The sequence below is a fragment of the Dama dama genome, chromosome 25 (assembly GCF_033118175.1).
Source record: "Dama dama isolate Ldn47 chromosome 25, ASM3311817v1, whole genome shotgun sequence".
NCBI lineage: Eukaryota > Metazoa > Chordata > Mammalia > Artiodactyla > Cervidae > Dama > Dama dama.
The window spans coordinates 41,596,728-41,668,816 of NC_083705.1; positions in this window are offsets into that span (position 1 = coordinate 41,596,728).

The window sequence follows — 72,089 nt, forward strand, 5'->3', positions numbered from 1 at the left end:
GAGACTTTACATGAGATTGGAAAGAAAATCAGGAAAAGCAATTTTGCTAGCAAGAGGCTATAAGGGAGTGATGATGAGATAAAAGTTAAAAGTAACCAGGTACAAAGCCAAACGATGAAGAGCATATGCGTAATTACAGAAAGAAGATCAGGTGGCAGGCAAGGACTGAATCTTTATTGACAGCATTGTTAGAATTGAATGTAGGGCATTCTATGGAGATAAACCTTTTGTTCTATATGTGGTAACCATTTTGAGTCTGATTTTTCTCTTTCAGGCCATGATCAGACATGATATTAATATCATTTTCTCTCTATGGATATAACATTTAATGTCTTGGGTGAGGACTTTTAATATTAGGGTCACTTAAGAGCCTCAGACTGTGCTCAGTAAATGAAGAGCCTCAGGTCTAGGATGCTAGAGTAGACATTAATAGCTTTCAAAGGCTGGCTTTACACACACGTGTCATTGTTCAGTCGCTAAGTTGTGTCTGACTCTTTGTGACACCAGGGACTGCAGCACGTCAGGCTCCCCTGTCCTTCACTATCTCCTGGAGTTTGTGCAAATTCATGTCCAGTGAGTCAGTGATGCTATCTAACCATCTCATCCTCTGTTGTCCCCTTCTCTTGCCTTCAATCTTCCTCGACATCAGGGTCTTTTCCATCAACTTGGCTCTTCACATCAGGTGGCCAAAATATTGGAGCTTCAGCTTCAGCAATAGTCCTTCCAGTGAATATTCAGGGTTGATTTCCTTTAGGATTGACTGTTTTGATATGTACATATCACAATTTAAAGTATGTATAGATGAATGGTGATTGAGGAGATGACTTTGGAGAGAAGCAGACAGATGTGAAGTTTGGGTGTCAATAACAGTCAAGAGATGGGTGAAAAAAGCTGAGAAAGAGTCGTGATGAGATAATGTCAGATTAAGTTTCTACTAAAAAGGAAAAATTAAAATAGGATATAATTATAAAACAGACATTTAAAGATAAGTTTGTTTATCTAGAATATAGAAGTGACTAGTTAAAAACTGGAGAAGGCAGTGGAACCCCACTCCAGTCCTCTTGCCTGGAGAATCCCATGGACAGAGGAGGCTGGTGGGATGCAGTCCATGGGGTTGCGAAGAGTCTGACACGACTGAGCGACTTCACTTTCACTTTTCGCTTTCATGCATTGGAGAAGGAAATGGCACCCCACTCCAATATTCTTGCCTGGAGAATCCCAGGGACAGGGGAGCCTGGTGGGCTGCTATCTACGGGGTTGCACAGAGTTGGACACAACTGACATGACTTAGCAGCAGCAGCAGTTAAAAAATGAGAGGGATGAAACTGGAGCCCATTATACAGAGTGAAGTAAGCCAGAAAGATAAAGAACATTACAGCATGCTAACACATATATATGGAATTTAGAAAGATGGTAACGACAACCCTATATGCAAAACAGAAAAAGAGACACAGAAGTACAGAACAGACTTTTGAACTCTGTGGGAGAAGGTGAGGGTGGGATGTTGCGAAAGAACAGCATGTATATTATCTATGGTGAAACAGGTCACCAGCCCAGGTGGGATGCATGAGACAAGTGCTCGAGCCTGGTGCACTGGGAAGACCCAGAGGAATCGGGTGGAGAGGGAGGTGGGAGGGGGGATCGGGATGGGGAATACGTGTAAATCTATTGCTGATTCATGTCAATGTATGACAAAACCCACTGAAAAAATAAATAAATAAAAAAAAAGAAAAAAAAAAAATGAGAGGGAACCTAGAATAAACCTCCATAAGGAGGCGAAAGACCTGTACTCAGAAAACTATGAAGCACATGAAAGAAATCAAAGATGACACAAACTGATGGAGAGATATAACATGTTCTTTGATTGGAATAATCAATATTTTGAAAACAATTGTGCTCTCCAAAGTAATCTACAGATTCAGCACAATCCCTATAAAACTACTAATGGCATTTTTCACAGAATTATAATAAAAAATATTTACAGTTTGTATGGAAACACAACAGCCAAAGCAATCTTAAGAAAGAAAAGTGGAGCTGGAAGGATCAGGCTTCCCAACCTCAGACTATACTACAAAGCTGCAGAAATCAAGACAATATGATACTGGCACAAAAACAGAACTATAGATCAGTGGAACAGGATAAAAACCCCAGAGATAAACCCACACACCTATGATGTGGTAAATGAATACATGGCAAAGGAAGCAAAAATATACAATGGAGAAAAGACAATCTCTTCAATCAGTTGCGCTGGTAAAACTGGACAGCTACATATAAAAGGATAAAGCAAAATACTACCTAACACTATACAGAATAATAAATTCAAAATGGTTTAAAGATCTAAATGTAAGAGAAGACACTATAAAACTTTTAAAAGAAAACATAGGAAAAACACTCTTTGACATAAATCCCAGCAAGATCTTTTTTGAGCCATGTTCTAGAGTAATGAAAATAAAAGCAAAAATAAACAAATGGGACCTAATTAAATTTAAAAGCTTCTGTCTAGCAAATGAAACCATAAACAAAACAAAAAGAGAGCCCTCAGAATGGGAGAAAATAATTGCAAATAAAGCAACTGACAAGGGATTAATTTCAAAATTAATACAAACAGTTCATGCAGCTCAGTATCAAAACAGCAAACAACCCAATCAAAAAATGGATGCTTAAATAGACATTTCTCCAAAGAAGCTATACAGATGGCCAAGAGACACATGAAAATCACTAATTATTAGAGAAATGCAAATAAAAGCTACAATGAGATATCACCTCATGCTAGTCAGAATGGCCATCATCACAAAATCTACAAAAAAAAAAAAAAAAAATCTACAAACAATAAATACTGGAGAGGATGTGGAGAAAAGGGATCCGTCTTGCACTGTTGGTGGGAATGTAAATTGGTACAGCCGCTATGGAGAACATTATGGAAGTTCCTTAAAAAAGTAAAAATAGAACTACCATGTGACCCAGCAATCCCAGTACTGGGTATTTCAGAGAAAACCATAATTAGAAAAGTCATATGTGCTCTGGTGTTCATTGCAGCACTATTTACAAGAGCCAGGACATGGAAATAATTTAAATGTCCATCAACAGAGGAATGGATAGAAAGGATGTGGTACATATACACAATGGAGCATTACTCCGCTATAAAAAGGAACAAAATTGGGTCATTTGTCGTGATATGGATGAGTCTGTCATAGAGTGAAGTAAGTCAGAAAGAGGAAAAGCAAATATCATATGTTAAAACATGTTTGTGGAATCTAGAAAAATGATACAGATGGAAGAATAGAGACACAAATGTAGAGAATGAATGTGTGACACAGGGTGGGGGGACAGGGAGCGGTGGGACAAACTGGGAGATTAGGATTGACATGTATACACTCATATGTGTAAAATAGATAGCTAGTAAGAAGCTGCTATATAGCACAGGGAGCTCATCTCAGTGCTCTGTGATGACCTAGAGGGTTAGGATGCAGGGGAAATGAGGTCCATGAGGGAGGGGCTATGTATTTACATACAATTGATTTACTTTGTTGTATAGCAGAAGCTAACACAACTTTGTTGTATAGCAGAAGCTAACACAATGTTATAAATCAATTATACCCCAATTTAAAAAAGTGAGAACGAAAAATCCTATATTGTCAAACCTGATTAATATTTTGAATGCTGAGGAGTTTTGAATGCTGAGGAGTTCTGAGGAAAGCTGAGGAATGCTGAGGAGTTCTGAGGAAAGTTCTGTAGGAAAGTATTCCCTACAACCTGATGTGAACAATTTAACTAATAAAATATTTACTTGGGTTACACATTGCTGAAGATAAATTGTTATTAAACATAATTTGTGTGTTTAGATTAATTGTGCCTCATTAAGGTTTAAGAGAGCAGTATCACTTGCATTCAGGGCTTACTCATGCTCTGGGAACACTACCAAGCAAGCAGGAAAATGTCTTTTTAGGAAGTCTTTAAGAGGTCATAAATTGTAAGAGCTGTTGCACTTTTGGAAACCAGGGTAGGAATACAGGATACCCATGTGCAGAAGGATTTTAACTCAACATCATTAATATTCTTCACACCCAAGACTATTGTCCCCTATCATGACTAGACTTTCGGTATATCTCCTAAGATGTTTCCTTTATAGCTGGCTCCACTCGGCACAGTGGTAAAGAGTCTGCCTGTCAATGCAGGAGGCACAAGAGACACGGGTTCAATCACTGGGTCAGGAAGATCCAGGAAGAGGGCATGGCAACCCACTCCAATATTCTTGTCTGGAAAATTCCACGGATAGAGGAGCCTGGTGGGCTACAGTCCATGGGGTTGCAAAGAGTCAGACATGACTGAGCGCACAAACATACACAGACACCACTACTATAGAATGACATTTCCTGCTAGACATCTTTCATTTGCTCCCCAGAGCCTTCCTCTAAACTAGCGTGGCTTATAGTAAGAGCTCTCACAATATAGCTCATGATAAACTCCACAATCTGGTCATCATGACCTAAGCTGAGTCTCCCCAGTGCTAAGCTTTCTTTACACACTTTGAGCATCATCTTCATTCATGTAGAGCATTTCCCTCATACGTACTTTTTTCTAGTTCCCCAGATTTCGTTTCTGGGTTACCCTTCAGTGAAGGCTTCCTTGACCTCTCACTTTGCCCTCAGTTTGAGTGAATCATGGCAACTTCACTGTGATATCATTGTCTTTTAAAATCTGGTCCCTTGACTTGAATTGACTCACTTAGAGCCAGACATCCTGGAATGCAAAGTCAAGTGGGCCTTAGGAAGCATCACTACGAACAAAGCTAGTGGAGCTGATGGAATTCCAGTTGAGCTATTTCAAATCCTGAAAGATGATGCTGTGAAAGTGCTGCACTCAACATGCCAGCAAATTTGGAAAACTCAGCAGTGGCCACAGGACTGGAAAAGGTGAGTTTTCATTCCAATCCCAAAGAAAGTTCAAACTACCGCACAATTGCACTCACCTCGCATGCTAGTAAAGTGATGCTCACAATTCTCCAAGCCAGGCTTCCACAGTAGTGAACTGTGAACTTCCAGATGTTCAAGCTGGTTTTAGAAAAGGCAGGGAAACCAGAGATCAAATTGCCAACATCCACTGGATCATCGAAAAAGCAAGAGAGTTCCAGAAAAACATCTATTTCTGCTTTATTGACTATACCAAAGTCTTTGACTGTGTGGACCACAACAAACTCTGGAAAATTCTGAAAGAGATGGAAATACCAGACCACCTGACCTGCCTCTTGAGATATCTGTATGCAGGTCAGGAAGCAACAGTTAGAACTGAACGTGGAACAACAGACTGGTTCCAAATAGGAAAAGGAATACTTCAAGGTTGTATATTGTCACCCAGCTTATTTAACTTATATGCAGAGTACATCATGAGAAATGCTGGGCTGGAAGAAGCACAAGCTGGAATCAAGATTTCTGGGAGAAATATCAGTAACCTCAGATATGCAGATGACACCACCCTTATGGCAGAAAGCAAAGAACAAGAGAGCCTCTTGATGAAAGTGAAAGAGGAGAGTGAAAAAGTTGGCTTAAAACTTAACATTCAGAAAACTTAGATCATGGCATCTGGTCCCATCATTTCATGGCAAATAGATGGGGAAACTGGAAACTGGCTGATTTTATATTTTTGGACTCCAAAATCACTGCAGATGGTGACTGCAGCCATGAAATTAAAAGACGCTTGCTCCTTGGAAGAAAAGTTATGACCAACCTAGATAGCATGTTAAAAAGCAGAGACATTACTTTGCCAACAAAGGTCCATATAGCCACAGCTATGGTTTTTCCAGTAGTCATGTATGGATTTGAGAGTTGGACTATAAAGAAAGCTGAATGCCGAAAAATTGATACTTTGAACTGTGGTGTTTGGAGAGGACTCTTGAGAGTCCCTTGGACTACAAGGAGATACAACCAGTCCATCCTAAAGAAATGAGTCTTGAATATTCATTGGAAGGACTGATGTTGAAGCTGAAACTCCAATACTTTGGCCATCTGATGCAAAGAACTAACTCATTTTAAAAGACCTGATGCTGGGAAAGATTGAAGGCAGGAGGAGAGGGGGACAACAGTTGGATCAACCACCAACTCAATGGATATGAGTTTGAGTAAACTCCGGGAGTTGGTGATGGACAGGGAGGCCTGGTGTGCTGCAGTCCATGGGTCGCAAAGAGTTGGACACAACTGAGCGACTGAACTGAACTGAACTGAACTTGTCTTGAATAAAGGTTCCTTAAGGATAAGAACTCCGTTTTATTCATCTTTGTGTTTCCATTACTTGGCACAGTAATTGGCACAACAGGACACCCAATAAAAGTTTATTGAATAAACAAGTAGATGGTGACCTGGCAAGAACCACATTTTGACCAACAGGCAGTACATTCTGGAACCTACATGTGTTTTGAGTTAGCATAGTCCATAACAATCATCCTTCCTCTCCCATTATTTGAATTAAACCTCAACTAAGGTGGGGAAGAGGGAACAGTTAGTAGTTGACTATCACACTTCCTGCTTCTGCCTTTAAAAATACCTCATCCAAAGTGCACAATGTAATCTCTCTTCTATAAGCTATTTTTAAAAAGCATTTGAGTGTTCTTTTCCTCTGGGAGCTGATAGGTTGTAATGAGTCATTCCAGTTCTCATCTCCCAGTTGGGACTAGCAGTAATTTCCCTCCATGACATGAACTCCATTCTGTTATTTTGGGTGAAGACTACATCTATGAGATGCTTAGTCAGGCTCAGTATGGATCTTGGGGCTTTAGTATTGCAATTTTCTTAGTAGCTACTTGTGGCTCTGTTGGTAAAGAATATGCCTGCAATGTGGGAGACCTGGGCTCGATCTCTGGTTGGGAAGATCCCCTGGAGAAGGGAAAGACTACCCACTCCAGTATTATGGCCTGGAAAATTCCACGGATTGTGTAGTCCATGAGGTCGCAAGGGGTCAGACACTACTGAGAAACTTTCACTCACTAAAACTCTATAAATCTCACACATATAATAATGGTTCTATTAACTTGGCTTGTTAATTTATGTTCTTTAGTCCAGACCAATGGATATTAAATAAAAACCACAGAAGTATGAAGAAAAGTCACAGTGATAGAAAATGCTGTTATAAGAAGTCTTAATTATTCTCTCTCATTTAACATTTTGAGAATGTTGAAATTGAGGACCAACCTATTTTTACCATTATTATGATCTTTTTATCTCATTTCTGGATCTCTTTGTTATCTCATTTGTTGGAAATCCATTTTATATGTACCTGTGTACTATTATCCTATATTTTTCAGAATACATTTGTAACATATGGGAAAAATTGCAAAAATATATATATATATTTGTTTTTATCAGATTAAAAACAAAAAGTGAAAGTCACTCAGTTTGTCCAACTCTTTGCAACCCCATGGACTATACAGTTCATAGAATTCTCCAGGCCAGACTACTGGAGTGGGTAGCCTTTTCCTTCTCCAGGGGATCTTCCCAACCCAGGGACTGAACCCAGGTCTCCGGCATTGCAGGTGGATTCTTTACCAGCTGAGCCACAAGGGAAGCCCTTTATCAGATTGATCATTTATAAAAATGACTCACTGAAAAGGGAAGTCTTTAGTGAAAGAAAAAAATAGATCATCAGTATAACAAACTAATACTTTTCTCATTTTGTCAGCTCATTTAAGGGGAATTCAGTATTTTCTCATAGTCCAACAGTCTGTGTTAGTGACTCAAGGGCTTTAGTCGTGAAATGATGAGACTTCGCTCTATTACATCATATGAAATTACTTAGTCTCCATTTCCTGAGTCAAATGCATACTCTGTTCAGCCTTCCATAGATCACTGACAAGTGATGGTAGAGAAGAATCGGTACTTTTAACGAATTTTTGGTTGTGTTTACAGGGACATCCAGTGACAAAGTTTTTATTTCATACCATATTATAATAAGGATAAGCAAAAGGTAAAGTTGCTATTCTATGAAGATAATTTGTTGAGAAAACTAACTTCTAAGGTCCCTTAAGTCTTAATCTGAGGCTAGGTTATGAGGGTAAGACTTGGGAAAGAAAAGAGTTCATTTTGATTATTTTATAGTAACCTGTAGAAATAAAGTCTGAAATAAGATTTGATGATTCAAATGAGAATTTATTATTAAAAGTTAAGTGTTGAATGGAACTATAGATTGATTATATTGTAAAATACTAGATTGACCACAGCACTACAGTTCTGAATTTCAAACTTAGTTCAGTTGTCCATTAATTGTACTCAAGGGGGCAAAAATAACCAGCACATTGCCGGGCTCTTTTTGCATCTAATAAATATTAATTCTGTTCTTTTTCGTCTGAAGTTGTATGTTTCATCTTTACCCACAAACTCACCACCTCAGTTCCATTTTTCTTCTAACACAGTAAAAGAACTGATACAAAATTTCCTTTTTCTTCAAGATCTGTGTTTACAGCTTATGTCAAGTGACCTTTTTTCCTGTGTCAAGGTATATGTTTTTGAAATCTGAATGTGTGGATTTCAATCTCAGTTGTATAAATATTTTTTATTGGTCCCCTTAGATGTCTGGAAGTCTAACATAAAGTGGGAATTTTTTTATAAATTTCTCTTATGTACTAGGAATATTAAGTGAGCTGAGACTTATCAAGCCTACTTTCTAACAAAAGTACACATATGAGAATTAGGAGATGGAATATTTTAACACATATTTTAGATATACATTTAATTTATGTATAACTGATTTAAGGAATTAAACATTGTATACAAGAACACACTCAAAGCACTACAAATCTACTGTTCATGAGTTAATTTTAATTATCATTATTATTTAAAATATTATCGACATGTACGATTTACAATGTTGTGTTAGTTTCAGGTATAGAGCAAAGTGATTCAGTTATACATACATACACACATACATAAATATATATATATATATGCTTCTTTTTTAGATTATTTTCTCATACAGATTACTACAGAATATTGAGTAGAATTGCCTGTGCTATGCAGTAGCTCCTTGCTGATTATCTATCTTATATACACACTGTGTGTATTCATCCCAAGCTTCAGACTTAGCTCTCCCCACCACATTTCCCCTTTGGTAACCTTAAGTTTGTTTTAAATATCTGTAAGACTTTTTTCTGTTTTGTAAATAAGTTCATTTGTATCATTTAAAAATATTATATTTTACACATGAATGACAGCACATGATATTTGTCTTTCTCTGACTTACTTCACTTCATATAATAATCTCCATGTCCGATTCCTTAAAAAATTGGAAATAGAACTGCCATATGACCCAGAAATCCCACTCCTGGGCATACACACTGAGGAAACCAGATCTGAAAGAGACACATGCACCCCAATGTTCATCGAAGCACTGTTTATAATAGCCAGGACATGGAAACAACCTAGATGCCCATCAGCAGATGAATGGATAAGAAAGCTGTGGTACATATACACTATGGAATATTACTCAGCCATTAAAAAGAATTAATTTGAATCAGTTCTAAAGAGATGGATGAAACTGGAGCACATTATACAGAGTGAAGTAAGCCAGAAAGATAAAGACCAGTACAGTATACTAATGCATATATATGGAATTTAAAAAGATGGTAACGATAACCCTATATGCAAAACAGAAAAAGAGACACAGATGTACAGAATAGACTTTTGGACTCTGTGGGAGAAGGTGAGGGTGAGATGTTCAGAGAGAACAGCATTGAAACAAGTATACTATCAAGTGTGAAACAGATCACCAGCCCAGGTTGGATGCATGAGACAAGTGCTCAGGCCTGGTACACTGGGATGACCCAGAGGGATGGGATGGGGAGGGAAGCAGGAGGGGGGATTGGGATGAGGAACACATGTAAATCCATGGCTGATTCATGTCAATGTATGGCAAAAACCACTACAATATTGTAAAGTAATTAGCCTCCAACTAATAAAAATAAATTAAAAAAAAACCTCCATGTCCATCCATGTTGCTACAAATGGCATTGCCTCATTCTTTTTTATGGCAATTTTAATTATTCAGACAGTACTTTGGTATTTTACCAGTCTTCCTGATATTGTCAAGAGTGTTACTTGTCATTGTATTATAAATATGAGAAAGCATCGATTACAAAAAATTTCCAGCTTGAAGAATTCCAAAAAACTTTAACTGTACTTGTACGCAAATACACGCAACACATACACATACATATATTTACAAAAACAGATTAGAAAGAGCAAATAAAGTTTATATCTGACCTCATCACCTCTAAAGACATCTTACTAATAAGTACTAAGTAATCTACCTCATAATCTGTAAATTAATAAGTAATTACCTTGAACAAATATAGGCATACTTCAGAGATAGTATGTGTTTCATTCTAGGCCACTGCAATAAAGCATATGTCACAATAAAGCAAGTCACATGAATTTTTTTTGCTTTCCAGTGTATATAAAAGTTATATTTATACCATACTGTAGTCTATTAAGAGTACAATAGCATTATGTCTTTAAAAATAATGTGTGTGTGTGTGTGTGTGTGTGCTTAGTCGTGTCCAACTCCTTGTGACCTCATGGACTGTAGCCCTCCAGACTCCTCTGTCCATGGGATTTCCCAGGCAAGTATACTGGGGTGGGTTGCCATTTCCTTCTCCAGGGGATCTTCCTGAACCAGGGATCTAACTGGCATCTCTTGCATCTCCTGTATTAGCAGACAGATTCTTTACCACTGCACCACCTGAAAAAGCCCCTTAATTAAAAAAAATTTTTTTTGTTAAAAAATGCTAACTATTATCTGAGATTTCAGTGAGTTGTAATCTTTTTCACTAGTGAAGGATCTTGCCTCAATGTTGATGGCAGCTGACTGATCCAGGTGGTAGTTATTCAAGGTTGAGGTGACTGACAATAATGAAGTCTTCACATTGATTGACTTTTCCTTTTCTGAACGTACGATGATGTGTGGTAACATTTTGTCCACAGTAGAACATCTTCTAAAATTGGAGTCAGTCCTCTCAATTCTTGTTGCTGCTCTATCAACTGACTTTATATAATATTCTTAATCCTCTGTTGTCATTTCAGCTACCTTCATAGCATCTTTACCAGGATTAGATTCCATCTCAAGAAAGTACTTTCTTTGCTGAAACTTAAGAAGCAACTTCTCATCTGTTAAAATTTTATCATGAAATTGCAGCAATTAAGTCATATCTTCAGGCTCCACTTCTGTTTCTCTTACTATTTGTACACCTGCAGTTACTTTTTTCCACTGAGTAACCCATTAGGGTTGGAATCAACTTCTAAACTCCTGTTAATGTTGTTATTTTGTCCTTTTCCTATGAATAACAAATGTTCTTAATGGCATATAGAATGGTGAATTAGTTTTCAGTTGACTTTGCCCAGATCCATCAGAGGAAAAACTATCTATGGCAGCTATAACCTTACAAAATGTGTTTCTTAAATAAGACATGAAAGTCAAAATTGTTCCTTTATCTGGGGATGCAGAATGGATGTTGAATTAAGAGTCATGAAAACAACATTATCTTGTGTCCTCATCTCTATCAGAGTGAGCTCTTGGGTGACCAGGTGCATTGTCAATGAGCTATATTTTGAAAGGGATCTTTTTCTGAGCAATAGGTCTCAACAGTGGGCTTACGATATTCAATAAACCATGTTGTTAACAGATATGCTGTCATTCAGGCTTGTTGTTCCATTTATAGAGCATAAGCAGGATAGATTTAGTGTAATTCTTAAGGTCTTAGGGTTTTTGGATTGGTAGATAAGCATTGACTTCAGCTTTAAGTCACCAGCTGCATCAATCCCTAACAAGAGAATTAGCCTATCCCTTGAAGCTTTGAAGCTTTGGTTTCTCTCTAGCTTTGAAAGTTGTGGATGGCATATTCTTCTAGTATAAGACTGTTTCATCTACACTGAATATCTGTTGTTTAATCTGGCCACTTTCATTCATTATCTTAGCTAGACCTTCTGGATAACTTTCTGTAGCTTCTGCATCAGCACTTGCTGCTTCACCCTGCACTTTTGTTTTGGAGACCTCTTTTTCCCTTCAACCTCATGAACCTCATGAACTTTGCTAGCTTCCAACTTTTCTTCTGCAGCTTCCTCACCTCTCTCAGCCTTCACAGAATTGAAGTGAGTTAGGGCTGAGCTCTGAATTAGGTGTTGCCTTAAGGACATGTTGTGGCTAGTTTGAGCTTTTATCCAGACCACTAAAAAAGAGCTTCCTTCAAGTCAGCAATAAGACTCTTTCGCTTTCTTATCATTTGTGCGTTCACTGGGCTAGCACTTTTAATTTTCTTCAAGAACTTTTCCTTTCCTTTCACAGCTTGTCCAACGGTTTGGTGCAACATTCCTAGCTTTTGGCCTGTTTCAGCTTTTGACATGCCTTACCCAGTAAAGCTTAAATGTTTTTAGCTTTTGATTTAAATTGAGAGATGTATAATTCTTTCTTTCACTTGAACACATAGAGCATATTGTAGGGTTGTTAAATGGCCTAATTTCTATATTCTTTGGTCTCAAGGACTAGGGAAGCCCAAGGAGAGAGAGCGAGATGGGGGAACAGCTGGTCAGTGGAGAAGTCAGAACACATATAACATTTGTCGATGTTTGTTTGTCTTATATGGGCAAGGTTCATAGTCCTCCCCAAATTACAATAGTAACATCAAAGATGTCACTGATTACAGATCACTATGACAAATATAATAATATTGGAAAAGTCTGAAATAGTAGAAAAATTACTAAAATGTGACATGGAGACATGAAGTGAGCAAATAGTGTTGGGGAAAAATGGTGCGGATAGATTTGCTCAATGCAGGGTTGCCAAAAACCATTAATTTATAAAAATGCAGTATCTGTAAAACATAATAAAGTAAAGCATAATAAAATGAGTTATCCTTGTAGCCATTGCCGTAAGAGTCCATTATCCATCCATAAAATAAAGATTTCTTGTCATTTAATCCCTAAAATATTAGTGTCTTTATTTTCTAACCATCTGGTGATGTTTACTCCTGGTTTTTGCTTTAGTAACTTTTTATAATAGCACTATTGTGCTTCAGATTTCATTTGATGCAAAGAAAAGGTATTTCATATTTTTGAAGAGCCAACTCTAGCATCTTTTCCATAAGAAATGAATAATAAGTAGCTTGGTGGACAACCTGGAATGTCAAATGATTATTTTCTGTGAAAAAGCAGGAGCTATTTGGTTATCCCATGAGATCTATGATCTCTTCAGTACTCTAGACAGAGAAAAATCCTATCTTCCCACTCACATAGTCATAAGATGCATGCTACCAGTAGAAGCAATCTTGTTCTTAATCTTTTTTTTCAAGCATCAACTGACTTATCTTTAAAAAAATGGCCTTAGCTTTCAATGTTTCATATCAGTTTAATTTTCTCTAAGATTGAAAATAAAGTGTTGTCTTCCCCCTCCCCCCACCCCCAGCAATGTGAGGGTGGAAATAAGCATTTTAGTCAAATTGTCAGAATGTTGTTTTACCCCCGTAAGACTGGCCAAGCCAGATGAACAAAGCATTGCTGTTCAGTCACCAAGTTGTGTCTGACTCTTTGTGAGCCCATGGATTGCAGCATGCCAGACTTCCCTGTCCTTCACTATCTCCTGGAGTTTGCTCAAACCATGTCCATCAAGTCGGTGATGCCCTCCAACCATCTCATCCTCTGTCTCCCCCTTCTCCTCCTGCCCTCAATCTTTCCCAGCATCAGGGTCTTTTCCAGTGAGTTGGCCAAAGTATTGGAGCTTCAGCATCAGTCCTTCCAATGAATACCCTGGACTGATCTCCTTTCGGATGGACTGGTTTGATCTCCTTGCTATCCAAGGGACTCTCAAGAGTCTTCTCCAGCATCACAATTCAAAAGCATCAATTCTTCAGCACTCAGACTTCTTTTAAGGTCTAACTCTCAAAATCCATATGTGACTACTGGAAAACCATAATTTTGACTATCCAGACCTTTGTCAGCAAAGTGATGTCTCTGCTTTTTTGTACACAATCTAGGTTTGTCATAGCTTTTCTTCCAGTGAGCAAACATCTTTTAATTTCATGGCTATAGTCACCATCCACAGTGATTTTGGAGCCCAAGAAAATAAGATCTGCCATTGTTTCCATTTTTTTCCCCCATTTGTTTGCCTTCAAGTGATGGGATCGGAAGCCTGGTTTTATTTCTTAAAGCAGAGCCAATGTTGATATTTTGCAAATTAAGCCAGAGTCCTTAGAATCATATTAAGTTAAAGCAACAGGGCCTGCACCTATTCTTGGTGCCATTTAAATATTCACAAAATGTGAAAATATTTATGAATCACAACTAAGTACTTATTGAGGGATAGCTCATCTATTTACTGAGATATTGTTGGAAAAAATAGAAGTCTTGGCTAAATAGCTGATGAAACTTGTTTTAGTAATAGCTTTGTATCCTTTAATATTGAAGTACCAATACTTACCCAATTTGATGCTTTTTGTTGTAATAATAAGAATTACTTGCCCTACCTTCGTACTGTTGCTTCTAGTAACTGTGTATCCCCAGACCTCTAACTCTTCTCTACAGTCATTTCCAGCACTGGAACTTCATCTCTACTCACTGCCTCGCTCTCCTGCCTGTACTGTTGGTTTGCTGTACTTGACTGAGCCTTGCATTGGTGTCTACTCTTAATTTCTAGTTTCCCTTGTTCTCTGGTTTTTGTCTAGAACTAGAGCTACACCCCAAAGCCCAGTTCCACAGCCAAGCAGTCTACTACTCTCCCTTAGTTTTGTTAGTTTCCCTTCTCAACAATATCAATCCTGGCAGCTGGGATCCCACACTCTAAGGAGAGTCTTTCTGTAATATTTATCTGACCCTCAAGACCTCAATCCTTTATCATGGTACCTTGCCTATACAAGGTAGAGTGGCCCAAAATTGGTAGAGTTGTGGCTACTCTCATAAGCAAGGAGATGCCCCTTTAAGATAGGACCTGCCATTTATCTCCTTCAGGGTCAGCCTCAGCTGTGCAGAGCTGCTTCCTCTAATGCCATGTCCTTCCTAGGTCAGCCTGTGAGCAATGAGGTAGTGATAGAACCTTCTGACCATTTTGGCCTGGTCATGGGATAACTGATGAGCAACATTTGCTCCTAGCTCCCCACTAATTTTGACTGAGGTTTGAAAGGTCTGCATGACAATTCACTTTTCCCTCTGCCTAGTCTTGCATCCTCTTCCTTTCTCTCACAGGCCTTAATTCCCAGTAAATATCCTTGTGTCTCAATCATCTCAGCATCTGCTACTGTAGTACTTGATCTCCTACGCCCTTCAAAATATCTGTTCTCTTCAGTGTCCCTCTCTTTTCCTTCAGAGAGTTGCTTCAGGCCCACTGTTAAGCCTCATTTGAGTCTCAGTACTTGACAGCTACTGACCCTAAGGAGTGTACTACTGAGGGAGGAAGACAGTGTGAACATACTAGAGGCCTGGAAGTGTCAAGCCCAGTACATCATTCTCACTGGAAGAATTAAGCCTGTGGAGTAAGAACACTGTGCCGTAGACTGCCGGCTGATTGCAACAGAGGACCTGGGGTAGAAGACCCAGAAATGCACTCTTGCAGTGTACTGGGGGACCTCAGGAAGCCACGTGGTAGTGGAGGCTCTCAGAGTCTTCGTGAAGGACTCATCTTGAGAATGAGGAAGCAGAGCCTGGAAAGAGAAGCCACCATGACACACGTGTGACAGGATCTCATGGGAAGTAGTCATGGGTCTATCTTCTGCCCCTAGAGTTCCCTCCACACATACATACTGTACGCTTTTGACTTTCGGAGATCTGAAACTAGAAATACCACATAGGAAGAACCACAGAGGAAAGCAGAAGAGAAACTTTAAAGGACTTGGGTTTTTAAGCACAAAAGCATTGTTCCAGTTGTAAGGAAGGAAAGATTAGAAGACTATTTGATCCAGCAAAGTTGACCACATATTCTACCTCTCTGCTTCTCTCCATCACCCACCTGAAAATCTGAGCTTAGAAGCGGGGGGGAAAGAACCAGAGTGAAAGTAGATGCCCTTTTCTTCTTACACATGAGTTTCCTAGAGGGGACTGGAGGTCAAATATCAACCTTTAAATGTAGGGGCCTAGGAGTAGAGGAGATGGGTATAGTACCTCTGATTCTAGTTCTGGAGGAGATGATGCATTTGCTCTTTGCCACAACAATAGAGGCTATAGGCAGAATAAAGATGGAGAAGACCTGGTGATAGCCTCAGAGTTCCCACAGGAACTGACAGAGGGAGTTACCTAGCATGTCCTATTGATTTTTTTTCTTAGAAGTATAAGCCTTGATTGTTGGGGTCCTGAAAACCACAGACAGTGTCCTATAGTAATTACCTTAAAATCTGAATCCTGACCCTGGTATGCTGCCTCCTTATTTAAAACTGTGAGTACCCCACATTGCTTGGTCTGTGATGGGATCTCCCACACCCTTCAATCAGTGGGACTGGCCCATTCTCCCAGTCCCTGAATGGCAGGCTCAGCAAACAATATAAATGAATGTGCCAGTAGATGCCACTTGGATGAGTAGCTTCATTCTAGAACTGTACTGTCCAGTATTTTAGCCACTAGCAGCTTTGAAGTGTGACTAGTTTGCACTGAGGTGTGCTGCATGTGTAAAATATACACCAGATTTCAAAGACTTACTACCTTTTCTAATACAGCTCCTAGAAAATTAAAAATGACAACTGTGGCTGATGTTATATTCCTATTGGACAGCACTGGGCTAGATGTGTCATCAAGCAAAGTCCATGACAGAATTGTTTAACATCTCAGTAGCACTATATGCAGAGACTAAGAAGCAGACAGTTCTCCTATCAATGCTTCAGTTTGGTAAAAGCCCCAGAGTTTAGAGATAAGGGAGGCCAGAGAGGAAATTACACTTTTTGACTGAGTTTAAATGTAAATTGACTGAAAAATCTCTTCAGTCACCAAGTTTAGCTGGAAAGTTCTAAGGAAACCCTTTTGTTCTCGGGTATAAATGGATTTATAAGATAGAAAAGAAAAATAAGGATGATCACATTTTTTTGCTAATCTGAATTTATGGCTCATGACAAATATACTCTGTAACTAGTTATTGCATGAATAATGGGAAAGCTGGACCATTAGACAGAACAGAGCCAGAGTCTAATGGGTTAAATGTGACAACAATGACACAGACATATGGATTCATGAAACAGGTAACATCATATGAAGGAAATGAGGCTAGACCTACTACTGTCAAGTGAATGTACATGTCCAGGAGTTAGGGCCCAGCAAGCAAGTGGTCCCAGTCCATTTCACCTGAGGCGTCTGCTGACACTGCAGTGTTTTGAGAGTAGCCATAGCCGGTTATCCCACTCACATTTAAAAAGCTTATTTGGGGCCTACCAAAAAGCAAATTAAAATCCATTGCAGTATAAACTCTACAGGTCTGTGGGGCTCTGAGAAGACCCAGGGGAGGAGGGATTAGTGGAGTCTGAGGTTGATGGTGAAGACAAGGCATCTCATTTACACTGGTGACATTTCAGACCAAAAGAATAGCAAACCCACCGCAAGGCTGTAAGTCTGCAGAGTCACAACAGTTAGCTTAACCTCTGTAACCCTGATTAAATACCTGATCAAATTAAATCAGTGAGAACCAAGCCAGGCAGGAAGTCTTTTTCAGTCCTGTTTAAGTCATTTGATCATGGTTACTGAGACCTGGAGGGCATAATTTGGATGTCATGTCATAATAGGCACAGTACTATTAGGGTGAATGGTCAGGTGTGTCCCATGGGAATAGACCTGACTACCTGGTTAGCGGCTGATTTCAGAGAACCCGAATGGGTTACCAGTAGAATCCACAGGTCCTGGCAGAGGAAAGTTAGGGTGTCTCTGGTCCCAGTTTTCTGTCTTAAATAAGAAATAAGGGAGCTTTCAAACCTTTTAAAGGATGGGGAGGTGGAAACTAAGTTAAATTGAGCTGTCAGGTGAAAGCCAGCATTATTTTAGTTTTAGAATGTCCCCACAGTGGGATTTACTTACTGCTAGAGTTTAAAATGGTTACGGTGTCAAGATTCCCTAGAAAGGTAACTTCACATGGTTTTAGGGTTCTCAGCATTTCATTCCTCATACAGGAGGAAGTCTTCATTTGGATCAATAATATTGGCACTAGTTCAGGTCAGAGCCATATGCTGAACTCTGTAATAAGTGATCTGTTTGTTGTTCAGTTGCTAAGTCGTGTCTGACTCTGTGAGACCCCATGAACTGCAGCACACCAGGCTTCCCTGTCCTTCGCCATCTCCCGGAGTTTGCTCAAGCTCATGTCTATTGAGTAGGTGATGCTATCTAACCATCTCATCCTCTGTCGCCCCCTTCTCCTCTTACCTTCAGTCTTTCCCAGCATCAAGGTCTTTTCCAGTGAGTCAGCTCTTCACATCAAATGGCCAAAGTATTGGAACTTCAGTCAGCATCAGTCCTTCCAAGGAGTATTCAGGACTGATTTCCTTTAAGATTGACTGGTTTGACCTCTTTGCAGTCCAAGGGACTCTGAAGAATCTTCTCTAGTACCACAGTTCGAAAGCATTAATTCTCTGGCACTCAGTTTTCTTTACAGGGGGCTTCCCTGATAGCTTAGTTGGTAAAGAATCTGCCTGCAGTGCAGGAGACCCCAGTTCGATTCCTGGGTCGGGAAGATCCACTGGAGAAGGGAAAGGCTACCCACTCCAGTATTCTGGCCCGGAGAATTCCATGGACTATACAGCTGCAAAGAGTCAGACACTTTGAAAGAGTGACTTTCACTTTCACTTTCTTTATAGTCCAACTCTCACATCCATACATGACAGGTGGGTAACCACTAGCTTTGAGTATATGAATCTTTGCCGGCAAAGTGATGTCTCTTATTTTAAATGCACTGTCTAGGTTTGTCATAACTATTCTTCCAAGGATCAAGTGTCTTAATTTCATGGCTGAAGTCATGGGCCGCAGTGATTTTGGAGCCAAAGAAAATGAAATCTGACACTGTTTCCACATTTTCCCCATCTATTTGCCTTGAAGTGATGAGACCAGATACCATGATCTTCATTTTTTGAATGTTGAGTTTTAAACCAGCTTTTTCACTCTCCTCTTTCACTTTCATCAAGAGGCTCTTTTGTTCTTCTTTACTTTCTGCCATTAAAGTGGTATCATCTGTATATCTGAGGTTGTTGATATTTCTCCCACAATCTTGATTCCAGCTTGTGCTTCATCCAGTCTGGCATTTCACATGATGTACTCTGCATAGAAGTCAAGTAAGCAGGATAACAATATACAGTCTTGACATACTCCTTTCTCAATTTTGAACCAGTCCATTGTTCCATGCCCAGTTAGAACTGTTGCTTCTTGTCCTGCATACAGGTTTCTCAGGAGGCAGGTAATGTGATCTGGTATTCCCATCCCATTCAGAATATTACACAACACACCTTAAAAATACTCTGCTCTGAAGATTTGAAATGGATGTTTTCCTGGAAACAAATGCATGTGCTTATAGTAAATCCATTAGAGAGATGGGTAATTTGACCACAGGTATTACATGCTGTAAATATTAATATTCTGTTTTGGTTTATTAGATGAAAAATGAGGGTAAAATATTGAGATGAGAAAATCACACATTAATCACTAGGGAATCTGGTCAAAAATTGACTCTGTGGCACTCAAGCTGAAAAATCAGAGAAGAGGCAGAAATGATATCTATGTCAGAATAGAATTAAGCCTAGTTACAGTTAATGGCTAAGAGGCAAATATGTCTTTATATTTGAAATTATTCACAGTCAAAGAATTTGACATGTGGAAGGATCCTTTGTGATGATTTTTTTTTCTTCTTCTTTTTTCATTTATTTTTATTAGTTGGAGGCTAATTACTTTACAATATTGTAGTGGTTTTTGTCATACACTGACATGAATCAGCCATGGATTTACATGTGTTCCCCATCCCGATCCCCCCTCCCACCTCCCTCTCTACCCGATCCCTCTGGGTCTTCCCAGGGCACCAGGCCCTCTTATCTTGCAGACCTAAAGAGCAGGGCTTAGCTCAGTGTCCTAGTGGTCAAATGAGAACCACATTCCTCTGTTCAGCCTGATGCCCTTTCTACTGTGCTAGAGGCTTCTTTGATTTCCCTATTCTCTGTTTATGAAAGATTCATCTTTCAAATATTAGTAATAAACACAGAAGCTAGAAAAATTAAAGCATCTCAGAAACTAAAAATATTAAGCTACTCTTATCTCCAATGTGTTGACAAGATTACGGGCATTGAGAAGTTCAAGTTCTGCCCAAGGTCACACAGATAGGAAGGTAGGCACAGTTAGGGTTTCAATGCATTCATATTTACATGGCTCTAGACAGCAAGTATTCAACACTGTAAATGTGCAAATGTAATTGAATCCAGCAAGAAGAGGGGCATAAACATGATGAATACCTTTGAAAGCATAAATTTTAAATGCAAACTGCTACATTATAGTATTTCACAGGGGAAATAGCATCATGCAATACAAAAAAATTGCAAATGGATTCTGTTATGACTTACAAACCTGGAGTTGTTAGCCTTTTATTAAAAATACATTACCACATTGTTTAGAGTTCCTCACTTTGTTTGAATCAAACTGGGACTGTAAAGGAATCCCTCATCTCTTGGACAGGAAATTTCTGATTTTTTTTTTTTTTTCTAAATGAAAACTGTACTGAATCTGAGAAGAGCTGTGACTTTTATACTTCAAAACTAAATAGGTTTAAAGAGTAGCCAAGCAAGTCTTAAAAATGAGGCTTGAAATAGAATGAAGAACAGCTTATACAAAAAGAAAAAGTATCAGAATAAATGTATATTATTTTTTGCCTTATGATATAATGTGGTATATACTAAAGTACACTTCATTTTTTATCTTAAAGCCATAGTAATTTTTAACTTTAATAGTAATCTTATTCATCCCCAAAACCTTCTTAGGAACAAGATAAATAGAAATTTTTTGTAGGTAAATGGAGAGCATAAGAACTGATTTTCCAGCGATCAAACTTGTATGTGTCATTAGAGACAGGAAATGTACTCAGAATATCCAACTAATCCAGGAAACCTAGGGTTCTGAGGCATTTAGGTCCCTTAATTCTTTATGATGATTTAAAAGCCAAAAGACAGGAGTGTTCTGTTGAGTCTGGGACCATTAATCATGTTGCAGACAGAAGACCTCTTCAGCTACTATTAAATTAGAATGACAGACTGCCTAGTTCTGTGGTTGTAGTTACAGTGTTATTTGTTTACTTGCTTTATTGTTGTTGTTATGTTTAGTTGTTTATTTTGCAATTTTTATTTTTATATCTCCAGATATTCTCTTCTAAATTTAGAAGCAGTCTAGACTCCAATATAGCTAAAAGGCAAAGCCAAAGGGAACAGTATTATTACTGTTTCATAAATCACTGAGACATCGTCACTGAAATCAGTACCTCTTACTGACTCTGATTGCCTATATTTTCTTTGTACGTTACATCACCTTGAAGCCTGAGTAGCAATGAATTGCACAGAATTCATGATATGAATGTAGCAATAGCAATATGGATGTTGAGGGCTTAAGGTACATAATTAGATGTGTATGTGTTTGGGTGGGGGTGGCTGCAGATAAATTGTGGTCATCAAATGAGAGGAACAAAACCAGGCATTTTGGACACAGTACCAGTGGGAGCACAGTAAAGGAAATAGAAGGGAAGCTAAGTATTTAAAAATGAGGGAACTTTGTATAGGAACTTTCTAAAAAAGTTCTGGAAAGGCTGGAGGAATAAAAGGGAGAAAAGGAGGAGCCAAAGGGAGGAAATGATGATACCCTGTACTAGAAACAACTAGAACCCCTAGACCGGAGCTCCTGGGGCTGTTCCTGCTGATGCACTAGCGGAATTGGTGGAATAACAGGAAATGGTACCAGTGCTGGGGGACCAGGAGTCTCTATCACCCAGCGCCACTGCTGCTAAGCAACCTCTGACTGTTGCTGTTGTATCCGTATCAGAAATTGGAAGCTTCTCTCTCCCTTGCAGCTTCTGTTCTCCCATCAGTGCTTCCCATTAGCAGGACCTTCCCATTAGCAGGAAGAGAAGTGAAAAAGGATTCTGCGAGATGTAGTTTGAGCCTTTCAGTTCCAGGCTAGGTGAGCAGCTGTACTTGTCCTGTAAATAAACTGCAAAATCACCATCAACCTGAATGCAAAATCTTTAGCATGCAATGGGTTCTGAGAAGCAATGATAATGGTCTCAGGTCTTATATTTAAGTCTTTGATCCATTTAATCTTTATTTTTGTGTGTTTTGTGAGAAAATGGTCCAGTTTAATTCTTATGTATGTAGCTTTTCAGTTTTCCTAAAACCATTTATTGAAAGACTTTGTTTTTCTTAATGTGTATTCCTGCCCTCCTTATCATTAATTGGCCATATAAGCATTTTGGTGTTTTGGGTTTATTTTTGAGCGGGGCTTCCCAGGTGGTGCTAGTGGTAAAGAACCCATCTGCCAATACAGGAAACATAAGAGACATGGGTTCGATCCCAGGATCAGGAATAATTCATTGCCACTCAAGCTTCAAAGTGTTATAACGTATAAAGAAAAAATAGGCACTCAGAGTCAGGAAGAGGTACTGATTTCAGTGATGATGCTGCAGTGATTTATGAAACAGTAATAATACTGTTCCTTTGGCTTTGCCTCTTAGCTATACTGGAGTCTAGACTGATTCTAAATTTAGAAGAATATACTCTGGAGATAATATAAACTGAAAAATAAACAACTGAACATAACAACAATAAAGCAGGTAAACAATTCACTGTAACTATAGCCACAAAACTAGGCAGTCTGTCATTCTAATTTAAGAACAGTTGAAAAAGGCTTCTGTCTGCAATATGATTAATGGTCCCACACTCAACAGAACACTCCTGTCTTTTGACTTTTAAGTGATCATAAAGAATTAAGGGATCTAGATGCTTTGGATCCCTAGGTTTCCTGGATTAGTTGGATATTCTGAATACATTTCCTGTCTCTAAAGACACATACAAGTTTGACCTTTGGAAAGTCAGTTCTCACGTTCTCCATTTACCTACAAAATATTTCTATTTATCTTGTTCCTAAGGAGGATTTGGGGATTAAGATAATTACTATTAAAGTTTAAAATTGCTATGGCTTTAAGATAAAAAATGAAGTATATATACCACCTTATATCATTAACCAAAAAATAATATGTATTTTTTCCTTTGTGATACTTTTTCCTTCTCTATAAGCTGTTCTTTATTCTATTTCAAACCCTATTTTTAAAACTTGCTTGTCTACTCTTTAAATCTATTTGGTTCTGAAGTATAAAAGTCACAGCTTCTTAGATTCAGTACAGTTTTTATTAAAAAAAAAATCAAAACTTTCCCCCATCTTTTCCAAAAGATGGGGGATTCTTTCATGGTCCCAGTTTGATTCAAACAAAGTGAGGGACTCTAAGCAATGTGATAATGTATTCTTAATAAAAGGCTAACAACTCCAGGTCTGTAAGTCATAACAATACATTATTTGCAGTTTTTTATTGCATGATACTATTTCCCCTGTGAAATACTATAATGTAGCATTCCATTGCTGATTAATGTGAATGAAAGGCAAAAACAAGAAACCTGTATGCAGGTCAGGAAGTAACAGTTAGAACTGGACATGGAACAACAGACTGGTTCCAAATAGGAAAAGGAGTACGTCAAGGCTGTGTATTGTCACCCTGCTTATTTAACTTATATGCAGAGTACATCATGAGAAACGCTGGGCTGGAAGAAGCATAAGCTGGAATCAAGATTGCCAGGAGAAATATCAATAACCTCAGATATGCAGATGACACCACCCTTATGGCAGAGAGTGAAGAGGAACTAAAAAGCCTCTTGATGAAAGTGAAAGAGGAGAGTGAAAAAGTTGGCTTAAAGCTCAACATTCAGAAAACTAAGATCATGGCATCTGGTCCCATCACTTCATGGGAAATAGATGGGGAGATAGTGGAAGCAGTGTCAGACTTTATTTTATTGGACTCCAAAATCACTGCAGATGGTGATTGCAGCCATGAAATTAAAAGAAGCTTACTCCTTGGAAGGAAAGTTATGACCAACCTAGACAGCATATTAAAAAGCAGAGACATTACTTTGCCCACAAAGGTCCATCTGGTCAAGGCTATGGTTTTTCCAGTGGTCATATATGGATGTGAGAGTTGGGCTATGAGGAAAGCTGAATGCCTAAAAATTGACGCTTTTGAACTATGGTGTTGGAGAAGACTCTTGAGAGTCCCTTGGACTGCAAGGAGATCCAATCAGTCCATCCTAAGGAAATCAGTCTTGGGTGTTCATTGGAAGGACTGATGCTGAAGCTGAAACTCCAATACTTTGGCCACCTCATGTGAAGAGTTGACTCATTGGAAAAGACCCTGATGCTGGGAGGGATTGGGGGCAGGAGGAGAAGGGGACGACAGAGGATGAGATGGCTGGAAGGCATCACCGACTCGATGGGCATGAGTTTGGGTAGGCTCCGGGAGTTGGTGATGGACAGGGAGGCCTGGAGTGCTGTGATTCATGGAGTCGCAAAGAGTCGGACACGACTGAGCAACTGAACTGGACTGAAGACAAAAACCACTACAATATTGTAAAGTAAATAGCCTCCAATTAAAATAAATAAATTTTAAAAAGTATGCTCTTAAAGCTACACATCATGTTTGTGCCCCTCTTCTTGTTGGATTCAGTTGCACCTTGCACATATACAGTGTTGAACACTTGCTGTCTGGAGCCAGGTGAACACCAGTGCATTGAAACCCTTGTGCACACCTTCCTATCTGTGACCTGGGGCAGGAACTTGAACTTCAATGCCCGTAACCTTGTCAACACATTGGAGATAAGAGTAGCTTAACATTTTCAGTTTCTAAGATGCTTTGAGCTTTCTAGCTCCTGTGTTTATTACTTGAAAAATTAGTCTCTCAGAAACAGAGAAGAATAAGGAAATCAAGGAAAGTCTATAGTACAGTAGAAAGAGTATCAGGCTGAACAGAGCAGGGTGGTTCTAATTAGAACACTAAGACCCTGAGCTAAGCCCTGCTCTTTAGGCCTGCAAGATAAGAGTTCTGTTCTGTTCCATTGACTGATGTGTCTGGTTTTGTGCTAGTACCACGCTGTTGTAGTTACTTTGGCTTTGTAGTATTATTTGAAATCAGGGAGAGTGATAACTTCACCTATGTTCTTTCTCAAGATTCCTTTGGCTATTTGGAATCTTTTTGGTAAAATTCCATATAAATTTTACATGGAATTTTTTTCCATGTAAAATTTTCCATATAAATTTTCCATATAAAAATTCCATATAAATTTTATAATTATTCCCATTCCTATGAAACATGTCATTGATATTTTGATATAGACTGCATTGAATCAGTAGATTTTTTTTTTTTTGGTAGTATCTACATTTTAACAGTATTAATTCTTGTGATCTATAACAGTGATATATCTTTCTATTTGTTTGTGTAGTTTTTAATTTCTTTCATCAAAGTCTTGTAGTATTCAAAGTCAGGTATTTCAGTCCTTTGTTCAGTCAGTTCTCAGTTCGGTCGCTCAGTCATGTCCAACTCTTTGAGACCCCATGAACCACAGCATGCCAGCCCTCCCTGTCCATCACCGACTCCCAGAGTCCACCCAAACCCATGTCCATCGAGTCGGTGATGCCATCCAACCATCTCATCCTTTGTTGTTCCCTTCTCCTCCTGCCCTCAATCTTTCCCAGAATCAGGGTCTTTTCAAATGAGTCAGCTCTTCACATCAGGTTGCCAAAGTATTGGAGTTTCAGCTTCAGTGTTAGTTTTTCCAATGAACACCCAGGACTGATCTCCTTTAGGATGGACTGGTTGGATCTCCTTGCAGTCCAAGGGACTGAAAAGAGTCTTCTCCAACACCACAGTTCAAAAGCATCAATTCTTCAGTACTCAGCTTTCTTTACAGTCCAACTCTCACCTCCATATATGACTACTGGAAAAACCATAGATTTGACTAGACGGATCTTGTTGACAAAGTAAGGTCTCTGCTTTTTATATGCTGTCTAGGTTGGTTTACTCATATTTTATCCTTTATGATGGAATTGTAAATGAGGTTGTTAATTTCTATTTCTGATAAGTCCTTCTTTGGATATAGAGACATCATAAATTTCTACATATTGGTTTTGTAACCTTCAGCTTTACTGAATTCATTTATTTCTAATAGTTTTTGGGTAATTTTTAAGAGTTTTTATATATAGTATCATGTCATCTGCAAATAGTGACAGTTTTACTTCATCTTGGCTGAATTCTCTTCCTTTTTCTTGTCTAATTACTGCGTGTAGAACTCCCAATACTATCTTGAATAAAAGTGGTGGTACTGGGTATTTTTGTCTTACTCCTGATATCAGAGGAAAAACTTTTAGGTTTTCACTGTTGAGTATTTGGTTGACTGTGAATTTGTCATATATGGCCTTTATTATGTAAAAGTATGTACATGTTAAGCACACTTTGTTGAGAATTTTTGTTACAAATGGATGTTGAATTTTGTCAAAAGCATTTTCTGCATTTATTGAGATGATCATATGATTTTTATCCTTTGTTTTGTTAATGCAATGTATCATATTGATTGATTTGCAGATACTGACCCATTCTTACATCCCTGGAATAAATCTCAGTTTATCATGATGTATGACCCTTTTAATGTATTGTTGGATTCAGTTTGTTTAATATTCTATTGAGGATTTTTGCACCCTTATTTATCATGAATATTGGCGTGTAATTTCTTTTATTTATTTATTTCTTCTCAGGTGTCTTTTATTTTATGTCAAGATAATGCTGGATTTGTAGAATCAATTTAGAAGCATTTTTTCTTTTTCCATTTTTTGAAATAGTTTGAGAAAGATTAACTGTTTTCCAAAATATTTTGTGGCATTTGCCTGTGAAGCCATCTGATTCTGGACTTTTGTTTGTTAGGAGGTTATTAAAATTACTGATTCAAAATCACTGTTCATGATTTATCTGATCAGATTTTTTATTTATTCCTGATTCAGTATTAGAAAATTTTGCATTTTTTGTCCTTTTCTTCCAGGTTGTCTAATTTTTGGTGTATAACTATTTGTAGTAATTTTTTCCTATTTCTGTGCTGTCTGTTGTAACTTCTCCTCTTTCATATTAATTTTATTTATTTGAGATTTTTCCTTTTTACTTGCTGAGTCTGGCCAAAGGTATATCAATTTTGTTTATTTTTTAAAAGAACCAATTCTTCATTTCATTGATGTTTAAAAAATAGTCTCTATTTTATTTCCTTCTCTTCTGTTCTTTATCATTTCCTTTCTTCTACTAACTTTGAGCTTTATTTGTTCTTTTCTAGTTCCTTTTGGTAAAAGTTTAGATTGTTTATTTCAGAATTTCCTTTTCTCCTGAGGTAGACATGGATTGTTACAAATTTCCTTCTTAGAACTGCTTTTGCTGCATCTTGGAACATTGTGTTGCTATTTTCATTTCTCTCAGGGTATTTTTTCCTTTATTTACCTTTGTTTAATAGTATGTTGTTTCACCTTCTTGTGTTTAGGTTAGTTTTTTTTTTTTTTTTTTTTTGAGTTATCTTCTTGTAGTTGATTTCTAGTTTTATATCATTTATATCTAGTTTTATATCAAATAGTTTTATATTTGTTTCATGGACAAACATGTAATCCCTTTGGGAGCATATTCCATGTCTACTTGTTGTATCCTTTTGTTGAATTGATCATTTTTCATTATGTAATGACCTTCTTTGTTTCTTGTTACACTCTTTTTTGAAGTTTGTCTTATATAAGTATAGCTACCCCAGGTTTGTTTTAGTTTTAATTACATGAAATATCTATTTTCATCTTTTCACACAGTCTGTGTATATCTTAAGATCTGAAGTGAGTCTCTTGTATGTAGGAGTATATGGGTCTTGTGTTCTTTTAATCCATTCTGGGTCTTTTGATTGGAACATTTAGTTCATTCAACTTTAAAGTAATTATTGATGATAATGTGCTTACTGCCATTTTGTTTATTGCTTTCTAGTTGTGTGTGAAATTCCTCTTTGTGGAATCCCTCTTCTCTTCCCTTGTGATTTGATGACCTTCTTTAGTGTTGTGTTTGTGTTATTTCTCTTTATTTTGTAGGTTTGGGTTTGTAGTTCATCATGAGGTTCTTTTAGAACGAGCTACTTATAAACTTAGTGATGGAGCCCAGGGGCTTCCCAGGTGCTGCTGCTAAGTTGCTTCAGTCCTGTTTGACTGCAACCCCATGGACTGTTGCCCGTTAGGCTCCTCTGTCCATGGGATTCTCCAGGCAAGTATACTGGAGTGGGTTGCCATTTCCTTCTAGTGGAAAGAATCTGCTTGCCAATACAGGAAGACATAAATGATGTGGGGTTTGATTCCTGGGTTGGGAAGATCCCCTGAAAGTATTCTTGCCTGTAGAATCCCATGATCAGAGGAGCCTGGCGGGCAACAGTTCATGGGGCCACAAAGAGTTAGACAACGTGTGAAGCAACTTATAAATTAGTCTGTTTTAAATTGATGGTCACTTAATTTCAAGCACATTCTAAATACTATGCTTTTAATGTCCCACCACCACCATATTTTATGTTTTGACATATATTATATCTTATTTTGTGTACCACAACTACTTATTTTAGATATAAAGATAGCATGAAGGATAAAGATGAAACTAGTGAATTCGTCTAGAGGATCTACTACCTTTGCTCTATGTCTACCTTCAGTAGTGAGATTTTTTTTCATTTATAATTTTCTTATTTGTAGTTTAAGGCTTTTCTTTTTCTTTTAAGTCAGTCAGTTCAGTCACTCAGTCGTGTCCGACTCTTTGCGACCCCATGAATTGCAGCACGCCAGGCCTCCCTGTCCATCACCAGCTCCCGAGTTTACTCAAACTCACGCCCATGGAGTCGGTGATGCCATCCAGCCATCTCATCCTTTGTTGTCCCCTTCTCCTCCTGCCCCCAGTCCCTCCCAGCATCGTCCCTTTAACATTCCAGTAAGGTTGGTTTAGTGGTGTGCATGCGTGCATGTTAAGCTGCTTCAGTTATGTCTGAATCTGTGCTACGCTATGGGCCATAGTCAGCCAAGCTTCTCTGTCCTTGGGATTCTCAGGCAAGGAGAGTGGAGCGGATTGCCATGCCCTCCTCCAGGGGATCTTCCCTACTCAGGGATCAAACCCATGTCTTTTACATCTCCTGCTTTGGGGTTCTTTACCAGTAGTGCCACCTGGGAAGCCCAGTTTAGTGATGATGAACTTCTTCAGCTTTAGCTTGTCTGTGAAATTCTTTATCTGTCCTTCAACTCTGAATGAGTCAACCTTTCTAAGTGGGCATTCTTGGCTATAATATTACTGTTCATTAGTGTGAACAGTATTGTGCCAGGCCCTTCTGGCCTGTGAAGTTTCTGCTAAAAATATACTGATAGTATTAACTGGTTGTTCCCTTGTTGCTTTATGATCCTTTCTTATCTTTAGCTTTTGTCATTTTGATTACAGTGTATCTTGTTTTGGGTCTCCTTGGGTTTATCTTGTTTTGGACTCTGTGCTTTCTAGACTTGGATAGATATGTCTTTTGCCAGATCAGGGAAGTTTTCAGCCATTTTTTTCTTCAAATAGGTTTTCTGTCCCTTTCTTTATTTCATCTCCTTCTAGGACCCCTGTAATATGTATACTATGAATGTTAGTATTCTTGATGCTGTCACAGATGTCCCTTACAGTTTCTTCAGTTTTTAAGTTCTTTTTTTTTCTTTTTGCTGCTCTGCTTGGGTGATTTCCACTACCCTGTATTCCAGATTGTTGATCTGTTGTGCATCTTCTAATCTACTGTTGATTCCCTTTAGTGTATTTTTCATTTTTTTAAAATGTATTCTTCTGCTCTGGTTGGTTTCTTTAAAATATTTGTCTCTTTTTTACATTTCTTATTGAGTTCATTTGTTCTTCCCTTAAGTTCAGTGAGCATCATTCTTTGAACTCTTTTTCTGATAAATTGCTATCTCCATTTAATTTAGTTTTTTTCTGATACTTTATCTTGGCCTTTCATTTGGAAGGTATTATTTTGTCTCTTCATTTTGCCTAACCCTCTGTGTTTGTTTCTGTGTATTACATATATTAGCTACGTCTGTCAGTCTAGAAAGAGTGGCCTTATATAGAAGACTGCTCTGTGGTCCAGTGGTACACTGCACTGGTCATCAGAGGCAGGTGCTCCAGGGGTATTCCCTGTGTGGATTTTGTGTTCTTGCCTATTTTAGTTGGGCTGCAATTTCTGTGGGCACACTGGTAGGTTGGGTTGGCCCCTGGCCCAGCGGGCCTGTGGCAGCTTGGTTATGGTTGATGTGGGCATGCTTCTGTTTGGGAATGGCCCCCAGCGTGACTGTGAGCGCTGGTCATTACTGTTTTTGGTGTGCTGGTATGCAGGGCAGGGCCCCCAGAGTGGGAGCCACTTCGGAGGAGCACTGCTGCCAGGCGTGGTTGACCCACTTGGTGAGGTGGGCAAGAACAAATTTGGAGGGTTGCCAGTGCCTGCTGTGGCAGTCTGCCAGCTGAACAGGGCAGCAGCTATTTTGGAGGCGCTGTTTAGGGCACGGCTAGTCCTTAGGGGAATGCTTGGGTGGGGCACATAGTATTTTTACTTTTACCAAAAAAAACCCTGGTGCTATTTTGCAGAAGAGAAGTAGCCTAATGAAAATTTTCAGGAAGTGGTGATACTCTTCAGTTCATATCATTTTGGCTTTTATGACAGGTTTGATAGGAACACTCTCCTTTCAGATGGAAGGGGAAAACTATATTAAAAAGAATATCCTTTTGCAATATCCACTTGAAGTGCTTAGAAAAAACTTAGCATATAATGTCATCTTAGAAAACTATGCCAGGAGATTATACGATTGAAATATCAAATATAGTGATAAATACTAAATGTAATAATTCTAAGCAAAATTTTCTTTTCCTCACATACAGATAATTGATTAGGCTGCTGCTGCTGCTAAGTTGCTTAAATCGTGTCCAACTCTTTGCAAACCTGTGGAATGTAGCCCACCAGGCTCCTCTGCCCATGGGATTCTCCACGCAAGAATACTGGAGTGGGTTGCCATGCTCTCTTCCAGGGCATCCTCCCAACCTAGGAATCAATCCCACGTCTCTTGGATCTCCTGCACTGGCAAGCAAGTTCTTTACCACTGCGCCACCTGGGAAGCCCGATTAATTAGAGGAAATATCTTAAACAAAGGGAAACTGCTGGAGGCTGCAGCCCAGTAACAGGGGAAAGACTGAGTGAATATTTTGTAATAATTTAGATTTTTAGTTCACATTGTAAAAGATAAATCACATTAGATGAAAAAGCTGTCTACTTTCTATGCATTGTAGTCTACCTAGATAAAAATAACACATTTTAAAATTATGCATTTTTAATACTAATACAACGGGGTGGTTCTACCTAGTTCTAGTATACTGAATGGAGAGTATTCACAGTGGCAAGATCACAGTTTCTAGACTAAGATATAATTCCTTTAAAGCCAAGTATGTTTAAAGTATAGAAAATCAGCTTCCTACATAGAGAGCAGACTGGTGGTTGCTGAAGGGGAGGGAGTTGGAGGAGGGACAGAGTGGGAGGTTGGAGTTAGCAGCTGAAAGATTTTATATGTAGAAAGGATAGAGAACAAGGTCCTACTGTATATCTCAGAGAACTGTATTCAATACCCTATTATAAATCATAATGGAAAAGAATATTTAAAAAGGAATGTGTATATGTGTGTGTGTGTGTGTGTAATTGAATCACTTTGTTGTATAGCAGAAATTAACACAACATTGTAAGTCAACTATACTTCAATTAAAAAAAAAAATCAACTTCCTCAAAGGGAGGGGGAAATATGCTTCCTGGATGGTAGGCAGAGCTGTGATCCAGAGAAGATGTGTGATCTGGTCATTCTGGTGTTTCTCCACTGTAAACCATATGCCACGATGGGAAAAGCAAGGGTAATTCTATGTGTTTATTATAGTTGATGTCACACTGTTTCAGGTGACTGAAACAGTGGCTTTATTGTGTCTTGTGATTGTTAATAATTCTTCCTCATAATTTCATGAAAACCCAGTAGGAAGCAAAAGAACAAAGCCAAGCAATTAAACTTGAGATTGCTGAAGATATTTTACTTGAGGAGGTTTTGAGAAGTCTAACTTGTGTTATAATATATTAAGGGGTTTATTTTGGAATAAAGCCTGTGAAAATCTCTGCCAGTTTTTCATTGCTAAATGCTGGTCCTCAAACTAAAAGTTTATAAAAATTCTGGTAAGATATTAATTTCTATATAATTTTTTGGTCCTGAGTAATGTGAATATGAAACCATTTTCATTAAATATGATTCACTGTTACTCTTTGTAATATCCTCTGAAGGATCAAGGTTTTTGTAATTATTTCCATTGAAAATTATTGTGTGTAAGTCTCACTTATGTGAGTTTTCCTATATTGTCTCTATTCTATAAACTTATCAAAGACTTTACTTTGAGGCATCTCCTAAGGATTTCCAATTCTGCCAATAATATCAATAAAAACAAGTAAGTGGAATATGTAAACTTTAGCATTCCTTACATTAAGGGATATTTGTGACACAGTCATGGGCAATTGATTAACTTAGATATCTCTGAACTTTACTTAGTCAATTTAGAAAACATAACTAATAACACCTGCCTTGTACAAATATTATGAAGAAACAAAATAATACATGTGATATGCCTATATCACAGTAAGTATTCAGTAAATGATAACTCTTATTCCATGTTCATATTTGCCCATTAGATATTTTGTTCCACTTCATATATCAAAGAGACGACTCATCAAATTAATTTGCTTAGTAATAATTATGACAAGAAACTTTCATTTAGTTTTCATGCAAATCCAACCAACATTTTGTGTTATCTGAGTATTCAACAGACCCGTTGTTCATAGATCTGAATAGATTTGCATCTGCTTATAAAAAAATGTATTTTACTTTAAAAAGATGACAGTGTAGGCATCCTGTCCTTAAGAAGATGGGTGGGGCTAAGAGTGGGGCTAGTCTTTAAAGGGTAAGACTTAATGTCTTGGTGAAAAGTGTGTCCTTGTTTGTTGTCCATGGTGAATTTCATTACCTATATTTTGGATTCCATCTTCTGCCTTTCAAAGAAGTTGAACTACTGTTGACCTGTCTTATATCTTCTCCCTTTTCCCCAGTAGTGTTTATTTCTTAGACCACAAATAAACCTTGATATCTGCTTATGTCCTTTCTCTGTGTGTGTGTGTGTGTTCAGTTGTTCAGTCGTGTCCAACTCTTTGCTACCCCACAGATTGTAGTCCAGGGATTGAACCCAGGTCTCCTGCATTATAGGCAGATTCCCTCAACGTGGACACATACACACACACACACACACACACTCACACACCACTAGATTAAGAGCTCTCTCTATATATAATGTACAAGCTTGAGGTTCTCAAACTTCAGCAAGCATCTAAATCCCCTGTTACTTTCCAACCCAGAGTTTCTGATTCATGAAATTTCAGGTAATGGTGATCCTGCTTTAATCAAGGAATTGGGAAATAAGGCACACTGAGACATTGTGGAAATTAGAAAAATAGTATTCCCCAGACCTCTTTTTCAGGGAGAGCTCTGTATATGTGTTGGATAGGACTTCTTTTGCATTTCTTTTTCTCTGATATAAATCATAATTTGCAGTGTGCTGATAATTTGGATGTCCAAAAATAAAGCGGCCTGATTTGAAGCATTTGTTGATGTCCATGTTATGAATACTTCCACCATGCCTTATTCCAAACTACAAGTGTGACATAAGAGAACTAGAAATTAGGAACAGGTGCATACATACATGTCACTTGGAAGCAGGTTGGAACCAGATCCAGCGTACCACTGATTCAGCATACCACTACATGTAGACAACTTCTATTGACAGAGAAACTATGATGGACAGAGGTGAAACTGAAAGTCTCACTTTGCCTGTGAAATTTCCCTTCTTTATCTATCATCTACTTAAAAAAATAGCAGTCTGTTTATTCATTCATCCATTTTTTGGCCACACTGTTCTACATATGGGTATCTTAGTTCCCTGACCAAGGATCAAAACCACATCCCTTGCAGTGGGAGTGCAGTCTTAATCTCTGGGCTGCCAGGGAAGTCCCCACTATTGTCTATCTTAATTGTCCTCCTCCCTCCTTTGATCTTGTTCTGGAAAACCCTAATGTGACTTTCTGTTCAGTGCCAGAAACTGTGTGTATGTGTATAGACTATCACTGGATGGGGCTAATAACCTATAACTTACAAAAATTTCTCAATCTGGGGTCTGAAATAGGAGGGTTTGGTTGAAAAGATTGCAGATGGGAATGAGGGGCAGATACCAGTACACTGTGGAGCTTCCAGAACCTTCTATTTCAATCCCACCTTTGTTTGGCTAATCACAGAAATTAGATAGATAATGATACTCTCATTACCAAAACTTCCAATTTATAAACTTTCCAGATGTATTTATATCTTTTTTTCATCTGAAAATTAGTTCTCTTCAAGTCCCCCAAAAATAGGAAAGTAAGGAAAGCTAAAAGGCAGTGAGGATTGGCCGTGGTGACCATTTTTTCTCTGGTGTGAGTCCATGGTTCAGGCTTGTCTTTTCAAAGGAGTTGATCAGGGAGAGAAAGTAGACCTGTGCCAAATGATGGGAGCTTGTTGAAGGCTTTAGACCTACTGGCCTGAAACAGCAGGAATGCTTTTTAATTGTTTTATAAGACCATAGTGAACTAAGCCCAGAAAGCACTGGAATTATGTCCAACTCCCAAATTCCACATCACCAGTACTAGTCAGGGTGCCCTAATTTTTACTTGAAGTGAAAAGCAGACCAGGAAACTTTAAATTCCTCTAAAATGCATTTTACAAGCTAGAAAAAAAGAATGAGAACAATTTTGTGTAAAAAAGTTTGCAATCATTTTAATTCCAAGAATGTAGATTCCGCTCCTCATTTATTTTATACAAAGTAGAAGACGGCAGGAAGTGTCTAAATTGAAGTTAGTTCCATTTGTGGTCTGAAATTTCTTCTTGATTCTACTGTTGACAATGAGCTATTGGCATGGAAAGTGTCGAAGGCGATGGGTTATTTGTACAAAGTTGAGAAATGGGTGCTTGAAGTTTATCTAGATCAGTTGAAGGTCTGGGCAAGACTGACTCTCAATCTTAAAGTACTATGTGGCCCAGCCCCAGTCATATTCCAGTGAAGATAAGGCTGCTGATATAACTAATAGAGCTCTTATGTTCTGTAACTTCCTCAAGGTGTTACCTTTTCCCCAGTAGTTACCTGAGGTGAAGAATCTTAGCAAATGCAAACAGGATTTATTGTAGTACATGATGAACTAGAGAAAATTTATGCTTTAGAACCTCATTTCTCAAGTATATGAAATCCCAAAGAAGAAAGTTTTGTTGTGGAAAAGAATCCGAGAAGATTCCAGAAAAGACAAAACTAAACAAACAAACAAAAAACAAGGGGAGATTAAAGAAATGATCATGAAATCATATGTCCTTGTCAGAGTCTGTAGAATTTTCCCCATCTTGTTTAAATCTCAACTCTTCCTCCTTTCAATTAATATTGTCTCCAAGCAGTAAACTTTTCCCTTACTAAACTTCATTCCCTTCGTGTAGCTAGCTGTTCCTTAGGATCTTTTTCTCTGTGTAATGTGAATGACTGATAGGAAGGTAATAATATGAATACCCTTCAGGAAAATTCCCATTTCAAAAAGAAATCTTTTAGAGACTCTGTGAAGATAAATGATGACATCTGTAATTATGGAATTCCTGTATCAATGGTAAACAAATAGAAGACTTTCATCTGAGGACAATTTTTACAAAGCTCCTTAATTTATACCACATATTTCTAAGGCTGACCTTGATTTAGATTTACAGACATTATTAAATGATCCAGTTAAATTCTATTTAATGAGAAGAAAGGAAACCCCCAAAATCCAACTAAAAATTTGCTTTTTTTCATTTGTAGGTTGATATTTAGTGTTTAACCTCTGGAGTGATTTTTTTGCTACATGGGGTTCAAAGTTATTTCCTTCAAACAACATAAATATATTTTAAAATGCATCTCCCATTTCAAATAAGCTTTCCTTTCTTTTCTATGCACAGTGCAGATAATGATATGAACATGTCATTTTAATTCCTTTCCCAGGCATGGCCTGATGGGATTTCTCTTTAGTCTCTCCTCACCTACTCTTGTCCCTCATCATGGAATTTCACTGCCAGTAGCATTCCTCTATTTCCAGAAACAGAAAGAATTACAACTAAGCATCTCCATTTATAAAAATCTATTTATGGTGCTGGCAGTAAAGCTCAGGGAATAGCTGAGTCACAGGGTCATTGGGAGAAATTGTCTTTGGACATTTCACCAATATCCCTCTGCTACTGGTTTTCCTCAGTGGCCACACTGATTTTGCCCAACAACTGAGGTAATTTAAGTTGTCCTTTTATGATATTCAGTGTCTTGGACTTTTTCTTCTTTACTCTTTATCCATCTTCAAAAGTTAAATTCTTGGACATTATCTCAGAGAGGTATATACTTAGCAGGACATGTTCTGCAGGAGAAATATCTAATAACAATCTTTGACACTAGTGAGACCGGAAAGGCTTATAGCAGTTTCCCAGTGATCTTCTAGTTTTATTTCTTTTAAACCTGAATAAAAAGTTTTGCTTATAAATTACTTATGTACTTGGAGTATATGCCTCTGTAGGTATTTTTGAATATAAAATAATTTCAGCTTTTAAGAGGCCTAGTAAAGAATCCACCTGCAATGCGAGAGACCTGGGTTCAATCCCTGGGTTGGGAAGATCCCTTGGAGGAAGACATGGCAACCCACTCCAGTATTCTTGCCTGGAGAATCCCCATAGAAGAGCCTGGGGGACTACATTCCATGGGGTTGCAAAGAGTCAGACAAAACTGAGTGACTAAACACACAGACAACATTAGCTACCTAAGGTTGGTCTATTTATACTAATAAAATACTTACATCTGTGCCAGCCTAGTGTTGTTTCATTGACAGGATGATATTACAGAACCTGACAGATCATCTTTAGCCCTGCCACTCCCTACCCCAGCCAGATCCTCTTCTTTTACTTCCTTATGTCACATCACTGAATTACCCTTATCTCAATCAAAACATGATTAAAAATCTTGAGTAGTATTTGCTTCCTCTATCTCCTTTGCTCATTCCATTCAATCCATTGCCTAGTCCAGCTAAATAACTCCATGTGGGTTCCTTTTTCTTATATCTGTGCTCTCATTTACAATCTTTCTGCCATCACCATAATTTAGACTCTCACCTCTTGGCGTAAATATTGTGAACTCTTCTTTTTGCCTTCTCCCATCTCCCCTCTCTTCAGAATATCATTTACCATGCTTCCTTTATAGTAACTGTCCAGAGATGTCTCTATGAGTCTGTCATTCTCCCATTGTATGCCTTGCATCAAAAACAATAGTAGCAACTTCTTAGGCTGATAATTAAAGTACAGTTTAGCCAGAACTTAACTTTCTCATTTCTTTTGCTATTGAGCTAGCTACTCAACAAGTGAAATGAACTCATGGTTTTTTCACTAAAAAGATTTTAATCACGGTTTGAGATAAGTGTGATTCAGAACAGCCTTTCTGATGGCACTCTTGCGGTTACCCTTTTCCATGACTTCTTGATACTTTCTATCAGATCACATCTCAATGATGATGTCTCTGTGGTCATTACCTCTGCCATCTGTGCCCCCATCACACTCTAAAATATTCCTTGGAGAGGCTGTGCAGATCTAAGTTCAAACCCTTACTGTGCCCATTACTAATTGCATGACAACGAAAAGATTACATGTCTTCTCTGAGCCTTATTCTTTAAAATCTGTAAAATGTAGATATTTTTCTTTAATGTGAATTTTATTTTTTTTCCATTTATTTTTATTAGTTGGAGGCTAATTACTTTACAATATTGTAGTGGTTTTTGTCATACAATCCATGGCTGATTCATGTCAATTAATGTGAATTTTAAATAAAATTGAAATTTCTTACCTGATCTTAAACCCAGTCACACCTCAGATGGGATTTGAAACCAGTCAAAACTCAGAATGGGGCTTCAACCCACTGTCTTATAATTAAAATCATTCACCTACTGTGAAGACTCACTGAAGCTCAGGTTCTTTGTATCTCATCTCAGAAAGAATTCAGTGAGAGATAAATTTATAGGTAAGAAGTGGATTTCTTTAGAGAGATACATATTTCATACACAGAATACCTTTTGATTTTGAGATAGTCTCTCAAAAGGCAAGAGTGGCCCTAAAGTATGGGTAGTTAGTTTTTATGGGTTGGTTAATTTCATAGGCTGAGAAGTGGGAGGATTATTCCGGTTATTTTGGAGAAGGGGTGGGGATTTCCAGGATTTGGGCCACTGCCCACTTTTTGGCCTTTTCTGGCCTGCTCTGATAGGTCAGTTGATAAAAAATCCACCTGCAATGCAGGAGACCCTGGTTCTATTCCTGGGTTGGGAGGATCTGCTGGAGAAGGCCTAAGCTACTCACTCCAGTATTCTTGGGCTTCTCTTGTGGCTCAGCTGGTAAAGAATCCACCTGCAATGTGGGAGATCTGGGTTCAATCCCTGAGTTGGGAAGATCCCCTGAAGAATGGAAAGGCTAGCCACTCCAGTATTCTGGCCTGGAGAATTCCATGGACTGTATAGTCCATGGGCTCACAAAGAAGTGGACACGACTGAGCAACTTCCACTTCACTTCACTTGGAATTGTCGTGGTGCCAGTGTGAGTGTCATTTAGCATGCTAGTGTATTACAGTGATCATATACTGAGGCTTAAGTTTATGGTAAGACCAATCTTCTACCATTTCGGGCCTGTTTGGTTCTAATCAGTTTTTGTCATATCCACATTGGCTATGTAATTCTTTTGAAGGTTGTTTCTTGTCCCCTTACCTCCTGTCTCAAAATCAACTGTGTGTAATATATACATGGGCGTAGCATATATTAAATATTCTATACAGATTATTCATTTGTTAGTTTGTTGGTAATATTTCTTGGGTATTAATTACCCTCGTGCTTTCATTCCAGTCATTTGAGATCTTGGTTCATCCTCTACTTAATGGTGCATCCACTGAGAGCACTACTTACATTTTGATTATTTAAAATGACAGCAAAATATTTAAATCAGGAGATTATCCAAAGTTCTGAAACTGATTCTTTTGAAATGAATTAGATCTCCAAATGGATTTAACATGCGTGAACAGATGACAGCACATGGCCATTCCATATTTCCTAGGACTGCCCAGTTTTTGTTAACCACAATTAAAAGTGGTTACTTGAACTGATACCCTTTATGAACTTATTTGATCAAATATATAAGGAGACACTAAGAACACAAAAATATAGAGAAAAGATTAGAGAACTGGAAGAACCAAGAGATGAGTATGGAGATGGACTGTTGTTCCTGCATATTTCCCTAAGATCATCCTTTCAAGATGAATCATAATAGGGAAAATAGCTGTAATATAATTTATTATTTTAAAGAATTGAAGTTCAAAAAATTACCCATGTTTCTGATGAAAATTATTTGCATGATAGACATATGTAAGTTTCTCCTGATCAGAGATTCCTCTGCTACTATTAGAACTGCAGAGAGAGAGAACTTTTTGAGACCTGATATAAGTTAATATGGGAAAGGAGTACAACAAGGCTGTATACTGCCACCCTGTCTATATAACTTCTATGCAGAGAATATCATATGAAATGATAAGCTGGATGAATCAAAAGCTGGGATCAAGATTGCTGGGAGAAATATCAACAGCCTCAGATATGCAGATAATACCACTCTAATGGCAGGAAGTGAAGGGGAACTGGAGAACCTCTTGATGAAAGTGAAAGAGGATAGTGAAAAAGCTGGCTTAAAACTCAGCATTCAAAAAACTAAGATCATGGCATCTGGTCTCATCATGCACACTTAATCGGTTCAGTCATGTCTAACTCTTTGAGACCCTATGGACTGTAGTCCAACAGGCTTCTCTGTCCATGGGATTCTCCAGGCAAGGATACTGTAGTGGGTTGTCCAGTGGATCTTTCTGATTCAGGGATGGACCCATGTCTCTCCTGAATTGCAGGTGGATACTTTACCACTGAGCCACCAGGGAAGCCCCCCTGGTCCTATCACTTCATGGCAGATAGACGAGGAAAAAGTAGAAGCAGTGGACAATTTTATTTTCTCGGGCTCCAAAATCACTGTAGATGGTGACTGTGACCATGAAATTAAAAGACGCTTGCTCCTTGGAAGGAAAGCTGTGACAAACCTAGATGGCGTATTAAAAAGCAGACATCACTTTGCCAAGAAAGGTCTGTATAGTCAAAGCTATGCTTTTTCCAGTAGTCATGAATGAATGTGAGAGTTGGACCATGAAGAAGGCTGAACACTGAGGAACTGATGCTTTCAAATTGTGGTGTTGGAGAAGGCTCTTGTGAGTCCCTTGGACTGAAAGGAGATCAAACCAGTTAATCCTAAAGGAAATCAACCCTGAATGTTCATTGGAAGGACTTATGCTGAAGTACTGGTACTTTAGCCACCTGATGTGAAGAACCACTCATTGGAAAAGACCCAGATGCTGGCAAAGATTGAATGCAAAAGGAGAAGAGGGCTGCAAAAGATATGATTGTTAGATAGCATCACTGACTCAATGGACATGAATTTGAGCAAACTCCAAGGGATAGTGAAGGACAGGGAAACCTGGTGTGCTTCAGTCCATGGGGTCACAAAGAGTTGGACGTGGCTTAGCAACTGAATGCCAAGAGCCACAAATAAGTTAAGAACTTCATGGTATGTGTGCTATGAAATGGTTAGGGGGTGGTAAGTGCTGTAGCCAAATCATGCATGTTTCACATACTTTTGAAATTGGGAGCTTTAGATTCTCATTACATGGTGTCAACCAAATAATAATAATAATGCACATCCTGAAAGTTGAGAATTATATTTTGTTCAGCAAACTTTCTGAGGACTCAAGCTTGGGATATATCTCAGATATCTCTGAGAAATTGCTTCTAAGAGGTCAGGGAAGAGCCAGTATACAGAAAAGTTTTTGCAACACAAATTGGGTAGTGGGAACATAAAATTACGGTTATTTAAAGAAACTCAGATGTCTCAAATTAATGGATTTAGCACTTTTCTATGTATGAGAGGATGCAAGAGTCTGAGCTCATTGAAGTCATTCCTTTGGTATGTACCATAACTATCTAGGGCCAGGATGCAGCTCTCCTGAGTCCCCTCAGGGTCCATCCTTGGGACTTGATAGCTTATCACCATAACATCCTTTGTTTGCTGATATGGCAGTCAGCATTCTTAGTCCACACTGGAAAAGAACTTTCCACAAAATACTCTCTAGGTGTTAGAAGGAAAAAGTGAAGTCCCTTTCTTGGATTTTCAAAACTATTGATGGTATTTGTGACTATTAAGCTTTCTAAACTTTATGTAAACATTAAAGCCTAGAATAAACCTTTACTATTAGAGTTGTCAAATCATTGTCATTTTTATGTGAAAGACATTGAATAAAGTAGACTCTTTGATGGTCTCATTCAAATCCTTGACAGTAATTGAGAAATGTTTGAAAGCCATATTTAAACGAATTACACAATGAAATGAACTTTGGACCTAGGAGTGAGTTAGAGGAGATCCATTTTCATGTTGAAGGAAGATGGCATATAACCGCAACAGTTAGTTTACTGGTTATTTGTAAAGGGTGGTTTCCTAATCACATCAAATTATATAAGTGAATAAAATATAAGTAAATAAAAGCCCTATTGGCGATTCATTTAAAAACAAGAAACTTCATATAGCATGAATCTTAAAGGGTTCTTCATTATTATCATTCTGATTGCAATAGGGTTTGTCTTTTGAGAGTTTCCAAATTTAATTTCCACTTATAGGTATCAATACTCTTTTAAACTGTGCCTAACGTTTGGGAAAGATTGAAGGCAGGAGGAGAAGGGGATGACAGAGGATGAGATGGTTGGATGGCATCACCAACTTGATGGACATGAGTTTGTACAAGCTCCAGGAGATGGTGAAGGACAGGGAAGCCTGGCATGCTGCAGTCCATGGCATTGCAGAGGTGGAGAGGATTGAGTGACTGAACATCATTTGGTCAATTAGAGACAGATCATGCTATACTGAATCTGGAATAGCTCTTCTAGCAAGTCTCATGTCTTATGGAAATGTTGTCTTGAGCAAAGAAAAATAAATGTGCCAGAAAGTGGTGAAACTGTGCTCGTGATTTGGGTTTCTGGAAGATATGAAGCCTATATCTCATTTCACACTTATAGTCAGCAGTCATGGAATAATCAGATTTTCTGGTTTTTAATCTCTTTGTCACTAACACTATAGCTCTCTTTTTATTATTTCCTGGGAGAAAATATGGCCATTTCTTTCCATTTAAGTATTACATTTCTTTTTGATTCCTATGAATTCAAATACTTCTTTATCCATCTGTGTTTATTCCTTCATACTTTCTTATTGCATCTTCTTGTATCTTGAAGTTTTGTACTAAATAACTTCATACATGGCTTAATGTGGAATTAGAAAAAAATATGTATGTTTGGAGATGCTAGTTAGATTTCTTGGACTGATCTTTTCCCATCTTAAAAATTATAAATTTATTCTGTCCATCTCAGTAAGAGTCAATGAAAAACATAGCAGTGTTAAAAACTGAAGATTCAAGACATCTTTATTTAGGTCCATGTATTTTAGCATTCATATTTGGACATTCTTCCTTCTCTTACAAAATTATTTTGATTACTAAATATTTTCCTCTTCCTTTTCCTGATGAGCATAACAGTGTACGTCTTTGACCTATCTAAGTCTTCTACATTTATTTTCATATTGAATGTGAATAGCAAGAGAAGAATACATTCTATGCAGACATCTTTTAAAACACCCAGCAACTTGACTATAATCCCATTCAGTGACCTACAGGCCAAGATGGACATTTTTTTGGCATGTGCTCTGCTGTGCTATGCTTAGTTGCTCAGTCATGTCCGACTCTTTGTGATCCCACAGATTGTAGCCCGCCAGGCTCTTCTGTCCATGGAATCCTCTAGGCAAGAATACTGGAGTGGGTTGCCATGCCCTCTCCAGAGGATCTTCCCAACCCAGGAATCGAACCAGGGTCTCCTGCATTGCAGGCGGATTCTTTACCAACTGAGGTTCCAGGGAAGCCCCTTTGTTTTGCATACACACACTTAATTCTTCCTGCCTAACTCAACCCATGATCCGTAAAATAAAAATCTTAATCAAGTCAGATGTAGGTTGATAGCAAGAACTAGAAGAATCTGAAGTGGGACCTTCAATGTTTATGAGGGTTGGGCTCTGGTAACATATTTTTTTAAACCTCTGTTTTTCTCAACTTCAGTACGATGAAAATTTCACATCAAATAATTCTGTGTTGGGGGAATGCTGTCCGATGCATTGTAAGGTATTTGGACTCTACTTACCATTTCCCAGTGGCATCTTCTGCCACTCCAATAGAGACTAAAAAAGGTATCTTTGGATGCATTGCCAAAGGACCTCTGGAAGGCACAGTCTCCTAGATTGCTAATATCTTCTGTCTGTGCTTGTGCTCAGTCATATCCAACTCTTTGCGACCCTTTGGATTGTAGCCTGGCAGGTTCCTCTGTCCATGGGATGTCCTAGGCACAAATACTGGAGTGGGTTGCCATTTCCTCCTCCAGGTGATCTTCCTCACCCAGGGATTGAACCCACATCTCCTGCTTTGCAGGCAGATTCTTTACCTGCTCAACCATCAGGGATGCCCCTGAGAACCTCTTACTTTATGATAACTGCTATAATGAAAAATTACACATTCCTTTTGCTTCCCAGCTGGATTTGTGATTGAAAAACAAGAATACAGACAACTAAAGTTAATTGTCACTCATTAATCATGATGCCATGTATTTTGGGGAAGACCACAGATTTCCAGTATAGCATGTTTACTAATGTTTACTATATACAGATGAACATTTGTGAAAACAAACTAACTCTATAGGAGTTTTCATTCCCAAACTGATTCCTGCTCTGACTTCTTATGAGTGGCTGTGAATTCAACCATGAGTGAAAGTAAAGGGTTTTGGTAGACCTCTAGGCAGGAGTTTTACCTATAGGGTTCTCACCAAAATAAGCTCTGATTTCCTTGCCTCCTCTGGATTTCATTGTACTTTATATTACCATCATTACCATCTGAACCTTGGATGTTAATTATGTATTATTTTATATTAATAATATTTTCTGATAGTATAAAAATATTAGCATTGATTACCCAGTGAGATTGGGCTTACCTGGTAGCTCAGATGGTGAAAGAATCTTCTTGCGATGCAGGAGACTGGAATTCAATCCCTGGGTTGGGAAGATCTCCTAAAGAAGAAAATGGCAACCCACTCAAGTATTCTTGCCTGGAAAATTCTACGGACAGAGGAGCCTGGTGGGCTACAGTCTAAGGGGTCACAAAGAGTTGGACATGACTGAATAACTAGCACTTTCACTTTCACCCAGTGAGATTATAAACTCTCTGGGGGCAATTTACTTTCTTTTTATCTCCAATGACATCAAATATAGAGTCATATTTACTAAAATAGGACATAGTTTGGAGATAAACAGATATGAACTCTCCTTAAGTTTCTATCACCAAAAGCCTGGATCAGTTCAGTTCAGTTCAGTCGCTCAGTCGTGTCCAACTCTTTGCAACCCCATGAATCACAGCACGCCAGGCTTCCCTTCTATCACTAACTCCCGGAGTCCACCCAAACCCATGTCCATTCAGTCGGTGATGCCATCCAAGCATCTCATCCTCTGTCATCCCCTTCTCCTCTTGCACTCAATCTTTCCCAGCATCAGGGTCTTTTCAAATGAGTCAGCTCTTCACATCAGGTGGCCAAAGTATTGGAGTTTTGGCTTCAAAATCAGTCCTTCCAGTGAACACCCAGGCCCGATCTCCTTTAGGATGGACTGGTTGGATCTCTTTGTAGTCCAAGGGACTCTCAAGAGTCTTCTCCTACACCACAGTTCAAAAGCATCAATTCTGTACTCAGCTTTCTTTATAGTCCAACTCTCACATCCATATGTGACCACTGGAAAAACCATAACCTTGACTAGACGGACCTTTGTTGACAAAGTAATGTCTCTGCTTTTTAATATGCTGATAAATTTACACAACTACTTAATCTGTCCTTATAGAGTAACCTTTACATGTTATATGTTCAAAACACACAACTAATTTTCACACATTCAAGTAACCCTATGATTATAATTTAGCTTTCTGTGTAATTTTCCAATTTGCCTGGAAGGAAAGAATACGCTGGTCATGTTAACCTGTCTGGATCCATGATTGCTAAAGTACTTACTGTGGATACTTAAGCACCCTATTTGTGTACATTCATCTCTTGTGAGCCTAGTTCATCTAAGACAGTGCTTAAGAGATGAACCTCCCCCGTTATACTGACAGAATCAGAGTTCTGAATCATGAAGTCAAGGACTTAGCATATGGGAAATGACAGAGCAAGCATATTACAAGGCTACTTAGAGGCTCTTCCTGGAAATCACCAGTCCCTTCAAATTTCAAGTCAGTTGGTAAACTGGGTCTTGAAGGATTACAACAATGAATGTGACAGAGGATTCATCCACCTTCAAGTAGTTTTAACTTGCCTAGCCAACAAATTTATTCTGTTTTTTAATACTCAGAGTGATTTAAAATGTTATCTAGAGAGCAAATTTTGGAGGATTTTGTGAGCTGCCTTATGAAAATCTATTGCTCTGTATTTCAAAATATATTTAATATTAATAAATCTGGAAATAATCCAGGTATCTGTGTGTTGTATATCAATAAAAATATATTTTGAGAAGGGACATTAACAGAATTACATATTGATAATGGAAATCCTTATTTGACTCTTGGTCTTCTTTGCTATCTTAGTAAAAGTCTTACCTTATTTTGGAACTACAATTTAGCCAAAGTTTTAGTTCAGTAAGTAACTTTTTCTGTCCTCTTCAATGCCCTGTTAGAGTAACAGCTATTGGGGTATGTCCAACAATGACACAGCATAGTTTTAGAAGGAATAACACCAATAACAATTTATTGAACACTGACTATGTGTCAGGTCCTATTCTAAACTCTATTCAATCATTCAATTACATTTTCAAAACAGCTCTATAAGGTAGACATTGTCTGGCTGTGCAGATGAAGACTATTATCTGCCCAACAGATAATGGTGGCACCCTTAAAGAGAGTTTTGCTATTCAAGTTCATTGAGCCATCTTTCAACAAACCTTTCTCATTAAGTCTAAGGTATTAAGGCAGTAATTTGCTAGCTGTCAAGCCTCTTATCCTTCTCCATCAGAAGGCAGACAGACTGAAAACCACAATCACAGAAAACTAACCAATCTAATCATATGGACCACAGCTTTGTCTAACTCAATGAAACTATAAGCCATGCCATGTAGGGCCACCCAAGATGATGGGTCACGGTGGAAAGTTCTGACAAAATGTGGTCCACTGGAGAAGGGAATGGCAAATGACTTCAGTATTCTTGCCTTGAGAACCCCATGAACAGTATGAAAAGGCAAAGATAGGATACTGAAAGATGAGCTTCCCAGGTCGGTAGGTGCCCAATATGCTACTGGAGATCATTGGAGAAATAACTCCAGAAAGAATGAAGAGATGGAGCCAAAGCAAAAACAACACCCAGTTGTGACTGGTGATGGAAGCAAGGTACTATGCTGTAAAGAGCAATATTGCATAGGAACCTGGAATGTTAGGTCTATTAATCAAAGCAAACTGGAAGTTATCAAACAGGAGATGGCAAGAGTGAACATTGACATTTTAGGAATCAGCAAAGTAAAATGGACTGGAATGAGTGAATTTAACTCAGGTGACCATTATATCAACTACTGTGGGCAAGAATCCCTCAGAAGAAATGGAGTAGCCTCATAGTCAACAAAAGAGTCCAATATAAAGTAATTGGACGCAGTCTCAAAAATGACAGAATGATCTCTGTTCATTTCAAAGGCAAAGCATTCAGTATCACGGCAATCCAAGTCTATGCCGTGACCAGTAACACTGAAGAAGCTGAAGTTGAACGGTTCTATGAAGACCTACAAGACCTTTTAGAACTAATGCTCCAAAAAGATGTCCTTTTCATTATAGGGGACTGGAATGCAAAAGTAGGAAGTCAAGAAACACCTGGAGTAACAGGCAAATTTGGCCTTGGAGTACAGAATGAAGCAGGGCAAAGGCTAACAGAGTTTTGCCAAGAGAATGCACTGGTCATAGCAAATACACTCTTCAAACAACAGAAGAGAAGACTCTACACATGGACATCACCAGATGGCCAACACTGAAATCAGATTGGTTATATTCTTTGCAGTCAAAGATGGAGAAGCTCTATACAGTCAGCAAAAACAAGAACAGGAGCTGACTGTGGCTCAGATCATGAACTCCTTATTGCCAAATTCAGACTTGAATTGAAGAAAGTAGGGAAAACCTCTAGACCATTCAGGTATCACCTAAATCAAATTCCTTATGATTATACAGTGAAAGTGAGAAATAGATTTAAGGGACTAGATATGATAGAGTGTCTGATGAACTATGGACAGAGGTTCATGACACTGTACAGGAGATAGGGATCAAGACCATCCCCAAGAAAAAGAAATGCAAAAAAGCAAAATGGCTGTCTGAGGAGGGCTTACAAATAGCTGTGAAAAGAAGAGAAGCTAAAAGCAAAGGAGAAAAGGAAGGATATACCCATTTGAATGCAGAGTTCCAAAGAAGAGTAAGGAGAGATAAGAATGCCTTCCTCAGTGATCAGTGCAAAGAAATAGAGGAAAACAATAGAATGAGAAAGACTAGAAATTCCAGATGTTCAAGCTGTTTTTAGAAAAGGCAGCGGAACCAGAGGTCAAATTGCCAACATCCGCTGGATCATTGAAAAAGCAAGAGAATTCCAGTAAAACATCTATTTCTGCTTTATTCACTATTCCAAAGCCTTTGACTGTGTGGATAAAAATAAATTGGAAAATTCTGAAAGAGATGGGAATACCAGACCACCTGACCTGCCTCTTGATAAATCTGTATGCAGGTCAGGAAGAAACAGTTAGAACTTGACATGGACCAACAGACTGGTTCCAAATAGGAAAAGGAGTATGTCAAGGCTGTATATTGTCACCCAGCTTATTTAACTTATATGCAGAGTACATCATGAGAAACACTGGGCTGGTTGAAGCACAAGGTGGAATCAAGATTGCCAGGAGAACTATCAATAACCTCAGATATGCAGATAACACCACCCTTATGGCAGAAAGTGAAGAACTAAAGAGCCTCTTGATGAAAGTGAAAGAGGAGAGTGAAAAAGTTGGTTTAAAGCTCAACATTCAGAAAACAAAGATCATGGCATCCAGTCCCATCACTTCATGTTAAATAGATGGGGAAACAGTGGAAACAGTGGCAGACTTTATTTTTTGGGGTTCCAAAATCACTGCAGATGGTGACTGCAGCCATGAAATAAAAAGAAGCTTACTCCTTGGAAGGAAAGTTATGACCAACCTAGATAGCATATTAAAAAGCAGAGACATTACTTTCTCAACAAAGGTCCATCTAGTCAAGGCTGTGGTTTTTCCAGTGGTCATGTATGGATGTGAGAGATGGACTATAAAGAAAGCTGAACACTGAAGAATTTTTGGTTTTTAACTATGGTGTTGGAGAAGACTCTTGAGAGTCCCTTGGACTTCAAGGAGATCCAACCAGTCCATCCTAAAGGAGATCAGTCCTAAGTGTTCATTGAAAGGACTGATGTTGAAGCTGAAACTCCAATATTTTGGCCACCTGATGCGAAGAGCTGACTCATTTGAAAAGACCCTGATGCTGGGAAAGATTGAAGGTGGGAGGAGAAGGGAATGACAGAGGATGCGATGGTTGGATGGCATCACCAACTCAATGGACATGAGTTTGAATAAGCTCCAGGAGTTGGTGATGGACAGGGAGGCCTGGCGTGCTGGGGTCACAAAGAGTCAGACACCACTGAGCAGTTGAACTGAACTGAACTGTCTCTTGAAAAGGACATTTCTGACCTTTGCCTAAACTTGCTTTTGTAATCAATTCTTTATCTTCTTTTTCCATCTAATTAATACTATCTTTTCCTTAGAAGAAGGCAATTGAAATGATATGGCCTGAGGTGACTTCCAAGCCAGGGTTTCCAGACTCTGATCTGTGTTCTCCAGGGACTTCATGGAAGTGACTCAGTGATCCTCGTGATAAAGGGAGGTAAGGGGGAAGGTCAGTGCATCAGGTCACTGCTGATGACCACAGTCCCTTAAAGAGCTGCACATCTCTTTGTTTTCAACCATGTAATACCTTCTGTATATTTCACAGGGAGCAGGGGCACCAGTTACCTTCCTTTTAAAAAAAGGCTTTTTTAAAATTTAGAGTATGATTGCTTTACAATGTTGTGTTAGTTTCTGCTGTAAAACAAAGTGAATTAGCTACGTGTGTGTGTGTGTGTGTGTGTGTGTGTGTGTATCACCTCCCTGTCTTGGACCTCCCTGCCCCCATCACACCCATCTATATCATCACAGAGCACTGAGCTGAGCTCCTTGTACTATACAGCAGAATCACACTAGCTATCTGTTTTACACACAGTATTTATGTAAAACCTAATCTCCCAATCCATCCCACTCTCCTCTTCCCACCACACGTCCATTGTCTGTGTCTAGGTTTCTATTCCTGCCCTTCGAATAGGTTCATCTGTACCATTTTTATAGATTCCACATACATGCATTAATGTATGGTATTATTTTTCTCATGGTATGTGCCCAGGAGTGGGATTGCAGGATCATATGGTAATCCTATTTTTAGTTTTTTAGGAACCTCCATAGTGTTCTCTGTATTGGCTGTATCGATTTATATTCCAACCAACAGTGCAAAAGGGTTCTTTTTTTTTTCCATACCATCTCTAGCATTTATTATTTGTAGATTTTTTGATGGTAACCATTCTGACCTGTGTGAGGTGATATTTCATTGTAGTTTTGACTAGCGTTTCTCTGGTAATTAGTGATGTTGGGCATTTTTTCATGTGCCTCTTGGATATTTGTGTATCTTTTTTAGAGAAATGTCTATTTTGATCTTCTGCCCATTTTTTGATTGGGTGGTTTGTTTTTTTTTATATTGAACTACATGAACTCTTTGTATATTTTGAAGATTAATACTTTGTCCACTGCTTCATTTGCAAATATTTTCTTGCATTCTGAGGACTGTCTTTTCATTTTGTTTATGGTCTCCTTTACTGTGCAAAAAGCTTTTATGTTTAGTTAGGTCCAATTTGTTTATTTTTGTATTTTATTTTCATTACTCTAAAGTTTTCAAATCACTTATCTGGTTGATTTCCATGTTTAACAGAGGAAAGTGAGACTTGGAAAATTTAACCAATGGGCTCCCAAGCTTGCATCTTATCACAGAAAGAGCCCATGTCTCCCAAACGTGAGTTCAACCTGCTTTCCACCACCCAGTATCCTACAGAAATCCAGTGCACATGTGTTATACTGTGCCCCTCAGAGCCCAAGCTGCCGTCTTGCAGGTGCTCTGGGCTGATCCACCTAACTCCCATCTATATTGCAACAGCACTGACTGCTGAAATTTGCTCTTGGTCCAACCCTTGTTTGCAAGTGCCTGACACATGCTCTGTCCTGCATTCTTTGAAGGCCTCCTTCAACACTGGGTTTCAACACTGTCCCCACGTGTTGTTTAGAACAAGAGTAGCTAAAATATTTTATGAATATAATTGAACTTGGAAGCACAACTGGGCAACCTGCTTTATCCAACAGATATTTTTGATGACTCACATGTGCCAAATTCATTTTGAACACTAAGGATACACTAGTAAACAAACAGATAAAAAAATCCCTGATGTCATTGAACTTATAGACAATAAAAGCCAATACGATGAATCGAGCAGGGAAGAAGGGATGGGAAATATTGAGAAGGTACATCGTTGTTTTATGTAAGATGGTCAGGACATCAAGAGGAAAATATTGGGGTCAAGATCTAAGGGAAGTAAGGAAGCAAAGCACACAGATATTTGGGGGAAAGTGGCCCAGGGGAAGGGAACAGAAGTTCTGTAGTACTGGGAAGTAGTTGAGTGTTCTGAATGTTTGAGCAACAACCAGGAAGCCAGCATACGTGGAGTGAAGTGAGCAGAATGAATGAGGAGGAGAACAATAGGAGGTGATGGAAGAGAGGCGAGGAGGTAAGGGTGGGAGCCATGGCATTGAAGTCCAGTTTGTAAAGACATTGACTTTTGGTCTGCTTATTTATTATGAAAAGTACTCATATTTACTCGTAACAGATTTATTTGTCTCTGGTGAAGGTAATGGAATAACATAGCTTATCTTTTATTTGATACTTATCCATAAGTATAATAATCTAAGAGATGCTGTGATTTCTTAACTTTTATGCATCTACAGCAATTTTTTTTTAAATCTAAAGATGTTGTAGAGATATAAAATTAATATGAACCCTACCAGGTAGCTTTGTCAAACAATCCTTATTATGTTACCTATATTAATAAAAGATATAATTAGAGTCTTTCCTATTTCATGTTATAAAATGCCTTCTCGTTGTGATTTTTGTCTGTCTCTAAAACTCTGGACTCTTTCTCAAAATCCTAGGTCCATGTTCACTTTCCTTCTTGGACTTCTTCATTGATCTTTGCAATTTCCAGCAAATTAGAATGGACATTCACCCGTAGAACTAAATTCGCCATGGGAGAGTAGTATCAGTACATGATCTGCACCAGCATGTCTCTGTTCGTTTATAGTTTGGAGAAGAGCATGCATCTGGAGTTTGAACTGTGTACTTTCTAACTTCGTTGCATTAACTAACACACGGGGAGATTTCAGTTCAAGGAAGATCATGCCAAGAAAATATTTACAGGGAAAGGGAAGTTGTAGGGAAAGACTTACAGGGAAAGGAAAAGATGTGTTCATGTTACTACCTGATGGATAACAACATGTTCCTCTCCAATAAGGAAATTGACATTTTCAAGTTAGGAGCATTGGTTTTCAGGATTGCTGTTATTAAGAGAGAAGACTTGTATATGTGTATGAGAGAATTTCTTGATTTTAATCTTGTCTTGATTTCACTGTTGTTACGAGTGACTTTATGATTCATGCTTACAGATTAAAAGATCAACTAGTCCCAGAAGATGATTCATTCTATAAACAAAATTGGTTTGTATGTCTCAAATAGTTCAGTTCAGTCCAGTTCAGTCGCTCAGTCGTGTCTGACTCTTTGCGACCCCATGAATCACAGCATGCCAGGCCTCCCTGTCCATCATTGTCTCCCGGAGTTTATTCAAACTCATGTCCATCGAGTCGGTGATGCCATCCAGCCATCTCATCCTCTGTCGTCCCCTTCTCCTCCTGCCCCCAATCCCTCCCAGCATCAAGGTCTTTTCCAATGAGTCAACTCTTCGCATGAGGTGGCCAAAGTATTGGAGTTTCAGCTTCAGCATCAGTCCTTCCAATGAACACCCCGGACTGCTTTCCTTCAGGATGGACTGGTTGGATCTCCTTGCAGTCCAAGGGACTCTCAAGAGTCTTCTCCAACACCACAGTTAGTTAGGCTCAAAAGCCACTGCCTCATTTTGAGACCGTTTTGTTGGGTGTCCAAGAAAGCAACAGAACTAAATATTAATTTTGTGTTATATTGAGTCTGATTCTTAACCTAGCTTGCATTCTGGGTAACTCTGTGACCTCAGTTCTTGTTAAAGGTTGGTATTAGACACTGAAAAAGATAATATCCTTAGCCTGGATGGATTTTCTCTGAACTTAACTAATTATCTTCCAGTGACTATCAGCTTTTACCATTAACCTCTTGGGTGAGTATCTATATTTCTGCTCATTTAACTCATAACAAGAAAAAGAACTTAGACTGACTGAGTGCTTACTATGCATTTGGTGCTTTGCACCTATAATTTTTTTAATAAAGGAAATTTAATAATCATATTTTATGGAAAAGAAAACAAGGCTTAGATATTTTAGCAACTTGCTCAAAGTCATATAGCATCAGTGGTTGAGTCAAGATTTGAACCCAGTTCTGTTTGATTTCAAAGTCCAAGCTTTGGTGCAAGATTGCTATGTACAAGGCAGATGCTTAGTAAATGAAAAATTTCTCAAGATATTTGTTAAATTGTCCAGTTCATCATTAGAGATGAGCAGTGAGGATACATTTTGTCAGTTTGTTTAATACCAACAAAACCCAAAAAATGTCTCAATGGTGTATCTGTTGATTTGAAATAGAACATGATAAATGAACCAAAGAATTTAGTAAGCTACATTTGTAACCATAAATAAAAGGAAAGTGAAGTTTATATTCAGTCTGGTCAAAGTTAAGGGGCTCTTGTTATGAGTTAAGAGCCCTTCTATTTTTCTTTCTCTATTGACCATTACATCTCATATAGTCTGGTTAGAAAGAAAGTTATAGAATGGAAGACTAAAATGGGAAGTTAACGAAACACAGCTTTGAGTTGACTAGTGGAATATTCTGTACCTGAGCCTGTACTTGGTTTTCAAGCAAAGGTAGATGGCATGTCACTGAAATGTTAGGGATACAGTTTGTTCTTTTCCATCCTGTTTCTCTAGGGCAATCCCTTTTAGAGTTGACTTTCACTGAGGATATATAAAGATAATTGTTTTCTGCAGTCAAAGGAATAGTTTCTGTTCTTTTACCCAGCTCCTACCTCAAAAACCACAAAGGTCTAGGTCCCATTTCCCAGAGAGTCTAATTCTTTAAGTGTGTAACATAGAAAGTCTCTACCAGTGATTTGGATAATTGACAAGAACCAGTGCCTAAGACAGTTAGCTCCAGATTGTTTTTATCCCTGCCTCTGAGATAAGAAACTTAACCTGGATTACCCAGGTGGGTTCTAAGGGAATTTTTAAGATTCTTCAAAAATTTGTGTTTTTCTTCTTCCCATTATTCCCAAGCCCTGTGTGTTCACCGTGGGCAAGTCTCCATACTGTCCTCCCCAGAGTTGAACAGGATGGGGATAAATTATAAACAGTCTTTATATCCAGAACTTCTCTTCTCTTAGCCAGTGTTTCAGGAATACTTGAGTCCTAGAGAATCCCTTTCATCCATGTATCAGATATAGAGGAAGTACTTTCAAACATGAGCCCAGGGACTTTGAGTGTGTGTTGGTTTGCCAGGGCTGGGGTAACAAATTACCACAATCCTGGTGGCCTAAAACAAAAGAGACCTGTTTTCTCAGTTCTGAAAGCCAGAAGTCTGAAATTGGGATGCTGTCAGGCCACATTCTCTGCAGAATCCTTGGGAAAGAACCCAGTCCTGCTTCCTTTAGCTTCTGGGAGATGCTCTGCATTTTTTGGTTTGTGGTTGTATCACTCCAGTCCCTCCTCCTCTTGTTGCCTCTCCTGTGTTTGTATTCAACTCTATTCTGTGCCTTTCTTGGGCTTCCAAGGTGTCTCAGTGGGTGAAGTACCTGCCTGCAATATAGGAGATGTGGGTTCGATCCCTGGGTCAGGAAGATCCCCTGGAGGAGGGCATGGCAACTCACTCCAGTATTTTCCTTGTAGAATCCTATTGGACAGAGGGGCCTGGTGGGCTACAAAGGGTCACAGAGTTGGATGTAACTGAACAAGCACACAACATGCTGTGTCTCTCTTATAAGGATAATTGTGCTGGCATTTTGGATCCATCTGGGTAATCGAGAATAAGTTTCTTATCTCAAGAACTTCAGTGTAATCACATCATTTACCATTTAAGGTAACATTCACTTTTTTTGTCACATAATATTCATAGCTTTCAGAGATCAGAAAGTGAATATATTTTAAAGAAGTCATTGTTTTTTCAGCCTACCGTAGTCACTCTTATGGTCAGATGTTCTACCCAGAGAGTTTGGATGACTATATTTCTCTTCAAATTTCTGTATAAGTCAAATTAACCATATTTCATAAACTGTAAAAACTTGGATTGATTCTAGGATGTTAAATAATATGGAAAGAAATAAAATTGAGTTTCTTTACATTTTCACAGAATTCACAGTATTTTGTCACTTATATTGCATATAATTGCATTAATACATCATTCATTCATTTAAAAAAACAGGTATAGAGCATCAAAAAAGTGACAGATTTTATTTTCTTGAGCTCCAAAATCACTGCTGACAGTGACTGCAGCCATGAAATTAAAAGACGTTTGCTCCTTGGAAGGAAAGCTATGACAAACCTAGACAGCATATTGAAAAGCAGAGACATAACTTTGCTGACAAAGTTCCATATAATCAAGACTATGGTCTTTCCAGTAGTCATGTATGAATGTGAGAGTTGGACCATAAAGAAGGCTGAGCACTGAAGAACTGATGCTTTTGTATTGTGGTACTGGAGAAGGGACTGCAAGGAGATCAAACCAGTCAATCTTAAAGGAAATCAACCCTGAATAGACATTGGAAGGACTGATGATGAAGCTGAAGCTCCAGTACTTTGGCCACCTGATGCGAAGAGCCAACTCATTTGAAAAGACCCTGATGCTATGAAAGTTTAAAAGGCAAGAGGCAAAGAAAGGGTGGCAGAGGTTGAGATGGTTAGATAGCATCACTGACTCCATGGATGTGAGTTTGAGCAAATCTGCACTATCTGAGAGACAGTGAAGGACAGGAAGCCTGGCGTGCTGTAGTCCATGGGATCACAAAGAGTCGGACAGGATTTAGGGAGTGAACAACAACAACACAGAGCATTAGCTGTGCTCTTTAGACATAATGTTTGGCCCTGGGACACAAAAATAAGGCAGGTATGATTCCTTCTATTGAGCAGCCGGTAATCTAGACAAGAAGATATTTGTGTCATCATTTCATTCAATGTCTAAGTTTTATTATAGTCTTTTAGCTAGGCTATGGATTCACTCTTTTAACCTATATTGCCACTCTTTTAGTTTGGTATTGTTTCTTATCTTAGAGAAAAGTGAACCTAAAGAAAATATGAGTTTAAAACTATACACATAGTAGGAGGTAGAGCTTAGATTTAAATTATTGCAGTCTGATTTAAGAGCTCAATTATCAAACACTGCATATACTAGATTGCTTATTTGACAGATTATCCTATAATGGAATTTTAAAAACTGAGCATTCTCCTTTTCTAAGTCGTGTTCAATTATTGTCTTCTAGGTATACTCAAACTTTCCCATGTGGCTTTGTCTTTCCTGGTGCTTGCCTTTTGGATGTTATAGTATGTGAAGGTTCTCTTGTGACTTGGATTACATGGGTTTGCCCTAAAACAAACAAGAATTTGGAGGCATGACATCCTATTAGAAACACCTCTCTGAATCTCCCTTTAGCTTATATGTGAAAATTGATTATTGGCAATGGTGAGAAATTAGTCTTTTGTAAAGTAAGAGAGTTAGATACGACTTAGTGACTAAACAACAACAAAGTACCCAACAGATTTACCAATGATAGGGAAACTCCTGCATACTTGGTAATAACACATGGATTTTCATATATTAACAACTTGTTCTGCAACTTTTGTGAGAACATATAAGAGTGGTATTACTTGGCATCTAAGAAGCTGTCTCTTTAATTCTCATTTTCACAATCTTGACCAATCTGCCTAAATAATCACTAGATTTTCTTTAAGGAACTAATATCATGAGAGTCTCTTCTTCTGCAAGAATATTCTTTATAGCTCTTTCTAGTTACCAAAAGACCGACACACTGTAATAGGTATTCAGTAACCTTCGAAAAATTCATGTCAAATTGCACTGATTGTTTACCAGTTTTAGCAAGTATCAGATGATGAAAGAAAAGGTGGTGGATTTGGTACAAAGAAATTTCCCAGTATAACTCCAAATGGACCAATAATGACACCAAGAGTAGAGTGTAAGTAACCAAAAAAAAAAAAAAAAAAAGGTTCAATGGTGTTGCTCAGTCATGTTGGACTCTTTGCAGCCCTTTGGACTGTAGCCCACCAGACTCCTCTGTCCGTGGAACTTTTCAGGCAAGAATAGTGGAGTGGGTTGCCATTTCCTCCTCCAAGGTATCTTCCCGAACCAAGGCTTGAACCCATGTCTCCTGTATCTACTGCATTTTGGGTGAATTCTTTACCACTGAGCCATCAGGAAAGCCAGAGACTTCTAACTATCACTATGGTTTTTGCTCAAGCCTGGGCCAAGGATGCATTTAGGAGGGACACGTTCAGTGGTAATCCACCATGCCTAACACATTCCAGCCTCTAGTGACAGCTTTCACATTGGAAACATCCATTTGGATGGTGCTATGATGGTGATTTTTTGTTTTCTCAGCTGTTTCTGTCCGATATTGTTATGTTCAGGGTAACAATAGTTTGTGGATCTTAATAAAAATGTCGAAGAACTAACATCTGTGCAGTGTGGTTAATCATCAAAGAATACAGGGTGTTGCTTTTACCTCACAAACTTTAATCATAATTGGAAGAAGTAAATAGCTCAGTTAGTACTCCCTTCTTCAAATTATATTTTCAGATTTTCCAGTCTCTGCTTCTCTCAAAGAGCTTTCAACACCCTGCTTAATGTGGTCTGGAAGGGAGGGCTGGCTGGAATTCTAATTTTCTGCATTTGTGAAAACAGCTCTCTTTGGCTCTAGATACAGAAATAAAAGTATGATCTGGTACCATTAATACATATTACTGTGGTATAAGTAACTCTTCCACTAAGTTCTCACTGAATATTTTTCTAGAACAACATCTTCCCTCTTTCAAGAATAAAGTGGTTCTGGATATTGATAATTTTACCTTGGAAAATACTGTTCCTCTATGTCCACAAGGAAACTTTCTCTCCAATCTCATGAAGAACCATACTGGGTGAACTTCTAATTTTCCTCTTCACCCGCATCATTCAATCAGAAATGGAAAACTTTTCCTCCCTTTCTTATTATCTGCAGTTTCCTTTCTATCTTCTCTCTCTCTCACTCCTTACCCATCTCTCCCCTCACTCTGTTTCTCTCCCTGTCACACACACACACACACACACACACACACACGCACACCAGCTTGTTCTCTAGCAGCATCTGCCCTTTTCTTCTATTCCCAATTATCAAACAGAAACCACACTGGCATATTTAGATTCCTTCTCGATCTAAATCCTTCTGTCTAGAAGGCCCATGACTGTTTCAGGCTTCTTTGACTGCAGCTGGGGTGTTAGTTGTGTTTGGGGTGGGAAATAGAACTCCTACTCTGCTTTCCAGATTAGCATTGTAAGAGAGCATAGTTCCTGCCACAGCTTTAGACAATTGATACTTAGACAATCCTCACTTAGATCCTTGGGTGTGTCCTTTCATAGTTGGAACCCATAGGGGATAAGGATTGAAAAATTAGGCTTCTGTAACCTCCGATCTGTAGGAAGCAGTATACTTGGAAGTGTCTGCCTAGAGAATGATTTGGGAGCTGTGTGTTAATCTGTCCTCAGAGTAGAAGGTTCCGATATGCTTTATAAGCAAAAATCAGCCAATCAATCAAAAGGATGCCCCTGAGTCTGTCATCCACATACCTATTCTTGGATAAGCACTTCTTTCCCAGCATAAAGCTTCACAGACTTGAAAAGAACCTTCCTTTTGGTTATTTTAATGTGAAAATACGTAGTCTCCTGTTGATCAGAACTTATGCTTCCTCCTATTGTCAACTACAACTGGGGCAATAATGAATTAGCAACCAAGTTGTTAACATATGTCTAAAACCCCCACATCTCTGTTTTCACTCTTGCTTTCTCTGTGCATCTCTGTGTTTGCCTTTGAAATGTAAATAGGAAAATTTCTTTCCCCAGAGTGGTTAGCTCTAAACCTTAGGAGATTTAATTTTCTTCTGCTGGTCAGATGTTTCTACTTTCATTTAGGTGTGGCTATCAACTGTCAGTTATTTTAACAGTCTTACGTAGTTTACTCTGACACTATCTTCATATCTTTTCAAGAGAAAAAAACATGATTTGAAGTTATGTTGTATAGTTGCTAAGTTGTGCCTGATTCTTGTGACCCCATGGACTGTAGCCTGCCAGGCTCCTCAGTCCATGAAACTTCCCAGGCAAGAATGCTGGAGTGGGTTGCCATTTCCTTTTCTAGTTGATCTTCTTGAACCTGGGATCAAACCTGTGTCTCCCACGTTGCAGGCAGACTCCTTACCACTGAGCCACCTGGGAAGCCTGACTTGAAGCTATAATCCAAGCATATTAGTAGGTTGTTTGGTTTATTTGCTACAAAGCCTCTCATATGGTTCAATTTCACTGCACACAATCAAAGCTCTTCTGAACAAATCTGGACAAGAAGCCAATGACTATGGTTTGTGGTCATCCATGATGGGGGTTGAAAATATGTGGTGGTCATATTTTGGTGAGCATTTGTTTTTCCATGTGGAAATGGACATGATTATCCTGTGTTATTTGTAGCTACAAGATCTTTCATCCATATTACTTCTCCATAATATGGCTTTAAATTACCTGCTAAGAATTGATTGGAACATTTTATATTCTCTTTCAGAATCATTGTTTTCAGTCTAGGACAACATTTATCCGTGCCCTTTTTTACAATAATAGTAGCTATTATAGCAGTGGATATTGTTATGGGCAACTCTGATATATTATTGTTCAAAATACTTGCTTCACTACCCTGAAAGAATTTTACTGTAGAGCTCTTGTCTGGAGGGGGATTTTGCTTTCTGTCCTTTTGAATTCATGCTGGCACAGGCTCTGGATAGTGAATTGTGAGTAATATGAATATGGATTTCTGAACAGAAGTTTTCCAAATCAGGTTGTAGTTACCAATCTCTTTCCCCCCAGAAATCCAAGATATAGGATCTCCTCTGTTTGCAAGAACAAGAGATAAAACTGTTATAAGCTGCTGACATCTTTTGGGTTGTTCGTTACTAGAAAAAAGAAATATAGACCAAACTGACTAATAAAACCCCTTGACTTAGCAGTTGCAACTCTGGGAATTTATTCTTAGCAATAACTTAAGTGAGGAAACATACAAGATTAGAGATATTTATCACATTGTTACAGGAATTTCAAAAAATCACAACAAAAAGTTAACAGTGATTTCATGAAATGACAGCACATCTATACAGTGGAAAACTAGGCAGTCATTAAAAATCGTTATGGCATGTATTTACACATATGTACTTTTGTATAGTTATTTATGCATGTCTATATCTTTATCTGTTTAAAAGTGTTATGGCAGGATATCCAAAAATGGTGGTGGTGATTTATTTGCTAAGTCATGTCCAACTCTTGTGATCCCGGTGGAGTGTAGCCTGCCATGGAATCCCATGGACTGTATCATGCCATATATCCCTGTCCATGGGATTCTCCAGGTGGGAATACTGGAGTGGGTTGCCATTTCCTTCTCCAGAGGATCTTCCCAACCCAGGAATTGAACCTGCGTCTCCTGCATCAAAAATATATTGATAAGTAAAAATTATATAGCACAAAGATTTGATTTTAGCAAAATGATTTATTCATCAAAAGAATATGCACTGAGTATCAAAAAATTATTCTAGGGCTAGAATCATTATAATAAACTTTGAAGACAGACCAAAAAGAGAGGTCATACAGTTGTGCAGGAAAGTGTAGAATAAGAGAAATGCAGTGCTGTTAGCTTTATCTTCTGAATAACATAGAGAAGGCACAGAAGGACCATGCTGTCAGTTGTCCGTGCTCTTTCTTCCTCTCCTACTCACTGCCTTTGTAAATGCAAGCCACAGATGCAGTTTAGACACAGTGCATCTTTGAGCATGCACCTGATGATCAATAAATGGACTGTTGAGTCTGAAATCACCTCCAGGGTGATGTATGATTTAAATAAGAGTGTATAAAAATAAACACCCCATGAAGGCTTTACTACCTGCAAAATAGAAAAGTTCTCTGTCTAGTTTCTTCTGTATTAGTTGCTGTTTACTATTTATTCTTACTTATTTGTTGTATTCCCAAGTTCTAATCTTAGAATCACTGAAGTTACTCAAAACTCTTGTTGGATGAACTACTGACCTGGCTTTTTTTTTTTTTTTTAATCTTCTCAAGCATGTACAGGATTTTGCCAAAAAGTTCGTTCAGCTTCTCCATACATTACAGAGAAACCCAAAGGAACTTTTTGGCCAACCCAATACTTCTGAATTCTATGACTTAATTTTTGATCTATATATCATGACATGGAGGGGATTCCCTCGTGGCTCAGAGGGTGGAGTCTGCCTGCAGTGTGGAAGACCTGAGTTTGATCCCTGGGTTGGAAAGATCCCCTGGAGAAGAAAATGGCAACGCACTCCAGTATTCTTGCCTGGAAAATCCCATGAGTGGAGGAGCCTGGTGGGCTACAGAGCTATAGTCCATAGGGTCACAAAGAGTCAGACACAACTGAACTACTTCATTTTCACTTTCATCATGGCATGAGACAATATGGTTGGCTGAGTATAGTGCTTGCTCCCATGACTTGGCTTATCCTGGGGTCTGTTTGCCCTCAGTTGCTTCCTTCTCTGGCTCTCTTCTGTATCATAGGAAAGCTGACCCCTCCAAGCTGCAAGTCCCTGGTTCCCATGACAGCAAGCTTCTCACTGCGACTGGCCAAGAGGAGGCACCTGCAGATATCTGAAGGTGAACAAAGGAAAAAATCAGGGTGCTCCTTTCCCTCTATTTCTCCTGTGCAGCATTTTGCTATCTAGCTTGGGGACTCCAGCATCTTTTGCTCAAGTTTGCTGGGTTCCAGATTCCACAGAGTGACTCTGGCTCTAGGAGTCACGAAACATCATCTTCTCAAATTGAACCTGTAGCCTAGGAATGTTTGGTGGCCTCAGACAATTACCTGGGCAACCAATCTCCAGTCTTAAATACCCTCTGTTATGAATAATTAAGTCAGTTTCTGTTTTTCTGTTTGCAAGGTGGTGCAAGTGGTAAAAAAAAAAAAAATCCACCTGCCAATGCAAAAGACGTAAGAGAGGCAGGTTCGATCCCTGCTTTGGGGAGATCTCCTGGAGGAGGACATGGCAACCCACTCCAGTGTTCCTGCCTGGAGAGTTCCATAGACAGAGAAGCCTTGTGGGCTACGTTCACAGGGTTGCAAAGTGTTGTACACAACGTAAGTGACTTAGCACAGCACAGCACATAAAACATTAGTCATTGATTGTTTAGGTCAAAATATGGTTTGCTGTAATGATATGTAATGAGGGAAATGAGATATGATTTATAGTATTTAAAAAAAATTCAAAGACATTATCTGCAATAAATAGCAAAATTTAAGAAAACCCTTCTCAAGAGCTCAAAGTGGATTTTTTTTTTTTGCTGGGTGGTCACAGTGAGGATGGGGAAAGACTCTGCTTATGTGATTCTAAATAGGTAGAACTTCTCTATGTAAACAAATTCAGGCTTGCTTACTCTAAAGGTGCCATTTAGCTATGGACTTGATTTATTACACTTGAGATGGAGAGGACCACTTTCCAGCGGTATGAAGGGCAATGCTATCTTAAAAAGGAAGAGAGAGAGATAGAAAAACCAGTTTACTCAAGTTCTCTGTTCTCTTTGTGTGGTCCATGCAGCTCTGTAAAGCTCAGCTCACTCTGCTGAGCCTGATTCTGACTTGGCTGCCATCCTGGCCCTTGGCTCTCCCTTTCTCCAGGTGGAAAATGAGAACTCTAGTTCCAGACCATATACTCTACAACACATCTCTGTTTTTAGCCACACCTGCATGAGCTTTATTTCCACATTTCATTCCTGCAGTCCTTGAATTTCATATTGTAATGTTATGTTCTCTGAAAAAGAGGTGCATATCGGCAGCCTAAAGATGTGCCCTATCTCTGCACACTTATTTCATGTGATTATCTTTTCTTCAAAATTGTAATAATGTGAAGTAGAACACTCTTTACTTATGTTTGGAAAGACAGTATTGTATAATGGTTAAGAACTCAGGCATGTGGATTCTGATCCTTATTGTGCCAGTTAACTAGTTCTGGGAGTTCAAGCAAGTTCAAATCACTAAGTCTTCATTTTATCATCCATAAAATAGAAATGAAAAGATTTACACTACCTAAAAGGCATTTGATGAGTGAATCAAATGTTTTATAAATAACTTACAGTAGTACCTGGAAAACGTGTGTGTGTGTGCTCGCTCATGTCCAACTCTGCGACCGTGTGGACTGTAGCCTGCCAGGCTCCTCTGACCATGGGATTTCCCAGGCAATAACACTGGATTGGGTTGCTATCTTCCCAACCCAGAATCTAAACCCATGTCTCCTGCATATCCTGCATTGGCAGGCAGATTCTTTATCCACTGAGCGACCTGGGAGTCCCCCTGGGAAATGGGGATAGAGTAAATACTCAAGACTTGTAAGCTATGATGATGATGATAGTGATGTGGGTGCCTGTATAACAGAGTTTAATGAGAAGGCTGACTAATATTTTTAATATTAGTTATGCTCTGGTATATTTTAAGTTCTTTGCAGAGCTAGCATATATTTATGAGCATATTTCTATATATGAGTTTTTATGTATTTATCTTTTTTATAAAGTCCAAAGAATACTTGGGACTCTCAAAAAAAAAAAAAAAAGAGTTATGGCCAAATAAGGTTCTGTTTTCTTTTGTTTTTCTTAAGCAGGAATCTACTGAAGCACTTGGAAAACAATAAAGAGTCAGCGCAGTGCTACTTAAAATGTTCAAACTAACCTCGGGATGCAGCGCAGACATTCCCCTGTCTAGTTGCAGCATTCTTCTGGGCATAATAAAACACAGGACAACCACTTTGAGTCATGAAAAGCCTCTTCTCTAAATGCCTCATAGTAAAATAGAAGAGAATGGGCACTTCCTTTCCAACTGAGGATATATTTTCCATCTTCTCCTAATGTGTGTGCTAAGCCACTTCAGTTGTGTCCAACTCTTTGTGACCCCATGGACTGTAGCCCTCCAGGCTCCTCTGTCCATGGGACTCTCCAGGCAAGAATATTGGAGTGGGTTGCCATGCCCTCCTCCAGGAGATCTTCCCAACCCAGGGATTGAATCTGTGTCTCTTATGTCTCGTGTATTGACAGGAGGGTTCTTTACCACTAGTGCCACCTGGGAAACCCCAAAGTGAAAGTATGATTGTTAGTTGCTCAGTCATATCTAACTCTCTGTTATCCCATGGACTGTAGCCCATCAGGCTCCTCTATCCATGGAATTCTTTGGGCAAGAATACAGGAGTGGGTAGCATTCCCTTCTCCAGGGGAACTTCCAGACCCAGGGATTGAACCCATGTCTCCTGACTTGCAGGCAGATTCTTTATAATTTGAGCCACCAGGGAAGACCTTCTTAATCCTTCTCAAATTCTACCTGATTTGAACACTATTGCAACCATCAAAGATCGTACATTTGCTGAGTTCAATCTGACTTAACTTCATATATTCTGATATCTACTGACCTCTTTTCCTTGGTTCTTTGACAATTTCAGCCTTCTTTTCTTTATTTCCTCAACTCAAAACAATGTAGTTTCCTCAAGTTCTATCCTCCATCTTCACCTGTCACTCCGTGCTTTCCCTTTCCTAGGATAACCACGGGCTTCCTAGGGCTGGAAGCCATGGTCTTCCAGGTGGTTCAGAGGGTAAAAAACCTGCCTGCTATGCAAGAGATGTGGGTTCAATCCCCAGGTCGGGGATCTCCCCTGGAGGAGGGTGTGGTAACCCACTCCAGTATTTTTGCCAGGAGAATCCTGTGGACAAAGGGAGCTCGGCAGGCTACAGTCCAAGGGGTTGCAAAGAGTCAGACATGTCTGAAGTGACTGAGGAGACACACATACAGGATAGCCATACCCATAGTCACCTCTCCACTGACAACTCAAGCTTATATATTTTAACCCTAATTTCTGAGCCCTGACTCATATATTCAACCAATAACATTTATATCACTATACATTCTAGGTATTTCAAAATGAACTTATCCCAAATAGTGCTTGTCATATTCACCCACTCTCAGTGGGGTTTTACTTCATTTTTTCTTATCTGAGTGCCTTCCATAAGCTTTACAAATCAGAAACCTCTGTTTTTCTTTCTCTATAAACTTCATATCTAAATCATTGTTACATCTTACTGATGTTAATACTGAAAGTGAAAGTCGCTCAGTCGTGTCTGACTCTTTGTGACCCCATGGACTGTACAGTTCAGTTCATTTCAGTTGCTCAGTCATGTCTGACTCTTTGTGGCTCCATGGACTGCAGCATGCCAGGCTTCCCAGTCCATCACCAACTCTCAGAGCTTGCTCAAACTCATGTCCATCCAGTTGATGATGCTATCCAACCAAACTCATGTCCATCCAGTTGATGATGCTATCCAACCATCTCATTCTCTGTCATCCCCTTCTCTTCCTGCCCTCAGTTTTTCCCGACATCAGGGTCTTTTCTAGTGAGTCAGTTCTTCGTATCAGGTGGCCAAAGTATTGGAATTTCAGCTTCAGCATCAGTCCTTCCAATGAATATTCAGGACTGATTTCCTTTAGGATGGACTGGTTGGATCTCCTTATAGTCCAAGGGACTCTCAAGAGTCTTCTCCAACACCACAGGTCAAAAGTATCAATTCTTTGGCACTCAGCTTTCTTTATAGTCCAACTCTCACATCCATATGTGACTACTGAAAAAAACCATAGCTTTGACTATACAGACTTTTGTCAGCAATGTCTCTGCTTTTTAATATGCTGTCTAGGTTGGCCATAGCTTTTATTCCAAGGAGCAAACGTCTTTTAATTTCATGGCTGCAGTCACCATCTGCAGTGATTTTGGAGCCCAAGAAAATAAAGTCTGTCACTGTTTCTGTTGTTTCCCCATCTATTTGCCATGAAGTGATGGGATCAGATGCCATGATCTTAGTTTTCTGAATGTTGAGTTTTAAGACTGTACAATCCTTGGAATTCTCCTGGCCAGAAAACTGGAGTGGGTAGCCTTTCCTTTCCTCAGAGGATCTTCCCAACCCAGGAATCAAACTCAGGTCTCCTGTATTGCAGGTGGATTCTTTACCAGCTGAGCTGGTTGTTTATCAGATCTTCCCCTACTTGTTCTTGCCCTTTTTGGTCCAACTTTCTCATAAAAACCAAGCACTGTGTTGTTGTTTTTTTTTCCAACTTTTTGTTTTGAAGTGATGATAGAGTCATAGGAGTTTACGGAGAAATGTACAAAGAAGTCCTATGTATCCTTCCCTTATCCTCTCTCAACCATAGCACCTTGCACAACTATAGTACAATATCAAAAACAAGACATTGACATTGGTATAATCCATAGAATTAATTCAAATGTCACCAGTTCTGCACACACTTGTGTGTGTGTAGCTCTATACAATTTTAACACAGGTGTGAGCTTTGTGTAACCACCACCACAATCAAAATACTAAGTGGCACCATCATAAGACTCCCTCTTGTTACCCCTTTAAACCATACCCATCCCCTCCCCTGTACTGAATCCCTAGGAACAACTCATGTGTTCTTCACAGAACACTACTGGCCCCTTGATCTTGGAGTTATAGCTTCCAGCACTATGAGAAACAAATGTCTGTTGTTTAAGCCACTCAACTCAGCCCTGCTGGTTTCATCTCCAGGTATAGATGATACTTCCCTGGGCCATCTGGTGTCACTGGGCCAGCTTCTGGAAGGGGATAGGAGAGCAGAAGTCATGGGGCCTGGCCCTCCTTTGATCCTGAGTGGAGGGCAGGGAGACAGAGGCCACTGTGGGTGCTGCTCCTGCCAAGGACAGGACTGCCCCTGGAAGCTGGGTGTGCCTTAAGGATAGGGTGGTTGGGGCTTCCCGCTCTTGGTGCCAGTGGATCAGACCAGTGCCAGGTCCAAGTGGTGGAACAAGGGCCATGACTCTTTACTGTGTCTGTTGTGCTTTCCTTTCCCCGGTCCTTGGACAGAAAGGACAAGCTTTTCTTTTGGGTTGTTTTTGTTTGGCTAATGCCTGCAGTGGTTCTGGGCTTTAGATTTCTCCTGTGTCCGGTCTAGGAGCATATGGGAGATAAAAAGAAAACCTAGGAAATTTCACTACATAGCCAGTCCTTGTGTCCTCAGGGTCTGTTCTTCCTCCCTAGCCAGTGTTGTTGACATTCTTTCAGCTTACTTTTAGAGTTCCTTCATCACACTCTCTGGGCTTCCTTGGTGGCTCAGAGGATAAAGCATCTGCCTACAATGTGGGAGACCTGGGTTCGATCCCTGGGTTGGGAAGATCCCCTGGAAAAGGAAAGGGCAACCCACTCCAGTACTCTTGCCTGAAAAATCCCATGGACAGAGAAGCCTGGTAGGCTACAGCCCATGGGGTCGCAAAGAGTCGGACATGATTGAGCAACTTCACTTTCACTTTCATCATAGTCTAATGCACTTTTTCCTGAATGTTTTGTTTTACTTATAGAGGAGCACAGAAGAAATTATTCTATACCATCTTTCCCTAGAACAGGAGCCAAAATAATCTTTTAAGGAAGTAAATGTACTCAGATTGCTTTACTAGTTACTAGTGTCATAGTAAATCATCAATAGGCTTTCTGAATTCAAGTCACATGGTCTTCTGTCATTCTGAATACAATATATTCCATTTCTACTCAGACATTTCTCTACTTCTCTTCTTTCTGCCCTGGACCTTCTTTTCCCTCTCCCTTCACTATCTCCCATCTTCTAGTCTCAAGAAACCCTTGCCTATTCATGAATTCTTACTTATCTTGCACAATCCAGCTTAAATATTATTTAGTCAAGAAAGTCTTCTCTGACTCCGCATACTAGCTCAGGTCCTCTTATAATATATACACTGTCCTCTGTTCAGCCATTGCATCGATAATTAAGCTAATGATTATGTAGTTAATCGTTTAGTATCTCTATCCATTGCTAGAATGCAAACTCTTAGGGTCTGGATCTGTCTTGTTCAGTACTGATCCTAACCCCCACCCCCACCTCCAGTACTCATCAAATATCTGAATATGTAAAAAGTTTTCCTTATTTAAAACTAAAAATTTCAATATGTGTATGGGATTTTCCATTTTCAGAAAACTTTGCAGTCACTAATTAAACAAGTATCAGAATAGTCCTGAAAGTTTAAGAAATTAAAAGTCACACAGCAGTTAGGACATAGTTATCCTCTTCTCAAAGCTCAGTTTGAAAAGATTCCTCCTGCCTACAAGGGGGAGTTTATAATAAGCATACCCTTTTTTCCCCTTTTTCATGGTAGGTCAATAATTTTGTTCTAAAATGTAGCTTTACCTAATTTCTTCCACAGCTCTAGTCAGCCAGGCATGGAGCAAGATCCTGGCATGACAACAGTGAACAAGATGGGCCACAGTTTTTGTTGTTGTTGTTTTATGAAACTTGGAGTTGGAACACACAGAGATGATCTTCATGGAGAAACCATGAAGACCCACACCTGTGGGGTTTCTTACTTGGGAATTGGTTTCAATTTCTAATATTTCTTCAACTAAAAGAAACAGTTAAAAATTATTTCTTGGACAATGAACCATGGAATAAAGAAAAAAATCAGCATTTGAAAGAAAAATGTTGAGATGTCCATTGGCCAATAATTTTCCCATAAATCTGTAGGGGATTTGGTGTGTTTTGTTTGGATTAGTTACTTAATAATACAGGAAGAGGATCTCAAGTAATAATGTGTTGCACAATGTTTTTCAGAAAATCTCATGTTAAAAGTAATGCCACCACCAATGTAAAGTGGCTTTTATTTCCTCGTCAGAGTTTATAAACTGAATTTTTGTTCAAGTAAATACACTGCAACAGTAGATGTAAGTAGAGAGGGAGTGACAGTTTCCTAGAATTTCCTAATATTAAATAAAACAAGACTTCAAATCCTCAAAGGTTGTTGCCATCTTTCCTTCAGTAACAAATAAATTAAACTCAGTTCATTTGTTTGCAAGCATTCCAGTAAAGTAAAAAGAGTAAATGCTAATGTTTCACATTTTGGTATTGACATCTGAAATGTGGTTTAAAAAGATGTTGATGATCATTATGTTTTCTGAGGTTGATATTTTAGATTGTAGCCATTCTATCTTTTTTTTTTTTTAGAATTACTGTTAACTATGGTAAATATTTCATATTAAAAGAGGAAATGATCCTACTTAAGACTGTTATAGCAGTCTTCTGAATCAGCCATAATCTTAAGCATTAATAATCAGTCAATTTTACATGAATAATTTGATCATGTTTCTACCATTGAATTGATAGATTGTGTAAATCTACAGATTAAATGAAATCAGTTGACTGTGTTAAAAACTCTATTTAAAACTAGGTTTACAGGGTTTAAGGTTGGTATTTAATTAAATCCTCCCTATCCTAAGTTTGGAACCAGCGTTGAACAAATGCAGGTCAAAGTAGCAGCTGAGCTGTGTGACTTTAATGCATGACCAGGAGCAGAATTCCTCTTATCGTCTTCTTAAGATGATCTCCTTAATTATGGTTGTTTAAAAATAGGCATTCAGTTTCTTTGACATTTCTCCATTCAAAGAGTGGAACCTAATTCCTCTCTCCTTCAGTCCTTTGCTTCTAGAGGAAACTGTGATGACTGTGCCTTTTGACACTCAGTCATAAAGGCCCTGTCACTTCCTCATTGTTCTTTCTTTTAGACCATTCACTTTGGGGGAAGACAATTTCCCCCTGACAACTACTGCCACATCATGAGGACACTCAACCAATCTATGGCAAGATCCACATGCTGAGGAACTAGACTTTCTGCTGACAACTGTGTCAGTGAGCCTCTTGGAAGCAAACACTGAGAAATCTGACTTCTGTCCGAAAGCCAGTGAGTAATTTTCAGACCTCAGTTCAGTCCATTTCAGTCGCTCAGTCATATCTGACTCTGCGACCCCATGGACTGCAGCATGCCAGGCCTCCCTGTCCATCACCAACTCCCAGAGTCCACCCAAACCCATGTCCATTGTGTTGGTGATGCCAGCCAACCATCTTATCCTCTGTCAGCCCCTTTCTCTCCCCCTGCCCTCAATCTTTCCCAGAATCAGGGTCTTTTCAAATGAGTCATCTTTCCACATCAGTTAGCCAAAGTACTGGAGTTTCAGCTTCAACATCAGTCCCTCCAATGAACACCAGAACTGATCTCCTTTAGGATGGACTGGTTGGGTCTCCTTGCAGTCCAAGGGACTCTCAAGAGTCTTCTCCAACACCACCGTTCAAAAGCATCAATTCTTCGGTGCTCAGCTTTCTTTATAGTTCAACTATCACATCAATATATACCTACTGGAAAAACCATAGCCTTGAACCTTTGTTGGCAAAGTAATGTCTCTGCTTTTTAATATGCTGTCTAGTTGGTCATAACTTTCCTTCCAAGGAGTAAGTGTCTTTTAATTTCATGGCTGAAACCACCATCCGCAGTGATTTTGGAGCCCAGAAAAGTCAGCACCTGTTTCCACTGTTTCCCCATCTGTTTGCCATAAAGTGATGGGACTGGATGCCATGATCTTAGTTTCTGAATGTTGAGCTTTAAACCAACTTTTTCACTATCTTCTTTCACTTTCATCAAGAGACTCTTTAGTTCTTCTTCACTTTCTGCCATAAGGGTGGTGTTATCTGCATATCTGAGGTTACTGATATTTCTCCCAGCAATCTTGATTCCAGCTTGTGCTTCTTCCAGCCCAGCGTTTCTCATGATGTACTCTGCATATAAGTTAAATAAGCTGGGTGACAATATACAGCTTTGATGTACTCCTTTTCCTATTTGGAACCAGTCTGTTGGTCCATGTCCAGTTCTAACTGTTGCTTCCTGACCTGTATACAGGTTTCTCAAGAGGCAGGTCAGGCGGTCTGGTATTTCCATCTCTTTCAGAATTTTCCACAGTTTCTTGTGATCCACACAGTCAAAGGCTTTGGCATAGTCAATAAAGCAGAAATAGATGTTTTTTTGGAACTCTCTCACTTTTTTGATGATCCAGCGGATGTTGGCAATTTGATCTCTGGTTCCTCTGCCTTTTCTAAAACCAGCTTGTACATCTGGAAGTTCACGGTTCACATATTGCTGAAGCCTGGCTTGGAGAATTTTGAGCATTACTTTACTAGCGTGTGAGATGAGTGCAACTGTGCAGTAGTTTGAGAATTCTTTGGCATCACCTTTCTTTGGGATTAGAATGAAAATTGACCTTTTCCAGTCCTGTGTCCACTGCTGAGTTTTCCAAATTTTCAGACCTGATCATAGGTAATTACCAAGGCTTTACCTGGGAGACCAGATGACAGAAAGCTGCCCTCTGCAGGGCAGACCTTTGTACAGCCAACCCATTGTGGTCTCCAAAGGCAGTTGCAGTCAAGGACTCAGGCCCCCTGGCCAGCCATGTGTTTCACATATTTGCATTCTTGGTTTTGGTGGGCACCTGCCTTCGGGTTTTCTTTATCTGAGGTCTTAGGCAGAGGTCAACTCCAGGTGCCTTTGCTTGAGGCTGCCTTATTGGGGGGAGGAGGAACGCTCTTGAATTTACTTAGGAGGGTGTTAGGAAGGTTACTCTAAAGAAGAAATAATTCAGCTCAGATCTAGATGATACTGACACTTAACTGAATGAAATAGGAAACTTGTGGATAGGCAGGAGATGTCTGAGCCTAAGGAGTAGCATGTGTTTACCCAGAATTCCAGCCTTATAACTGTGCAACTTCCTAAGGTAAGTAGAGAGAAAAAAACAGGAAAAACCAAAAACTTTTCCAGAATGCTCACCAAGGCACTGACCCTGATGTGTTTACTTTTTGGAAGCACGAGGTGCACAATGTATCCCGCTTCTTAGCAGAAAATGTCCAAAGAGAGAAAGGAAAAAGCTGAATTGTATATGGTCAAGTTCTTTTCTCAATTTCACCCCTAGAATAGTCATAGTTCTTCCTCAGAGGAGACAGTTAAGGGAAAACCATTCCACCAATAGACCAAAATAGGGTCTTAGTGAAGTTGTATTTTTCCATGTTTTGTTACAATGATCAGCAGTCTAGGGAGATTCTACAGGTTATAGAATCAGCAAATGTTGCTATGAAATTTTTTACTCTCATGATTATGATTCTTAGAAGGACA